The sequence below is a fragment of the Dendrobates tinctorius genome, unplaced genomic scaffold (genome assembly GCF_039654945.1).
Source record: "Dendrobates tinctorius isolate UK_male_01 unplaced genomic scaffold, ASM3965494v1 ptg000021l, whole genome shotgun sequence".
NCBI classification, from domain to species: domain Eukaryota; kingdom Metazoa; phylum Chordata; class Amphibia; order Anura; family Dendrobatidae; genus Dendrobates; species Dendrobates tinctorius.
Window position 1 is genome coordinate 22660352 of NW_027361689.1, and position 72089 is coordinate 22732440.

Genomic DNA, 72089 nt, shown 5'->3' on the forward strand with positions numbered 1-72089 from the left:
ATCTGACGGAAACGTTGCCTCCTGCTGACTGGAGCCGTCTGTGATGGTGTAGCCGTTTGTGGCGGTCCCACAAAACTTTTCCACATTTGGGCCATACTGGCCTTGCCTTGTCCTGCGGCACTGCCTCTGCTACCTCTTTGTGCAGAGCTTCCTCCACTGCCTCTACCCACATGGCTGCTTTGAAAAGCACTACCAGCAACACTTGTGGGGGGAATGGAGAACATGATGGCCTGCACAAGTGTTTCTTGGTACTCCCGCATTTTTCGATCCTGGTTCAACTGTGGTATGAGGCTTTGTAAGTTGTCCCGGTAGCGAGGATCTAGGAGGGTGTACACCCAATAATCAGCCGTGTGGAGAATGTTGGCGATGCGGCAGTCATTTAACAAGCACTGCAGCATGAAATCAACCATGTGCTGCAGACTGCCAACTGGACCGGAAACGCTGTCCCCAGCTTGAGGCAGCATCTCTGTCTGCTCAGCATCACCTCACCCTCGCTGTACACACTGACTACTAGAGCCTTGTGTACCTCCCTCCTCTGGAGAGATGTGTTCCTCCTCCTCCATTGACTCCTTGTCATCCTCCTCACTAAGAGTCCCCTGCCTGGGCCTTTGTGTGGAAGCACATTGCGCAGACTTGCCAGAAGCAGATGGCATTTCTGACTGCTCATCCTCGACCTCTTCAAAAACCTCCTCACTTAGTGCTTGTAAGGTTTTTTGAAGCAGACAGATGAGGGGGACAGTCATGCTGATTAGTGCATCATCTGCACTGGCCATCCGCGTGGAGTCATCGAAGGCACACAAAACTTGGCAGATGTCCCTCATAGTGGCCCACTCAGTGGTGGTGAAGTGTGTCCGGCGCACAGTGCGACTTGTTTGCGCCTGATGCAGCTGGTACTCCATTACTGCTGCCTGCTGCTCACACAACCGCTCCAACATATGTAACGTTGAATTCCAACTGGTGGGGAGGTCACATATGATGTGATGTTCTGGACTAGGCGAACCTTGTGCAGCAGTGCATCAAGATCCGGATAGTCCCTCAGAAAGCTCTGCACGACCAAATTGAGCACGTGTGCCAGACATGGTATGTGAGTGAGGTTGCCTAGGCCCAGAGCTGCCACTAGATTTCGGCCATTGTCACTCACTACCAAACCTGGCTGGAGATTCGCTGGCACAAACCACACATCGCTCTCCTGCTTGATGGCATTCCAGAGCTCCTGTGCTGTGTGGCTCTGATTCCCCAAAGAAATTAATTTAAGGACGGCCTGTTGACGTTTGGCCACACCTGTGCTCATATCTGGCCTAACAGGCTCACGCAGTGCTGATTCCGAGGAACTAGAGTAGGAGGATGACTCAATATGTACAGACTGCATTCCTGCAATCCTTGGAGCTGGCAGAATACGTACAGAGCCACTCTCCAGATCTGTACCCGGCTCCACAACATTGACCCAATGGGCAGTGAGGGAAAGGTATCGTCCCTGTCCATGGCTACTGGTCCACGCATCGGTGGTCAGGTGGACCTTGCTACTGACGGCATTTAGTAGCGCATTTTTAATTTTTCCCTCCACATGTTTTTGCAGGGCAGGGACAGCTTGGCTGCTGAAATAAAAGCGGCTGGGCACATTGTATTGTGGAACTGCCAATGACATAAAGTTCCAGAAGGTGTCAGTCTCCACCAGCCTGAATGACAGCATCTCAAGGGCCAGTAGTTTGGCAATGCCGGCATTCAGAGCCAATGCTCGGGGATGGTTTGCCGAGTACGGCCGCTTTTTCTCCCATGCCTGTGCTACCGATTGCTGGTGAGTGGCCTGGGAGTGTGCTGATGACTGCGAACGTGGTTCAGTGGGTGGAATTTCACTGGGTCTCTGGACAACAGTGGCAGTGGTTCTTCTATGGTGTTCCAGTGAGGAAGCCGAACCAGCTGTGTGTGAGCTGGAGGAAGAGGCCCCAACACGAGCTGAAGAGGTGGTAGGTGCTGCTGAAGGTTGGCCTACATCTTCAGTGTGTCTGTGTAACTCCACCTCGTGCTTGGTACGCACATGTTTCCATATATTTGTGGTATTGAGGTTGGTCACATTTTTCCCTCGTTTCACTTTCTGATGACACAGCTTGCATTTGACAAAGCAAATGTCATCTGCAACTGTGTCAAAAAAAGACCACGCACTGCAAGTCCTGGGAGCGCCCGTTTTGTGTTTTGGAAGAGGATTGCTCCTCACTAGAGTTGAGCGACTTTTGGTTTTTTAGGGTCGCGTTTCGTTTCGTGAAACCCGACTTTTCCAAAAGTCGGGTCGAGCAAGATAGTCCGATTATAGGGAAAAGTCGGGGTCATCCCGAAACACGAAACCCAATGTAAGTCAATGGGGAATAAAAGTCGGCAGTGAGAGGAGGACAGGAAACACACCAACAGTGCCCATTTGAATGCCAAAAGCATCAATTCTTCTTACTTAAACTTGTCAACCTTAATTAACTTCATAATACAAGTTACGCACTGAAAAATGGGGGTTATTTGGCTAAAGTTGTGGGGGGGGGGAGGGCTGGCTGCAGGTTTTCATGTGCCTTGGGCGAAAGAGCGCCCCTTTAACACATACCACAATTCATCATGCTCCGATACGGCAGAGAAATAGCGGTATAGTACAATGAAAAATACCTCACTTTTTACATCTCATGACGAGGCCCATCTATTTCTCCATACAGAATCATTGGTCCCATATAATGTTTGAAACAGTATATGATGAGCTCCACATAATGCTACAGTATATGTTGGTCCCCATGGATGAAGCTCCACTGTCTTATGGGCCCAAATAATGCTCCAAACATAATGGGCCCCATTTCTAATGCTCTAGTGTATCATGGGCCCTGTAAATGCTGCTCCAGTGTCTGATGTCCACCTTTGGAATGTTCCAGTGTATGGTGGGCCCCATCTATCATTCTCCAGAGTATAGTGCTCCCGAAAAATTGCTGTCCCAACATTGAAAACAATCAAATAAGTCTCCTCGCTAGGGAATCCCTGTACTTGTCTGGACTCCTCGTCGTCCCCATCTTCCATCTCACTGCACAGTATTTCAACTTTGCAAGTGCTGTGATCCTGAGCAAGCAGGGGGGGGCCCACTCGTTGGCGACGGCACTGGCACAGGGCCCCTGATAGTACGGTGGTGTGTCTGATGGCGGGTGGGCCGAACCTGCACTTTCATCTGCAGCTTCCTCTTTGTCACCATGTAAGATGGAACTGTATATGGGAAGGGTAACCTGAGTTTCATAAGGGTCAGATTCAGGTCATGTAGCGTGCGAGGGGAATGTAGTGGTCTGGGTCAATGTACCAGCAGATTCATCGAGCAGTGGCTGGGCATCAGTGCACTTGTGTCACCCCCAGGAGTACGGTCGCCACAGTGGCATTACCTTCTTCCTAGGGAGTGTGATGTCATGCTTGGGAGCAACGAAGGATCTCTCTAGCAGGTTAACTGATTGGGCGGCGTTATTCCTACGAGTCATGACCCTCCAAACAGCGTTCATGAAGGCAAAGTGTTTGTTTTACGTGGGCAGTATGGTTGCAAAGCTGAACCTTAAAGGAATGTCCAGAAGGGCACCACCAGGAGTGGAGCCTACGGTTAAATTCGACTCCACCTGGGAAACCTCAACCATGCCAGCTACAGAACAGATGCACACATTGCAAGCTTAATTCCGTTAACGAACGAGACTCCGTCATGCCCCGCGGTCCGAGTCCGGCTTACTAGAGGGACACGTGAGGCTCTGGCACATGAGATTGGCCAATAACTGGTGTGTCATGCCCTTACATGTCCGTGGCTGCATGTGCGCTACACTGAAAAGGCCATCGTTTGTCGCTTACAGGTGCAGATAACCCGCTGAACAACGTTAGTGATGGGGATCACTGATTACAATTATTACCCGCGAACAATGATTTCCCAGTAAGTGCAGGTCAACCGCAGTTCCGGAATTAGGCCTAACCGTCATTCCTGAAAAAATTAAAAACTTACGTGTGCAAACCACGGGTGCTGTAGCTTGCTTATCAGCTCGCCAGCCGTTCTCACGCCCAGTATGGATTACACGTGATTGCACAAAGGTGAGAAAGGGTACCGTATCCCCAGATAACATGTATGGATAGCGTACACATTCAAAATATATGTCTCAGGAAGCAGGCTCAGACGGTGTTAGGCCCAGTATGGATTGCACGTGATTGCACAAAGGTTAGAAAGGGTACCGTATCCCCAGATAACATGTATGGATAGCGTACACATTCAAAATATATGTCTCAGGAGGCAGGCTCAAACGGTGTTAGGCCCAGTATGGATTGCACGTGATTGCACAAAGGTTAGAAAGGGTACCATATCCCCGGATAACATGTATGGATAGCGTACACATTCAAAATATATGTCTCAGGAGGCAGGCTCAGACGGTGTTAGGCCCATTATGGATTGCACGTGATTGCACAAAGGTTAGAAAGGGTACCGTATCCCTGGATAACATGTATGGATAGCGTACACATTCAAAATATATGTCTCAGGAGGCAGGCTCAGACGGTGTTAGGCCCAGTATGGATTGCACGTGATTGCACAAAGGTTAGATAGGGTACCGTATCCCCGGATAACATGTATGGATAGCGTACACATTCAAAATATATGTCTCAGGAGGCAGGCTCAGTCGGTGTTAGGCCCAGTATGGATTGCACGTGATTGCACAAAGGTTAGAAAGGGTACCGTATCCCCGGATAACATGTATGGATAGCGTACACATTCAAAATATATCTCAGGAGGCAGGCTCAGACGGTGTTAGGCCCACTATGGATTGCACGTGATTGCACAAAGGTTAGAAAGGGTACCGTATCCCCGGATAACATGTATGGATAGCGTGCACATTCAAAATATATGTCTCAGGAGGCAGGCTCAGACGGTGTTAGGCCCAGTATGGATTGCACGTGATTGCACAAAGGTTAGAAAGGGTACCGTATCCCCGGATAACATGTATGGATAGCGTACACATTCAAAATATATGTCTCAGGAGGCAGGCTCAGACGGTGTTAGGCCCAGTATGGATTGCACGTGATTGCACAAAGGTTAGAAAGGGTACCGTATCCCCGGATAACATGTATGGATAGCGTACACATTCAAAATATATGTCTCAGGAGGCAGGCTCAGACGGTGTTAGGCCCAGTATGGATTGCACGTGATTGCACAAAGGTTAGAAAGGGTACCGTATCCCCGGATAACATGTATGGATAGCGTACACATTCAAAATATATGTCTCAGGAGGCAGGCTCAGACGGTGTTAGGCCCAGTATGGATTGCACGTGATTGCACAAAGGTTAGTAAGGGTACCGTATCCCCGGATAACATGTATGGATAGCGTACACATTCAAAATAAATGTCGCAGGAGGCAGGCTCAGACGGTGTTAGGCCCAGTATGAATTGCACGTGATTGCACAAAGGTTAGAAAGGGTACCGTATCCCCGGATAACATGTATGGATAGCGTACGCATTCAAAATATATGTCTCAGGAGGCAGGCTCAGACGGTGTTAGGCCCAGTATGGATTGCACGTGATTGCACAAAGGTTAGAAAGGGTACCGTATCCCCGGATAACATGTATGGATAGCGTACATATTCAAAATATATGTCTCAGGAGGCAGGCTCAGACGGTGTTAGGCCCAGTATGGATTGCACGTGATTGCACAAAGGTTAGAAAGGGTACCGTATCCCCGGATAACATGTATGGATAGCGTACACATTCAAAATATATGTCTCAGGAGGCAGGCTCAGACGGTGTTAGGCCCAGTATGGATTGCACGTGATTGCACAAAGGTTAGAAAGGGTACCGTTTCCCCGGATAACATGTATGGATAGCGTACACATTCAAAATATATGTCTCAGGAGTCAGGCTCAGACGGTGTCAGGCACAGTATGGATTTGACGGCCCAGACTACACAGCGGAGGAGCAGGGAGAGGTAAAGATTGCAAATGCTGGGGCCCTGCCCAAGCAAGGGGGGCCCACTCGTGGGCGTCGATACTGGCACTGGGCCCCTCATAGTACGCCGGTGTGTCTGACGGCGGGTGTGCACCACCACCGTCAGAGACACTTGATTGCACTATGAAGGACCCTGTACCTGTGCCCGCGCCCAAGAGTCTACCTACCCACCTGTCCAGGGCAACGGCACTTGCACGGTGTCGTGCGCTAGGTGGTGACCCCGGCCATGGGGGGGGAGGCAGCACAGTTAGGGAGTTTTAGAAAGTGGCATATGTTGATGTTGAACATTCAGCTGATGCAAAAGGTGAAATAGGTCAAGTCCCAGGAAGAGGTGGACCAAAGCAAGACATTTTTCTGTCACCCTATGTGTCATCAGAGGAAGGTGGGACAAAATCCTTGGAAACCCATGCGTGATTCATTTTAATGAAGGTTAGATCATCCACATTTTGGGTTGACAGACGGGTCCTTTTTTCTGTCAGGATTGATCCAGCTGCACTGAAGACTCTTTCCGATAGCACACTTGCAGCTGGGCAAGCGAGCTCCTGTAAGGCATATTGTGCCAATTCAGGCCAGGTGTCCAGTTTAGCGGCCCAATAGTCAAAGGGGAATGACCTGTGTGGGAGAACATCGATATGGGAGGAAAAGTAGTTTGTAACCATAGTTGACAACTGCTGTCTCCTGTCACTTTCCATCGATGCAGTATTACCAGTTGTGTGAGCGGTACTTGAAAAATCAGTCCACAACATTGTCATGAAACCCCTGTCTCCAACGCCACTTCTGCTGTGTGCACCACGAACACCTCTGCCAAGCTGCCCCCGGCCCGTACGGCTCGTGTGAGAACCATCACCGCTGCTGTGTGCTGGGAATGCCTCAAGCAACCGATTTACCAGAGTTGCTTGTTTATTAGCCAATATTAGGTCAAGGTTCTCCTGTGGCATGATGTTTTGTAATTTGCCTTTATAGCGTGGATCCAGGATGCTGGCCAACCAGTAGTCGTCATCGTTCATCATTTTGGCAATGCATGGGTCCCTTTTTAGGATCTGCAAGGCATAATCTGACATGTGGGCCAATGTTACCGGTGTCAATGATGCACTGCGAGTGCTGGTTGGAGGAGCACTTTCTGGCAAATCCACATCCCTCCAGTCACGCACAAACCCTGTACCAGACCTTGTCACGCCAACATTTTCACTTGCCCCACGAGATGCATCCTCCTCCTCTAAGTAATCATCCCCATCCTCCTCCTCCTCTTCTTCCTCCACCTCGTCCAGGAGAGGTCCCTGAGCAGACAATGGCTGAATGTCATCAAGGATTCCCTCCTCCTCTTCCTCCTCATCAACATTGGCTGCAGACGCCTGCTCCTTAAGGTGCGTCAAAGTTTGCATGAGCAGACGCATAAGTGGGATGCTCATGCTTAGGATGGCGTCGTCTGCGCTTACCAGCCGTGTGCATTCCTTAAAACACTGAAGGACTTTACAGAGGTCTTTCAGCTTCGACCACTGCACACCTGTAAACTCCATGTCTGCTCTCAAAGTGCCTGGCCGTGTATCCTCCAACAAATGCATTATGGCCTGCCTCTGCTCGCACAGCCGCTCCACCATGTGCAGGGTGGAGTTCCACCTTGTTGCAATGTCAATAATGAGGCGGTGGTTGGGAAGGTGGAGCAATCGCTGCAGCTTCTGCATACGAACGGAGTGTACAGGCGACCGGCGGATGTGCGCGCACAGTCTTCGCACCTTCTAGAGCAGGGCTGTTAACTCCGGATAATTTTTGAGGAAGCACTGCACCACCAGGTTCAAGGTGTGAGCCAAGCAAGGTATATGGCTGAGTTTTGAAAGGGCTATGGCTGCCACAAAATTACGGCCGTTATCACTAACTACCTTGCCTGCCTCAAGATGTACACTGCCCAGCCATGACTCAGTTTGTCGCTTCAAGTACTCGGCCAGCACCTCGGCGGTGTGTTTGTTGCCCAAACACATCATCTGCAACACAGCCTGCTGACGCTTTCCACTAGCTGCTCGATAGGGGGACACATTGTGTGCAACAGTGGCAGCTGCAGATGGAGTGCTCGTACGACTGCGCTCTGTGGACGAGCTTTCGCTTCTGGAGGAGGAGGAGGAGGAGGGTCGAACGCCTACAGCCAACTGTTTCCTATACCGTGGGCTAGGCATCACTGTCCCACCACCGCTGTCCCCTGTGGACCCTGCATCCACCACATTAACCCAGTGCGCAGTGATGGACACGTAACGGCCCTGGCCATGCCGACTGGACCATGCATCAGTTGTGAGGTGCACCTTTCCGCTCACTGACTGCTTGAGTGCATGGACAATGCGGTCTTTCACATGATGGTGGAGGGCTGGGATGGCTTTGCGAGAGAAGAAGTGGCGACTGGGTAGGTCATAGCGTGGTACTGCATAGGCCATGAGTTTGCGGAAAGCTATGCTTTCCACCAACCGAAAGGGCATCATCTCAAACGAGATTAGTTTGGCAATGTGGGCGTTCAAACCCAGTGTACGCGGATGAGAGACTGAGTACTTTCTTGACCTACTCATAGTGTCTGGGAGGGTGAGCTGGACTTGAGAGCTGCATATGGTGGAAGTAGCGGTGGACAGGGCGGACTGAGAGAGGGTTGATGATGGTGATGGAGTTGGTGTTCTTTCTGACGGCCTAGAATCAGTCTTTCGTTGATATAACAGTGGGATTCCCTGACTGCTGTGGCCTTGCAACGACACCTCAACATTTGCTGCTGTGCTAACTGGTGGGCTTACAGTGGGGGAAACAATGTAGCGTTGCTGACTACCTTCATTGTGATCAGTTGCACATGTGGCACTTGAGGTTTGGTGTTGTGTCCACGCTTGCAAGTGCATGCTGGTTAAATGTCTAAGCATGCAACTGGTATTCAAATTTTTCAGATTTTTCCCTCGGCTAAAGGTCTTTGCGCACTTCTTACAGATAACCTTGGCCTGATCATGAGGATTTTGTTCAAAAAAGTGCCACACTGCACTCTTCCTACTTTGGCAGACATTTTGCGGCCTAGCACGCTGTGATCTTTTGACCCTCTGGACAAGCTGTCCAGCAACTCTTTTGATGTTTGGAACCTGTCTTTGGAGTGCTCCAGGCCTGCCAGATAACAGCTGTTGCGATGTCGATGTCTGCTGTGGATGCTCCTCATCTGAGCTATTGGAAGCAGCACCCTCTTCCCCCAATGGATGCCAATCTGGGTCAACAACTGGGTCATCCATCACCTCCTCTTCTATGTCATGTGCACCTTCCTCTGTGTCACCGTGTATGGTGGTATAGTGTGCGGGAAGGGACACCTGAGTCTCATCAGGGTCAGAATCTGGCTCTGTACACTGCGAGGACAATCTAGTGCTCTGAGTGAATGTACCAGCAGAATCATCCATCAGCGGCTGTGCATCAGTGCACTCCATGTCAGATTCATCTTGGCCTGGGTAATTCACCATTTCACTTGATAATCCAGGCATGGTATGTGAAAACAGCTCCATGGAGTAATCAGTAGTATGGCCTGCGTCATCCTTCAATCTTGGTTGGGGTGAAGGACACAAAGAAAGGTGTGGTTCATGAACATGAGCCTCCAATGACGACTCAGTGCTTTTACTTTTTACAACTGAAGAAGAGGAGGCGATAGAGCTGGAGGCTGAGTCAGCAATGTAAGACAAAACTTTTTCCTGATGCTCTGGCTTTAAAAGCGGTTTGCCAACTCCTAGAAAACTAAGCGTTCGAGGCCTTATGTAGCCAGACGATGACGCAGGCTCAACACCTCCTGCATTCGGTCCTATTTTGCTCTTGCCACTACCATCAGATCCACCACCAACGCCATCATTACCAGCTGCCAACCCCCGCCCAATTCCACGGCCTCTTCCACCAGCCTTCCTCATTTTTGGTAGAAATGTAGACAAAATCCAACAAACTATATAGTAATGTAAAACAAGGTACAAGGTGTCTATAGGACAGGGGAGATTTTGAATTTCTGCACACACTTGTGGACACTGGACACTTTTGGATTGTGTGAGGCCCACTGATATCTGAGCGCTATGTGACAGGCTCGATGGCACAGCTGTGACCAAAGTGACTAGAGGATAAGGGAGATTTTGAATCTCTGCACACACTTTTGGACACTGGACACTTTTGGATTGTGTGAGGCCCAATGAATATCTGAGCGCTATGTGACAGGCTCGATGGCACAGCTGTGACCAAAGTGACTAGAGGATAAGGGAGATTTTGAATCTCTGCACACACTTTTGGACACTGGACACTTTTGGATTGTGTGAGGCCCAATGAATATCTGAGCGCTATGTGACAGGCTCGATGGCACAGCTGTGACAAAAGTGACTAGAGGATAAGGGAGATTTTGAATCTCTGCACACACTTTTGGACACTGGACACTTTTGGATTGTGTGAGGCCCAATGAATATCTGAGCGCTATGTGACAGGCTCGATGGCACAGCTGTGACAAAAAGTGACTAGAGGATAAGGGAGATTTTGAATCTCTGCACACACTTTTGGACACTGGACACTTTTTGATTGTGTGAGGCCCAATGAATATCTGAGCGCTATGTGACAGGCTCGATGGCACAGCTGTGACAAAAGTGACTAGAGGATAAGGGAGATTTTGAATCTCTGCACACACTTTTGGACACTGGACACTTTTGGATTGTGTGAGGCCCAATGAATATCTGAGCGCTATGTGACAGGCTCGATGGCACAGCTGTGACAAAAGTGACTAGAGGATAAGGGAGATTTTGAATCTCTGCACACACTTTTGGACACTGGACACTTTTGGATTGTGTGAGGCCCAATGAATATCTGAGCGCTATGTGACAGGCTCGATGGCACAGCTGTGACAAAAGTGACTAGAGGATAAGGGAGATTTTGAATCTCTGCACACACTTTTGGACACTGGACACTTTTGGATTGTGTGAGGCCCAATGAATATCTGAGCGCTATGTGACAGGCTCGATGGCACAGCTGTGACAAAAATGACTAGAGGATAAGGGAGATTTTGAATCTCTGCACACACTTTTGGACACTGGACACTTTTGGATTGTGTGAGGCCCAATGAATATCTGAGCGCTATGTGACAGGCTCGATGGCACAGCTGTGACAAAAGTGACTAGAGGATAAGGGAGATTTTGAATCTCTGCACACACTTTTGGACACTGGACACTTTTGGATTGTGTGAGGCCCAATGAATATCTGAGCGCTATGTGACAGGCTCGATGGCACAGCTGTGACAAAAGTGACTAGAGGATAAGGGAGATTTTGAATCTCTGCACACACTTTTGGACACTGGACACTTTTGGATTGTGTGAGGCCCAATGAATATCTGAGCGCTATGTGACAGGCTCGATGGCACAGCTGTGACAAAAGTGACTAGAGGATAAGGGAGATTTTGAATCTCTGCACACACTTTTGGACACTGGACACTTTTGGATTATGTGAGGCCCAATGAATATCTGAGCGCTATGTGACAGGCTCGATGGCACAGCTGTGACAAAAGTGACTGGAGGATAAGGGAGATTGGATTGCTTTTAAAAAAGCAGTTTGCAGAGCAGTGGGTAAACAGCAATGCCAGCCTGTCTGGAAGCCTTAAAAGGCAGCCCAACAACCAACACCACTGATACACCACAATATAGCCTCCCCTTGCACTGCACACACAGTGACTGGTGTGTTGTGCAGGCCAAATTGCTAGCAGCAGAAGCAGTTTTTTTTTCTTCTCAGCAGGACAAAAAAAAATTGGGATAGCTTTTAAAAAAGCAGTTTGCGGAGCAGTGGGTAAACAGCAATGCAGGAATGTCAGGAAGCCTTAGAAGGCAGCCCTACAACCAACACCACTGATACACCACTATATAGCCTCCCCTTGCACTGCACACACAGTGACTGGTGTGTTGTGCAGGCCAAATAGCTAGCAGCAGAAGCAGTTTTTTTGTCTTCTTCCCTGCCTAACGCTCTCCCTACAGAATCAGCAGCAACCTCTCCCTATACTGAGATCGGCAGAAGTAAGATGGCGGTCGGCGTGCACTCCCTTTTATACCCCCTGTGACGCCCACCAAAGCAAGCCAATCACTTGCATGCCCTTCTGAAAGATGGTGGTGACCCCTGCCTATGTCATCACGTTGCCCACAGTGTCCGTGGATCCTGATTGGCTGAAAAAGAGCGCAAAACAAACTTTTGAAACGCGACTTTGGCGCGTAAGTCGCCGACCTCGTGGCCGACCTCATCCTAGGGTCGGGTTTCGTTTCATGAAACCCAACTTTGCCAAAAGTCGGCGACTTTTGAAATTTTTCGACCCGTTTCGCTCAACTCTAAGTATTACCAGTCGTGTGAGCGGTACTTGAAAAACCAGTCCACAACATGGTCATGAAACCCCTGTCTCCAACGCCATTTCGGATGTGTGCACCATGAACACCTCTTCCATGTTGCCCCCTACGGCTCGTGGGAGAACCATCACCGCTGCTGTGTGCTGGGAATGCCTCACACAAACGGTTTACCAGAGTTGCTTGTTTGTTAGCTAATATTAGCTCTACGTTCTCCTGTGGCATAATGTTTGGAATTTGCCTTTATAGCGTGGATCCAGGATGCAGGCCAACTAGTAGTTGTCATTGTTCATCATATTGGCAATGCAGAGGTCCCTTTTTAGGATCTGCAAAGCATAATCACACATGTGGGCCAATGTTCCAGGTGTCAATGATGCACTGCGAGTGCTGGGTGGAGGAGCACTTTCTGGCAAATCCACATCCCTCCAGTCACGCACAAACCCTGTACCTGACTTTGCCACGCCAGCATTTTCTCTTGGCCCCTGAGAAGCATCCTACTCCCCTAAATAATCATCCCCATCATCCTCCACCTCTTACTCTTCTTCCTCCACCTCGTCCAGGAGAGTTCCCTGAGCAGACAATGGTTGACTGTCATAAAGGCTTCCCTCCTCCTCTTCCTCCTCGGCTGCAGACGCCTGCTCCTTAATGTGTGTCAAAGTTTGCATGAGCAGATGCATAAATGGGATGCTCATGCTTATGATGGCGTTGTCTGCGCTTACCAGCCGTGTGCGTTCCTCAAAACACTGAAGGACTTTACAGAGGTCTTTCAGCTTCGACCACTACACACCCGACATCTCCATGTCTGCCCTCAAACTGCCTGCCTGTGTATCCTCCCACAAATGCATTACAGCCTGCCACTGTTCACACAGCCTCTTAACCATGTGCAGGGTGGAGTTCCTTCTTGTTGCAACGTCGATAATTAGACAGTGCCTTGGGAAGGTGGAGCAATCGCTGCAGCTTCTGCATACAACTGGAGTGTACGGGTGACCGGCGGATGTGCGAGCACAGTCTTCAGACCTTACGGAGCAGGCCTGTTAACTCTGGATAATTATTGAGGAAGCACTGCACCACCAGGTTCAAGGTGTGAGCCAGGCAAGGTATGTGTGTGAGTTTTGAATGGGCTATGGCTGCCACAAAATTCCGGCCGTTATCACTAACTACCTTGCCTGCCTCAAGATATAGACTGCCCAGCCATGACTCAGATGCAGATGGAGTGCTCGTGCAACTGCGCTCTGTGGACGAGCTTTCGATTCTGGAGGAGGAGGAGGAGGGTCGAGCGCCTATAGCCAACTGTTTCCTATACCGTGGGCTAGGCAGCACTGTCCCACCGCCGCTGTCCCCTGTGGACCCTGCATCCACCACATTAACCCAGTGCGCAGTGATGGCCACGTAATGGCCCTGGCAATGCCGACTGGACCGTGCATCTGTTGTGAGTTGCACCTTTCCACTCACTGATTGCTTGAGTGCATGGACAATGCGGTCTTTCACATGCAGGTGGAGGGCTGGGATGGCTTTTCGAGAAAAGAAGTGCCGACTGGGTAGGTCATAACATGGCACTGCGTAGGCCATGAGCTGGTGGAAAGCTTCGCTTTCAACCAACCGGTAGGGCATCATCTCTAACGAGATTAGTTTGGCAACGTAGGTGTTCAAGCACAGTGTACGCAGATGAGAGGATGAGTACTTTCTTGTGCTACTCAGAGTCTCTGCTAGGGTGAGCTGGACTTGAGAGCTGCATATGGTGGAGCTAGCGGTGGACATGGTGGACTGAGAGAGTGATGGTGATGGTGTTGGTGGTCTTGCTGATGGCCTAGATTCAGTCTTTCATAGCAATAACATTCTTGGACTTTAAGTGCGCTGCCAGACAGATTCAATAACCACACAAGGTTAAAAAAGTTAACCCTTTAATCCCTACGCGTTTCGAAGCATAACGCTTCTTCTTCAGGGGTTGATGTTGTATCAACCCCTGAAGAAGAAGCGTTATGCTTCGAAACGCATAGGGATTAAAGGGTTAACTTTTTTAACCTTGTGTGGTTATTGAATCTGTCTGGCAGCGCTCTTAAAGTCCAAGAATTTATTCCTTATTTGAACTGTGGTGCGGTTCCGCTGTGGACCGTTGGACGTGCAGCAGGCTGACTTACTATGCAGGCTTTACTTTCTCTTTGAGAAGGTGAGTATAATACTTTCAGTATTTGTACATTTTACCCGGATAAGACCCTATTGCGCTTTTGTTTCAACCCTTTAGTGAATATAGCAATAACATTGTGATTCCCTGACTGCTTTGGCCTTGCGACGGCACCTCAACATTTGCTGCTGTTGGTGTGCTAACTGGTGGGCTTACAGTGGGGGAAGCGATGTAGCATTGCTGACTACCTTAATTCGGAGCAGGTGCACATGTTGTACGTGAGGTTTGGTAGTCTGTCCACGCTTGCAAGTGCATGGTGATTAAATGTCAAAGCATGCAACTGGTATTCGAATTTCTCAGATTTTTCCCTCGTCTAAAGGTCTTTGTGCACTTCTTACAGATAACCTTTGCCTGATGATTAGGATTTTGTTCAAAAAAGTGTCACACTGCACTCTTCCTACTATGGAAGACATTTTGAGGCCTTGCACGCTGTGCTAATATGACCGTCTGGCCAAGCTGTCCTGCAACTCTTTTGGTTTTTGTATCCCATTTTTGGACTGCTACGGGCCTGCCAGATAACAGCTGTTGCAATGTTGATGCCTGCTGCGGATCCTCCTCCTCCTTTTCTGAGCTATAGGCAGCGGCACCCTCTCCCCCAATGGATGCCAATCTGGGTCAACAACTTGGTCATCCATCACCTCCTCTTCAATTTCATGTGCACCTTCCTCTGTGCCACCGTTTAAGGTGGTATAGTATGCGGAAAGGGGCACCTGAGTTTCATCAGGGTCAGATTCTGGCTCAGTACACTGCGAGGACAGTGTAGTGCTCTGAGTGAATGTACCAGCAGAAAAATCTAGCAGTGGCTGTGCATCAGTGCACTCCATGTCAGATTCATCTTGGACTGGGGAATTCACGATTTGACTTGATAACCCATGAATGGTATGTGAAAAAAGCTCCATGGTGTAATCTGTTGGGTGGCCTGTCGCATCCTTCACTTTTGGTAGGGGTGAAGGACACAAGGAAAGGTGTTGTTCCTGACCAGGAGCCTCCACTGACGACTCAGTGCTTTTATTTTTTGAAACTTCAGAAGAGGAGGCGATAGAGCTGGAGGCTGTGTCAGCAATCTAAGCCAAAACTTGTTCCTGAAGCTCTGGCTTTAAAAGGGGTTTACCTACTCACAGAAAAGGGAGCCTTCAAGGCCTTGTGGAGCCAGACGATGACGCTGGCTCAACATCTCCTGCCTTAGGTGCTATTGTGCTTTTGCCACTACCAGCAGATGCACCAACACCATCACCAGCATTAGTACCAGCTGGTAACCCCCGCCCACGTTCACGGCCTCTTCCACCATACTTCCTCATTTTTGGGAAAATGCGCCCAAAATACCACCAGCTATATGGTACTGTAAAACAAGGTACAAGGTGTATATAGTATTGGGGAGAATTGGAAGCTCCCTCGAGATTTTAGGAGGCTGAACTATTATTTCAGGCCCACTATAGATTACACCTCAATTTAACAGGTTGAAATTGGCTGGTGTATGACAAAGGTACAAGGTGTATATAGTATTGGGGAGAATTTGAATCTTCCTAGAGATTTTAGGAGGCTGAACTATTATCTCAGGCCCACTATAGATTACACCTCAATTTAACAGGCTGAAATAGGCTGGTGCATGACAAGGTACAAGGTGTATATAGTATTGTGGAGAATTTGAATCTCCCTAGTAGTGTTGAGCATTCCGATACCGCAAGTATCGGGTATCGGCCGATATTAGCTGTATCGGATTTCCGATACTTAGTTCCGATACTTTTTTCATATCGAATACCGGAATCGGAAGTTCCCATAATGCTAGGAGCCCGCTCGATTTGATTCAGCCAATGGGGATCCTCAGAAGTGTGGGCACATCCTGTTAGGCATGTAGGCATGTTAACTACTGGCATGGCTGTGATTGGCTGCTGAAATGATGTCATGATGCACTATAAAAAGCGCTGCAGCCGCCATTTCTGGTCACTCTGCTGTGAATTCAGTTAGGGACAGGCTGCTGTTGAAGACTGTGAGGGACAGTTAGAAATAGCGATTCCACAAAACATATAGTGCTTAACCCAGGCTACATAAACCACCACTGTAGCTTGCTTTTCCCTAGCAGCGCTGTTTTCACAGCTGTCTGCAAGGGCTGTGTGAGTGCAGACCCACGCTGTGTAGTGTGTCCTGCAGGCACGTCTGCTTGTAGGCCGGCCAGCGTGTGTCTCTGCCTCATACACATTTTTCTTTTATTGCTGCTTTTTTTTTTCTCCTGTATAGTGTGCTTCCATACGTATCCATATACGTTGGTTGCAAACACTAAAGGAGTGGACAGCGGAGCCTTTCAGCAGCCTTTCAGTGCTATAGCCCATTTCTCTGCACTGTTTTTGGCTGTCTGATAGGTCTCTCTGTGTGTGAGTGCAGCTCACGTTGCAGTGTGTTCTACAGCCACCGCTAGCTGTAGTCCGCTCAGCGTGCGTCACTGCCTCATACATAGTCCTTTTTTTGCAGCTAATTTAGCCAGATTTTTGCTCCTATATTAGTGTGCTTCCAACCGCATCCATTGTCATTGGTTGGTTGCAAACACTATATAGGATTAGATAGAGGAGCCTTTTTGCTGGCTTGTGCCCTTCAGGGCCAGCCAGGCTAGTATCACCCTATTTTTTGGAGCCTCATCAATTGCATTGTAGGTTGGCTTCCTGCATTGTAATCGCTCCAAAAAGTTTGTGATACTATAGCTTTCAAACTTTGGTCACATCCTTTCCTTCCCCCCCCCCCCAAAAAAGGGAAATAAAGTTCACCAAACACTCCACTTTACAGTTGTCTAGGCCACATTAGATCATATTAAAGTGTAGTACACACACTCTTAGCCAAATTAGTGTTTCTTATACTGGTTAGCAGGTGTTCAGGAATAAGAACACTAAGCCACCCCTTTTTTACTTTTCTGCCTATCTTTATCAGTCTACCAAGATGAAGAAGGCAGGAAGTAAGGCACGTGGTCGTGGCCATGGAGTTTCAGCAGGGAGAGGACGGGGGGATTCAGCAGGGAGAGGACGTGGGGATTCGGTGTCTGCTGCGGCCACCAGTGACCCGTCATCCCCCACTTTTACCAGGCAACAGTCCTTCATGCGCAGCTTTGTAGGACCTCGCCGTACCCCACTGCTGCGTGACGAACAAATTGAAGCCGTTGTCGGATGGATGGCAGCTAACGCATTCACTTCAATGACTTCCGCATCCTCCCAAGGCCAGAGCACTGAAGAGCAACCATCTGTCTCTTCACCACCTGCCAAATTGCCCAGGCAGTCTGAGAGCACTGGACAGGAGCCATCTCAATCTTTACTTCTGTTCTCAGAATCTGTTGGCTTGGAAAGAAGTGGCCAGCCAAGCAGCATTCTAGAGCGTGAAGAAGAGGGAGTATGCAGTGATGCGCAACTGCTTTGTCCCTCTGAATCTGAAGAGGCGGGTGGGCCAGTGCCTATTGTCAGCACACCTCAGTGCTCATCTGATGATGATGAGACTCAGTTGTCAATTTCTGGTGCATACGGTGCTGGCGAGACAACCCAGGACCAGCCGGTGCTTGAAGAGGGGAGTGGAGATGATGAGGTCCTTGACCCATCATGGCGTAAGCCACAGGAAGGTGGTGGGAGAAGCTCTGAGGAAGAGATTCCCCGAACGGCCAAAAGAGGAGGGAGAGGGCGGGGGCAGACTTGGTTGCCTGTAGCCTCCACTTTGGCACCCGTGAGGAGTAGAGTTGAGCGAAACGGGTCGAAAAATTTCAAAAGTCACCGACTTTTAGCAAAGTCGGGTTTCATGAAACGAAACCCGACCCTAAGATGAGGTCGGCCACGAGGTCGGCGACTTACACGCCAAAGTCGCGTTTCAAAAGTTTGTTTTGCGCTCTTTTTCAGCCAATCAGGATCCACGGACACTGTGGGCAACGTGATGACATAGGCAGGGGTCACCACCATCTTTCAGAAGGGCATGCAAGTGATTGGCTTGCTTTGGTGGGCGTCACAGGGGGTATAAAAGGGCGTGCACGCCGACCGCCATCTTACTTCTGCCGATCTCAGTATAGGGAGAGGTTGCTGCTGATTCTGTAGGGAGAGCGTTAGGCAGGGAAGAAGACAAAAAAACTGCTTCTGCTGCTAGCGATTTGGCCTGCACAACACACCAGTCACTGTGTGTGCAGTGCAAGGGGAGGCTATATAGTGGTGTATCAGTGGTGTTGGTTGTTGGGCTGCCTTCTAAGGCTTCCTGACATTCCTGCATTGCTGTTTACCCACTGCTCTGCAAACTGCTTTTTTAAAAGCAATCCAATCTCCCTTATCCTCTAGTCACTTTTGTCACAGCTGTGCCATCGAGCCTGTCACATAGCGCTCAGATATTCATTGGGCCTCACACAATCCAAAAGTGTCCAGTGTCCAAAAGTGTGTGCAGAGATTCAAAATCTCCCTTATCCTCTAGTCACTTTTGTCACAGCTGTGCCATCGAGCCTGTCACATAGCGCTCAGATATTCATTGGGCCTCACACAATCCAAAAGTGTCCAGTGTCCAAAAGTGTGTGCAGAGATTCAAAATCTCCCTTATCCTCTAGTCACTTTTGTCAGAGCTGTGCCATCGAGCATGTCACATAGCGCTCAGATATTCATTGGGCCTCACACAATCCAAAAGTGTCCAGTGTCCAAAAGTGTGTGCAGAGATTCAAAATCTCCCTTATCCTCTAGTCACTTTTGTCACAGCTGTGCCATCGAGCCTGTCACATAGCGCTCAGATATTCATTGGGCCTCACACAATCCAAAAGTGTCCAGTGTCCAAAAGTGTGTGCAGAGATTCAAAATCTCCCTTATCCTCTAGTCACTTTTGTCACAGCTGTGCCATCGAGCCTGTCACATAGCGCTCAGATATTCATTGGGCCTCACACAATCCAAAAGTGTCCAGTGTCCAAAAGTGTGTGCAGAGATTCAAAATCTCCCTTATCCTCTAGTCACTTTTGTCACAGCTGTGCCATCGAGCCTGTCACATAGCGCTCAGATATTCATTGGGCCTCACACAATCCAAAAGTGTCCAGTGTCCAAAAGTGTGTGCAGAGATTCAAAATCTCCCTTATCCTCTAGTCACTTTTGTCACAGCTGTGCCATCGAGCCTGTCACATAGCGCTCAGATATTCATTGGGCCTCACACAATCCAAAAGTGTCCAGTGTCCAAAAGTGTGTGCAGAGATTCAAAATCTCCCTTATCCTCTAGTCACTTTTGTCACAGCTGTGCCATCGAGCCTGTCACATAGCGCTCAGATATTCATTGGGCCTCACACAATCCAAAAGTGTCCAGTGTCCAAAAGTGTGTGCAGAGATTCAAAATCTCCCTTATCCTCTAGTCACTTTTGTCACAGCTGTGCCATCGAGCCTGTCACATAGCGCTCAGATATTCATTGGGCTTCACACAATCCAAAAGTGTCCAGTGTCCAAAAGTGTGTGCAGAGATTAAAAATCTCCCTTATCCTCTAGTCACTTTTGTCACAGCTGTGCCATCGAGCCTGTCACATAGCGCTCAGATATTCATTGGGCCTCACACAATCAAAAAGTGTCCAGTGTCCAAAAGTGTGTGCAGAGATTCAAAATCTCCCTTATCCTCTAGTCACTTTTGTCACAGCTGTGCCATCGAGCCTGTCACATAGCGCTCAGATATTCATTGGGCCTCACACAATCCAAAAGTGTCCAGTGTCCAAAAGTGTGTGCAGAGATTCAAAATCTCCCTTATCCTCTAGTCACTTTTTTCACAGCTGTGCCATCGAGCCTGTCACATAGCGCTCAGATATTCATTGGGCCTCACACAATCCAAAAGTGTCCAATGTCCAAAAGTGTGTGCAGAGATTCAAAATCTCCCTTATCCTCTAGTCACTTTGGTCACAGCTGTGCCATTGAGCCTGTCACATAGCGCTCAGATATTCATTGGGCCTCACACAATCCAAAAGTGTCCAGTGTCCAAAAGTGTGTGCAGAGATTCAAAATCTCCCTTATCCTCTAGTCACTTTTGTCACAGCTGTGCCATCGAGCCTGTCACATAGCGCTCAGATATTCATTGGGCCTCACACAATCCAAAAGTGTCCAGTGTCCAAAAGTGTGTGCAGAGATTCAAAATCTCCCTTATCCTCTAGTCACTTTTGTCACAGCTGTGCCATCGAGCCTGTCACATAGCGCTCAGATATTCATTGGGCCTCACACAATCCAAAAGTGTCCAGTGTCCAAAAGTGTGCGCAGAGATTCAAAATCTCCATTATCATCTAGTCACTTTTGTCACAGCTGTGCCATCGAACCTGTCACATAGCGCTCAGATATTCATTGGGCCTCACACAATCCAAAAGTGTCCAGTGTCCAAAAGTGTGTGAAGAGATTCAAAATCTCCCTTATCCTCTAGTCACTTTTGTCACAGCTGTGCCATCGAGCCTGTCACATAGCGCTCAGATATTCATTGGGCCTCACACAATCCAAAAGTGTCCAGTGTCCACAAGTGTGTGCAGAAATTCAAAATCTCCCCTGTCCTATAGACACCTTGTACCTTGTTTTACATTACTATATAGTTTGTTGGATTTTGTCTACATTTCTACCAAAAATGAGGAAGGCTGGTGGAAGAGGCCGTGGAATTGGGCGGGGGTTGGCAGCTGGTAATGATGGTGTTGGTGGTGGATCTGATGGTAGTGGCAAGAGCAAAATAGGACCGAATGCAGGAGGTGTTGAGCCTGCGTCATCGTCTGGCTACATAAGGCCTCGAACGCTTAGTTTTCTAGGAGTTGGCAAACCACTTTTAAAGCCAGAGCATCAGGAAAAAGTTTTGTCTTACATTGCTGACTCAGCCTCCAGCTCTATCGCCTCCTCTTCTTCAGTTGTAAAAAGTAAAAGCACTGAGTCGTCATTGGAGGCTCATGTTCATGAACCACACCTTTCCTTGTGTCCTTCACCCCAACCAAGATTGAAGGATGACGCAGGCCATACTACTGATTACTCCATGGAGCTGTTTTCACATACCATGCCTGGATTATCAAGTGAAATGGTGAATTACCCAGGCCAAGATGAATCTGACATGGAGTGCACTGATGCACAGCCGCTGATGGATGATTCTGCTGGTACATTCACTCAGAGCACTACATTGTCCTCTCAGTGTACAGAGCCAGATTCTGACCCTGATGAGACTCAGGTGCCCCTTCCCGCACACTATACCACCATACACGGTGACACAGAGGAAGGTGCACATGACATAGAAGAGGAGGTGATGGATGACCCAGTTGTTGACCCAGATTGGCATCCATTGGGGGAAGAGGGTGCTGCTTCCAATAGCTCAGATGAGGAGCATCCACAGCAGACATCGACATCGCAACAGCTGTTATCTGGCAGGCCCGGAGCACTCCAAAGACAGGTTCCAAACATCAAAAAAGAGTTGCTGGACAGCTTGTCCAGAGGGTCAAAAGATCACAGCGTGCTAGGCCGCAAAATGTCTGCCAAAGTAGGAAGAGTGCAGTGTGGCACTTTTTTGAACAAAATCCTCATGATCAGGCCAAGGTTATCTGTAAGAAGTGCGCAAAGACCTTTAGCCGAGGGAAAAATCTGAAAAATTTGAATACCAGTTGCATGCTTAGACATTTAACCAGCATGCACTTGCAAGCGTGGACACAACACCAAACCTCAAGTGCCACATGTGCAACTGATCACAATGAACGTAGTCAGCAACGCTACATTGTTTCCCCCACTGTAAGCCCACCAGTTAGCACAGCAGCAAATGTTGAGGTGTCGTTGCAAGGCCACAGCAGTCAGGGAATCCCACTGTTATATCAACGAAAGACTGATTCTAGGCCATCAGAAAGAACACCAACTCCATCACCATCATCAACCCTCTCTCAGTCCGCCCTGTCCACCGCTACTTCCACCATATGTAGCTCTCAAGTCCAGCTCACCCTCCCAGACACTATGAGTAGGTCAAGAAAGTACTCAGTCTCTCATCCGCATACACTGGGTTTGAACGCCCACATTGCCAAACTAATCTTGTTTGAGATGATGCCCTTTCGGTTGGTGGAAAGCACAGCTTTCCGCGAACTCATGGCCTATGCAGTACCACGCTATGACCTACCCAGTCGCCACTTCTTCTCTCGCAAAGCCATCACAGCCCTCCACCATCATGTGAAAGACCGCATTGTCCATGCACTCAAGCAGTCAGTGAGCGGAAAGGTGCACCTCACAACTGATGCATGGTCCAGTCGGCATGGCCAGGGCCGTTACGTGTCCATCACTGCGCACTGGGTTAATGTGGTGGATGCAGGGTCCACAGGGGACAGCGGTGGTGGGACAGTGATGCCTAGCCCACGGTATAGGAAACAGTTGGCTGTAGGCGTTCGACCCTCCTCCTCCTCCTCCTCCAGAAGCGAAAGTTCATCCACAGAGCGCAGTCGTACGAGCACTCCATCTGCAGCTGCCACTGTTGCACACGATGTGTCCCCCTATCGAGCAGCTAGTGGAAAGCGTCAGCAGGCTGTGTTGCAGATGATGTGTTTGGGCAACAGACACACCGCCGAGGTGCTGGCCGAGTACTTGAAGCGACAAACTGAGTCATGGCTGGGCAGTGTACATCTTGAGGCAGGCAAGGTCGTTAGTGATAACGGCTGTAATTTTGTGGCAGCCATAGCCCTTTCAAAACTCAGCCATATACCTTGCTTGGCTCACACCTTGAACCTGGTGGTGCAGTGCTTCCTCAAAAATTATCAGGAGTTAACAGCCCTGCTCCAGAAGGTGCGAAGACTGTGCGCGCACATCCGCCGGTCGCCTGTACACTCCGTTCGTATGCAGAAGCTGCAGCGATTGCTCCACCTTCCCAACCACCGCCTCATTATCGACATTGCAACAAGGTGGAACTCCACCCTGCACATGGTGGAGCGGCTGTGCGAGCAGAGGCAGGCCATAATGCATTTGTGGGAGGATACACGGCCAGGCACTTTGAGAGCAGACATGGAGTTGACAGGTGTGCAGTGGTCGAAGCTGAAAGACCTCTGTAAAGTCCTTCAGTGTTTTGAGGAATGCACACGGCTGGTAAGCGCAGACGACGCCATCCTAAGCATGAGCATCCCACTTATGCGTCTGCTCATGCAAACTTTGACGCACCTTAAGGAGCAGGCGTCTGCAGCCAATGTTGATGAGGAGGAAGAGGAGGAGGGAATCCTTGATGACATTCAGCCATTGTCTGCTCAGGGACCTCTCCTGGACGAGGTGGAGGAAGAAGAGGAGGAGGAGGAGGATGATGGGGATGATTACTTAGGGGAGGAGGATGCATCTCGTGGGGCAAGTGAAAATGTTGGCGTGGCAAGGTCTGGTACAGGGTTTTTGCGTGACTGGAGGGATGTGGATTTGCCAGAAAGTGCTCCTCCAACCAGCACTCGCAGTGCATCATTGACACCGGGAACATTGGCCCACATGTCAGATTATGCCTTGCAGATCCTAAAAAGGGACCCACGCATTGCCAAAATGATGAACGATGACGACTACTGGTTGGCCAGCATCCTGGATCCACGCTATAAAGGCAAATTACAAAACATCATGCCACAGGAGAACCTTGACCTAATATTGGCTAATAAACAAGCAACTCTGGTAAATCGGTTGCTTGAGGCATTCCCAGCACACAGCAGCGGTGATGGTTCTCACACGAGCCGTACGGGCCGGGGGCAGCTTGGCAGAGGTGTTCGTGGTGCACACAGCAGAAGTGGCGTTGGAGACAGGGGTTTCATGACAATGTTGTGGACTGATTTTTCAAGTACCGCTCACACAACTGGTAATACTGCATCGATGGAAAGTGACAGGAGACAGCAGTTGTCAACTATGGTTACAAACTACTTTTCCTCCCATATCGATGTTCTCCCACACAGGTCATTCCCCTTTGACTATTGGGCCGCTAAACTGGACACCTGGCCTGAATTGGCACAATATCATAGAATCATAGAATCATAGAATTGTAGAGTTGGAAGGGACCTCCTGGGCCATCTGGTCCAACCCCCTGCTCAAAGCAGGATTCGCTAAATCATCCCAGTCAGATGTCTGTCCAGCCTCTGTTTGAAGACTTCCATTGAAGGAGAACTCACCACTTCTCGTGGCAGCCTGTGCCACTCATTGATCACTCTAACTGTCAAAAAGTTTTTTCTAATATCTAATCTGTGTCTCCTCCCATTCAGTTTCATCCCATTGCTTCTAGTCTTTCCTTGTGCAAATGAGAATAAAGTTGATCCTTCTACAATGTGACAGCCCTTTAGATATTTGTAGACAGCTATTAAGTCTCCTCTCAGTCTTCTCTTTTGCAAACTAAACATTCCCAAATCCTGCAACCTTTCCTCATAAGACAGGGTTTGCAGACCGGTCACCATTCTGGTCGCTCTTTTCTGAACTTGCTCCAGTTTGTTGATGTCTTTTTTAAAATGTGGTGCCCAAAATTGGACACAATATTCCAGATGAGGTCTGACCAAAGAGGAGTAGAGGGAAATAATGACTTCACGTGATCTAGACTGTATGCTTCTGTTAATACATCCTAGAATTGCATTTGCCTTTTTTGCTGCTGCATCACACTGTTGACTCATATTCAGTCTGTGATCTATTAGTATACCCAAGTCTTTTTCACATGTGCTGTCACTTAGCCCTATTCCTCCCATTCTATATATGCTTTTTCCATTTTTATTGCCCAGATGTAGTACTTTGCATTTCTCCCTGTTAAAAACCATTCTGTTAGTTGCTGCCCACTTCTCCAGTTTATTTAAATCTTTTTGAATCCTCTCTCTCTCTTCTCTAGTATTAGCTATCCCTCCTAGCTTTGTGTCATCAGCAAATTTAATCAGTTTACCCTCAATTCCTTCATCTAAATCGTTGATAAAGATGTTGAACAATACAGGGCCCAGGACAGAGCCCTGTGGTACCCCACTTGAGACATTCTTCCAACTGGATGTGCAGCCATTTACGACCACTCTTTGGGTCCGATCACTAAGCCAGTTATGAATCCACCTAACAGTTGCCTTGTCCATTCCATACTTAATCATTTTTTCAATAAGGATTGTATGAGAGACTTTGTCAAATGCTTTGCTGAAGTCAAGATATACTATATCTACAGCATTTCCTTGATCCACCCAATCAGTGATACCGTCATAGAAGGAAATTAAGTTAGTCTGACATGACTTATTAGTTACAAACCCATGCTGACTCTGTTTAATCACTTCATTCTTATCCAGGTATTGACATACATGTTGTTTAATAATTTGTTCAAAGATCTTTCCTGGTATAGAAGTCAGACTCACCGGCCTATAGTTACCTGGGTCCACCTTCTTCCCCTTTTTGAAGATAGGAACAACATTTGCTCTTCTCCAGTCTTCTGGCACTTCTCCTGTTCTCCAAGAATTTTCAAAGATTATAGAGAGGGGTTCAAAAATTTCTTCTGCTATCTCCTTCAGTACTCTGGGGTATAATTCATCTGGACCTGGAGACTTGAATTCATTTAGGCTAGCTAAGTGTTTCCTCACTATCTTTCTGTTTATAGATATCCTGGATTCTTCTATTCCCTTAATAGGACAGTGAATAACAGTTGATGTTACATTTCCTTTCTGAGAGAAAACAGATGCAAAATAGGAATATATGCCTTACAGGAGCTCGCTTGCCCAGCTGCAAGTGTGCTATCGGAAAGAGTCTTCAGTGCAGCTGGATCAATCCTGACAGAAAAAAGGACCCGTCTGTCAACCCAAAATGTGGATGATCTAACCTTCATTAAAATGAACCACGCATGGGTTTCTAAGGATTTTGTCCCACCTTCCTCTGATGACACATAGTGTAAAATATCAGTATTTCTATAATAATAAATATACAGAGTCTAGTCCAGCTAGCAGAGGCTCTGGTTAGAGTGTGACTGAGCTATTCTGGATTCCTTGGCTCACACAGCTGTCTCTCTTGTCAAATGTATAGGTCAAAATAGTCAAAGCTGTCAAAATGTGACTATTTAGGGATAATGAATGGTTCTAAAGATCTCAGACTTTAGGCTTAAATATCTCAGACTAAGGTAATGCATAAATAACTGTATGCATAACTACGGTTCACTTAATATGGAAGAACTTATGAACATAGTGGCAAGCCACCATATGTGGTTGTAATTTATAGGTCAGAATAGTATATAAAGCCGGTCTAACTCTTGTTCAGGAGATCTCATATCCCTTGAGACTCTCGAACACCCGGACAGCTGCTCAAGACTATATGTAAGAACAATGCTCGTTTTCTCTTCAAATAATTACTGCATGTCATGAACTTACTTTTCTTCATTTTTGTAATCACTTTTTGAAATGAATAATTAAAAACAAGATTTATTTTATCCTCAATTCAACATTGCCTTTACTTTTGATTCTCAACCGTGCAAGAAGATATATATGTATATATTTTTCTACATTTTGGCGAGCCGTAGCCAGCCTGATCTTTTGTGCTAATTTTGGTTGGCATTCCTTCCTCGATTGTGCAAGGGGGGAGCACGAACTCTGCTAAAAAACCACCTGTTGTACAAGCTTCCTCAGGAATTCCACTATTTCACGGCACAAAGATCACACTGAACCTGAAGACGACGGGTGAGGATCGTAAAGAGCTGCATGCGTCTCATCCAGACGGAGATCTGAGGATTGCATAAGGACACAGAGGACCATCCATTGACGGGAAAGACTCTCAATAGGTGAGAAAAAATATAATGGATTTTATACATGATTATGCTAAGAAAAGTAACATAGATTTCAAGTTTGTTCATAATCATACGGATGCCCAATTATGGTCTAGTTTGTATAATCAATGTGAGGCAGAAAATGTTAAAATTGACAAAAGGTTTTTCTCAGTTAGAAAATTACAAAGGAAACTTCAGAATGTTATGCAGCTAGTCCATGTGTATAATAGCTTAGTCTTTGAGAAAACTGAACCTAACACCTATAAAACATGCATTGTCACACAAGACATTAATCACACTGACACACCAGGTGACACACAAGAGTCTGACGGGGATTACTTTGATTGTCCAAATTGTTTGATTTTGTCAGAACATATAGAACAATTGGAAGATCAAATAGATACCAGGACAGAGTTATTGTCTAAATTACGACAAGATATAAAGAGGGTTTCTGTTAACACAAGATCAACAGGTAAACAGGAGGACAGTGTTGCCTCTTCATTTGTACCAAATATGCAAAATCCAGATGCTTCAGTAGAGGAATTAGAGGCAGTAGAATTACAACGGAAAAAATTACATGACAGAGCAGCACGCATTAATCTGAAAATACACGATCAGCTAATGAAAATTGTAAAAGACATTCCAAATTACAATGATAAGATGGATGCCTTTTATAATGCGGACACTTTTGAATCAAACACAGACAAATACAATCTGAATGATGAGCAAAAGAATAAAATATTCAAAGTTTGGTTACCTTCATATATGGGAAAAAGATTACAGACCACACCCAGATTAAATGATGAGAATGAAATGGCACATAGTACAAAAGAAGACAGACTTAGACAATTAGTATTGTTTACAACTGGAGAAGACATGCCTACAGTTGATATTTTAGGGAGTTTACAAACAAATATTTCTGAAGACCCATTCTCTTTTTTGGTAAAGTTTGAACAGGCCTATAGGATGGTAATGGATCTCAGGCCTCACGAAGAGCCAGCATCCATGATCAAATTTTTTGTAAAGAAGTTCAAGTACTTAAATCCTGCCTCAGTGCAATTGGCTAACACTCAGCCATCATTGCAAGAAGCAACAGTTTTTATTGACAGAATAAGGAGATCCATGAAACAAAATCAGGTCAAGGCTAAAATAGCGGTAGTTCATGAGAAGAAAGACAGTCAGCTGAAACCTAGAGCCACAGTATTCTCCAAGAGCAGGGATTACATTGAGCATAGAGGTAAAAATACTACACAAAGGAACAATATCCATTGTTATTTTTGTGGTATACCTGGACACTTGAAGTGGCAGTGCAGGAAATTTTTGAGAGCAGAATCAGAGATGGGTACACAAGGAACAGGTAAGCTTGGAAGGGAAAACGGACTCATGCCAAAATCATACACCACACCTTCCGCACCTGCATTACAATTATCTGCACCTGCTCATACTGCCAACAGACAAACACAGTCACCATATGCACCATTAATCAGACAGATCAGAGAAATGACAGTGAAGGAAACAGAGTCAAGGGATAGAATTCCAAGGTCTTTTAAAAAGGACACTGGTCTTCTCCCATCTCCTTCATCTTTCTGACAATCACAGACTATTCCTGTACCACATCCATTGGAATTTGTGACTCGAGTTACATTGGATGACTGTGGAAGACCATTTATCAAAGTAAGTTTAGCAGGACAGAATGTTGTATTTCTTATTGACACAGGAGCTCAGTTAAGTGTTACAAACCTTGATTTGAAGCTAAACCCAGATTCACCAGTTTGTACAATTGTCGGTTTCAGTGGAAAAGGTGGAACTAAAGCAACCTTAGTTCCCAATGTGATTTTGGAAATACCTAGTTCTTTCAAAACAGAAATTGACATCTGGTATTGTCGTGATTCTGAAAATATACTTGGCACAGATTTTATGCAGAAATTCGGATGGGTAGTTGACCTAGGAAATCAAGTGATCTGGAAAGATTCCAATGGTTGTAAACCGGTAGTCATTGATCCTAATGATTATAGCCATGTTGGAAGTATTTGCTTGAATGATGTGGTGTCATCTGACCATTTGTGGCCTGACACTAATGATGACAAGGTATTGACAGAAATTGTACAGCTTTTTCCTTCTCTTTGGGCTCAGTTCAGGAATCAGGTTGGAACAATGAAAGACGTTATCGTGAATGTGGAGGGGCGTGATCCCCCGCCACAGCGTCAGTATAAATTGCCTCCAGAATCAATTGACTCTATGTCAAAGATCATACAGGAATTGTTAGATCAAGGTGTTATCCGAAAGGCTAATTCTGTAAGTAACAATCCTTTGTGGTGTGTTTTGAAATCTGATGGTTCTTATCGAATGATATTGGATTTACGGATGTTCAATAAGCATACACCCAATGTCGCACCAATTGTGGCAGATACTCATGACATGATGGCAAGGTTAAATGCAAAGGCCAAATACTTCTCTGTACTGGACATTAGCAATGGTTTTTTCAGTATACCTCTTGAAAAGAGTTGTCAGTATAAGTTTGCATTTACTTTCTTGGACGAGCAATATCTGTTTTGCAGGTTACCTCAAGGAGCACATTTGTCACCTAGTGTTTTTCATCAGGCATTGGCAAAGGTATTATCCAGATTTTCGAGGCCTGATTGCATTCTGCAATATGTGGATGATATTTTATTGTCTACAGAGGATAAAGAGACACATGTTTCTCTTCTGACAGAATTGTTTGAGTTACTGCATGATGCAGGGTTGAAATTGAACACCAAAAAGGTCAAATTGATGCAGACTGAGGTCAGATTTTTAGGGGTGCTGTTGAGTCCAGGAAAAAGGCAGCCACTGCAGGAAAGAATTGAGGCAATTGCTTCCCTACCAATTCCGACATCACACAAGGCATTGAGACATTTTTTAGGTCTTATGAATTATTCAAGGGATTTCATTGAGAATTTTGCAAATAAGGCCAGACCTTTATATGATCTTTTGAAAGGTGAAAACAGTGATTACTTTGGTCCTTGGGGTGATGAACAGCAAACCTCATTTGAACAATTGAAAATGAATTTACAAAATGCACCTGCTTTGTCCACAGTAGATCCTTCGGCTCCATTTGCTTTGCAAGTGCACACATCGGAGATTTCTGTTTCTGCTGTATTACTGCAATTACAGGGAGAAGAGTGGAGAATTTTGGGCTATTTTTCAAAACTTCTCTCACCTGTTGAAAAAGGTTTTGAGACCTGTGCAAGACACTTGGTAGGTGTGTACTTTGCAGTCAAAGCAACCGAACATATTGTCGGGTTCAACAAAATCATTTTGCAAACTCCTCACTCTACACTAAAACTTCTCTTTGAGAATAATATCCCAGGTGTGTCACATCAGAGATTTGCTCATTGGTTATTGTCATTGTCTCCCAAACAAATTGAGGTAGATTACAAGGCCAAATATGTTCTTCCTCAGCTGATGCAATATGAAGGACAAACTCATGATTGTTTACAGTCTTTTCAGGATCCAAGTCCATCACTTTTCAGACGGAAAGCAGAGGTAACAGACGAACCAATTTTTGTAGATGGTTCCAGATTCTATTCAGATGGGCACTATTATTCAGGATATGCCATTTTTTATCCCAAAAGAGGACAGGTTGTGAAGCACAAATTACCGAGTCATTTTTCAGCTCAAAGAGCAGAGCTAGAAGCAGTAAAAATGGTACTACAGCTGAATGAAGCAGATGATCAGTGTCCCATTACAATCTACAGTGATAGCTCTTATGTTGTAAGATCACTGACAGATTACTTGTCAGTTTGGGAAAAAAGAGGTTATGTAGATTCATCTAATAAGACTCTTGTTCACAGTGACACACTGAAGACAATTTTCAGGATAGCATCAAAAAACCCTAATGGTTTTGCTATTGTCAAGGTTCCGGCCCATAAAAAATCTGATGATGAATTATCTGTTGGAAATGCAACCGCAGATATGCTAGCCAAAGAGGCAGCCCTGACAGGAGAAGAGGTGTTTGAACCTGAACCTCTCGAGGTTTCAGCAGTTCAAAGAACAGACACACATATCCCTTCTTTTGCGGAAGAACAAGAAAAAGACTCATCTCTTGTTGCTTCCCGGGTTGATCCAAAACCTCCCTTTGTTTGTGAAAACGGGGTTTTGTGTCATGACTTAAACGGGGAGTTGCGTCCTGTTGTCCCAAGACATCTACAGGTTGAGTTCACAAAATACAATCATGAAAGTTTGGGTCATTTGGGCCAACAAAAATTGTTAGGCATTCTCAGAGAGAAATTTTACTGGGAAAAGATGGAAGAGACAGTGCAAAGTGTTGTTCAATCATGTCTCATTTGTGCCCAAATTAATCCAAGACCAAAAGGACAGAAACTGCCACTACTCCGAATCGCACCTGCAGATGGTCCATGGTCTACGTTACAAATCGACTACATTGGACCGTTACCATCAGGTAAAAATGGTCTCAGGTATGCATTGGTTGTAGTAGATGTTTTTTCTAAGTGGGTTGAAATTTTACCTGTCAGGAAAGATGATGCTTTGTCTACAGCTAGAGCATTAGTTAATCATGTCTTTTGTACTTGGGGGATCCCAAGAATGATCACCTCTGATCGAGGAAGTCACTTTACAGGAAAAATCATGCAAGCCGTTTGTGCTATTCTAGGGGTACGACAACAGTTTCATGTACCCTACCATCCACAGTCTGCTGGTATTGTGGAAAGGATGAATAGAACAATAAAATCCAGAATTGCCAAGATGTTATTGGACAAAGGCAATACTTGGGTTGATGCAGTACCTTTTGTACTGTTGAGTGTAAGAGGAACAACCTCTGCCACAACTCAGTTTACTCCTTTTGAACTGATGACAGGAAGAAAAATGCCATTGATTTTTCCTCATGAACCATTTTTGTCTACACCACAAAAAGATGCTGTTGCAAGGTCCAAATGGTTGCAATTGTTACAGGAAAATTTGAAAACGATTCTTCCACATGCTGCATCAAGAATGCAGAGAATGGAGCCACCATATGTATCCAAATTCAAGAAAGGGGCTCTAGTGATGATTAAAACTTTCAGGAAGAATGGACCTTGGGAAAGTAATTGGGAAGGTCCCTTTGAAATTATCGAAACCATGGGACAAGTGATGATACTTGTGCAACGAGCATCTAAGGTGGTTAAAAATACCCGCAGACAACAAAAATTGTGGGTACATGTTGATCAATGCAAACTGTATATTGCAAAATAATGATACTGCATTTCTTTTAGGAAGAAATGGATTCCAATAAGAACTGGAATACGAAACTCCACGTCCTTGATGGAAGGGATTCAACACCAATCCTTCAGGAGAAAAAGAAATTTCCCAGGAAAAGCTACTATCTGATGGGAATCACATTTCTGCTGTTTTGTACTGTTTCAACTGTGATCTACGCTGAAGATATTTCACACCATGGAACAAATACTAGTGAAGTGAAGGAACTTTTCAAAGGAACTTTACATCCAAGGAAACCAAGAGGAACGAATCTACAAAGCTTAATAGATGAGGACATACCGGACGATTCAGTAGATATTACTGGAAACATTTGCATGGGTTTTGGTGCAAAATGCTGTATTGAGCTACACTTCATACATGACACTGACATAATATTACACGCAGCCACAGGACCTAAGACGAAGTTCACACAGTTACAAGGAGATTATATACACAATAATAAGACAGGCACATGGGAATGTAGTCCTACAGATGTGTTATTCTGGAATATAGAGATAAGAGGTGAAGAGAAAGCTGTGTGGTCAGGAGACATTACAAATGATATGATCGCAAAAGGGAAAGTTGAAACATCCAAAACAGATGCTTGGTTAAGGACACAACTATTTGGGAAAGTTTTAGATCCTGCATTTCTTTCTATTACAGAAGGAGACGAGGATTGGGTAAAAACATGGAATTTTCAGATAACCAGAGAACCAGTACAAGTACAGGTATCTGTAGTTTTTACAGTTTCAAATACTATAGCTCCAGAAGTAAGGGTTACACCACAAGCAGTATATAGTCAAGAAAATATGTCTCCTTTATTACTAAAATGCAGCACGAGGTTAGAGCTACCTTCAGAATCTTTGTTAATATGGACCAAAGATAAATCATTTTTGGGAAGTTTTTCAAATGGTCCAACAAATGTTATACACAGAGGTCAATCCGGTAACGTGAGATGGTTAAATAAGGATTTTATTTTTTCTGTAGATAATCCATCTCCTAAGGATTCGGGACTTTACCAATGTTGCATTTTAACGAAATATAACTACAAACAATGTAGAGATGTAAAGGTAAATATATGGTCAGCAGTAGATAATGTATGCACACAGACAAGATTTCAACCATCTACTCCTTTTCAGATCAATCAGTTCCAAACTAAACCTCTGTTACGAGATGGAGTGTTTCTGACCATGGTATGGACCTTTAACATGTCTAACTGGAAAATCTCTTCTAGATATCCCCAGTGTCAACCACATCTCACTAACATGGAGATGGGAATAGAACAATGGTTTGGGAAAAGAACTTCAACACAGGTTAGAAGTAAGAGGGGAGTGTTAGAAGGTATTTTGGGGGGATTAGGAACAGTAGGAAGTTTAATTAACACTATGGACATTCATACACTTAAATCAGATCTGGAAAATATTGGGTATATTGGAGGAAAAGGGGTAAAGATTCAGAAAAGTTTGAATCAAGTCCTTGAAAAGATGGTTTTGAACACTGCTACTGTATTGGGATCTTCTGTATCACATCTTCAGGATGCTACTTTAGCTTTAATGGAAAGTGAACAGGAATCTCAAGTGGCCAAAACATGTCTAGAAATTCAGATTGAATATTCCACCAATCTGAAAATGATTGCACAAGCCTTACAAAGTGGAATTACCCCTTTAGGGCTAATAAGAAATTTGCCCATAGAATATAACTTTGCGTTAAACCATACAGATTTGTGGGTAAATAAGTGGTTAGGATGTGAACAGAACATTTGTGTAGGAACATCACTGATTCCAGTGTCAGGAAGAGAAGAAACCCTGGTTCCTATAGGTGTTCTGGGAATTCCTGTCAGCCCTACACAATTGTTATATTATCAATTACAGTACACAGATTTTGCATTTGATGGTACAAACATTGAACAATTAGACATTTCGTCATGCTTAAATTTTGTTTCCAAGGTAATGTGCCTATCTGGACAGGATAAAGTCATTTATCATTCATGTTTCCATAATCATACTTCTTGTCATGCCAGAGTTGAGAATGTCCACACGATACATGACTTGGTGACACCAGTAAGCGCTAACAAAACTTGTTTCCAAGTCATGTCAGGAAGAGAAGCAGTTTCTGCATTCTTCTCATCTTGTGTACATGTCGAAAATCTGACAATGGGTTTATATTGTATTGAGGGAAATGTTAAAACTCTCACAAAGAAGGAAGGAAGTATTAATATTACGTCAATAGGCTCAAGACGTCTGAAAATCCTTCCGATCCAGTTCAATTTGTCACAAGTCAATAAATTCCCTTGGGATTTGTGGACAAATGAAATAAAGAAAGACAAGGGTTTATTAAATCTGCTGACAAAACAATTAAAAGAAGCTGAAATTGTATTTAGACATGAACAAGGTAATCTAAATGATATTGAACATGAATGGACGAGTATGTCAGGCTCATCTTGGTGGAGAAATTTAGGAAAATCTGTAACTAGTTGGTCACAGTCTTCAGCGAAAATGGCAGCAGGAAATGTATTGTCTAATCCGATCGTTATTTTATTTATCATAGTTTTGCTGTGTATAATATATCAAATAATTATTATGTGTAAAATTAGGAGAATTTATAAGAATATAAAGGTAGAAATGAAAAAGGAAGATGATACTTTAAGAGAGATGTTAAAACGAAAAAAATATAACTCTCTGATCTAATTTTTGTTTTTACAATAGGTTTGAAAATTCAGATGACATTCAGGGCAGATGGTGATACAAGGTTTTCAGAATAAAGAATGAATGTGATACGAATGGTGAGAGAATGAGTTAGGATTGATTATGATATTTCTCAAATCATAATCAGGGGGGATTGTAAAATATCAGTATTTCTATAATAATAAATATACAGAGTCTAGTCCAGCTAGCAGAGGCTCTGGTTAGAGTGTGACTGAGCTATTCTGGATTCCTTGGCTCACACAGCTGTCTCTCTTGTCAAATGTATAGGTCAAAATAGTCAAAGCTGTCAAAATGTGACTATTTAGAGATAATGAATGGTTCTAAAGATCTCAGACTTTAGGCTTAAATATCTCAGACTAAGGTAATGCATAAATAACTGTATGCATAACTACGGTTCACTTAATATGGAAGAACTTATGAACATAGTGGCAAGCCACCATATGTGGTTGTAATTTATAGGTCAGAATAGTATATAAAGCCGGTCTAACTCTTGTTCAGGAGATCTCATATCCCTTGAAACTCTCGAACACCCGGACAGCTGCTCAAGACTATATGTAAGAACAATGCTCGTTTTCTCTTCAAATAATTACTGCATGTCATGAACTTACTTTTCTTCATTTTTGTAATCACTTTTTGAAATGAATAATTAAAAACAAGATTTATTTTATCCTCAATTCAACATTGCCTTTACTTTTGATTCTCAACCGTGCAAGAAGATATATATGTATATATTTTTCTACACATAGGGTGACAGAAAAATGGCTTGCTTTGGTCCACCTCTTCCTGGGACTTGACCTATTTCACCTTTTGCATCAGCTGAATGTCCAACATCAACATATGCCACTTTCTAAAACTCCCTAACTGTGCTGCCTCCCCCCCCATGGCCGGGGTCACCACCTAGCGCTCGACACCGTGCGAGTGCCGTTGCCCTGGACAGGTGGGTAGGCCGACTCTTGGGCGCGGGCACTGGTACAGGGTCCTTCATAGTGCAATCAAGTGTCTCTGACGGTGGTGGTGCACACCCGCCGTCAGACACACCGCCGTACTATGAGGGGCCCAGTGCCAGTACCGACACCCACGAGTGGGACCCCTTGCTTAGGCAGGGCCCCAGCATTTGCAATCTTTACCTCTCCCTGCTCCTCCGCTGTGTAGTCTGGGCCGTCAAATCCATACTGTGCCTGACACCGTCTGAGCCTGGCTCCTGAGACATATATTTTGAATGTGTACGCTATCCATACATGTTATCCGGGGAAACGGTACCCTTTCTAACCTTTGTGTAATCACGTGCAATCCATACTGGGCCTAACACCGTCTGAGCCTGCCTCCGGAGACATATAATTTGAATGTGTACGCTATCCATACATGTTATCCGGGGATACGGTACCCTTTCTAATCTTTGTGCAATCACGTGCAATCCATACTGGGCCTAACACCGTCTGAGCCTGCCTCCTGAGACATATATTTTGAATGTGTACGCTATCCATACATGTTATCCGTGGATACGGTACCCTTTCTAACCTTTGTGCAATCACGTGCAATCCATACTGGGCCTAACACCGTCTGAGCCTGCCTCCTGAGACATATATTTTGAATGTGTACGCTATCCATACATGTTATCCGGGGATACGGTACCCTTTCTAACCTTTGTGCAATCACGTGCAATCCATACTGGGCCTAACACCGTCTGAGCCTGCCTCCTGAGACATATATTTTGAATGTGTACGCTATCCATACATGTTATCCGGGGATACGGTACCCGTTCTAACCTTTGTGCAATCACGTGCAATCCATACTGGGCCTAACACCGTCTGAGCCTGCCTCCTGAGACATATATTTTGAATGTGTACGCTATCCATACATGTTATCCGGGGATACGGTACCCTTTCTAACCTTTGTGCAATCACTTGCAATCCATACTGGGCCTAACACCGTCAGAGCCTGCCTCCTGAGACATATATTTTGAATGTGTACGCTATCCATACATGTTATCCGGGGAAACGGTACCCTTTCTAACCTTTGTGTAATCACGTGCAATCCATACTGGGCCTAACACCGTCTGAGCCTGCCTCCGGAGACATATAATTTGAATGTGTACGCTATCCATACATGTTATCCGGGGATACGGTACCCTTTCTAATCTTTGTGCAATCACGTGCAATCCATACTGGGCCTAACACCGTCTGAGCCTGCCTCCTGAGACATATATTTTGAATGTGTACGCTATCCATACATGTTATCCGGGGATACGGTACCCTTTCTAACCTTTGTGCAATCACGTGCAATCCATACTGGGCCTAACACCGTCTGAGCCTGCCTCCTGAGACATATATTTTGAATGTGTACGCTATCCATACATGTTATCCGGGGATACGGTACCCTTTCTAACCTTTGTGCAATCACGTGCAATCCATACTGGGCCTAACACCTTCTGAGCCTGCCTCCTGAGACATATATTTTGAATGTGTACGCTATCCATACATGTTATCCGGGGATACGGTACCCTTTTTAACCTTTGTGCAATCACGTGCAATCCATACTGGGCCTAACACCGTCTGAGCCTGCCTCCTGAGTAGTGTTGAGCATTCCGATACCGCAAATATCGGGTATCGGCCGATATTGCTGTATCGGAATTCCGATACCGACTTCCGATATTTTTTCAATATCGGAAGTCGGCATCGGAATCGGAAGTTCAAAGTTGATTGACAGCCGAAATGACGTCATCATGATGCGCGGTGTGTGCGCATCATGATGCGCTGTCATTTCGGGCCTTCCGGGGGTCTCTGCCGGCCTGCCGGGGGGCTGTGTGGACTGCCCGGGGTCTGTACCGGCCTGCCGGGGGGCTGTGCCGGCCTGCCGGTGGTCTGTGCACCCTGTGGGGGTCTGTACCGGCCTGCCGGGGGGCTGTGCCGGCCTGCCGGGGGGCTGTGCTGATGTCCGGGGGTCTGTGCAAGCATCGTCCGATGGGACTACAAGTCCCATCGGGCGATGCCTGCTACCATGACAGTGATTGACACATTAGCCAATGATGGGACAGTAGTAGTCCCATCATCCGGCTAATGTGTTAAATGTTAAAAAAAAAAAAAAAAATACTACATACATACTACATACATACTACATGCATGCTACATACATACTACATGCTACATACATACTACATATATACTACATGCATGCTACATACATACTACATGCTACATACATACTACATATATACTACATGCATGCTACATACATACTACATGCTACATACATACTACATATATACTACATGCATGCTACATACATACTGCATGCCACATACATACTACATACATACTACATACATACCACATATATACTACATACATACTACATGCATACTACATACATACTATATACATACTACATACATACTACATACATACCACCTATATACTACATACATACTACATGCATGCTACATACATACTACATACATGCTACATACATAACACATATATACTACATGCATGCTACATACATACTACATGCTACATACATACTACATATATACTACATACATACTACATACATACTACATGCATGCTACATACATACTACATGCTACATACATACTACATATATACTACATGCATGCTACATACATACTACATGCTACATACATACTACATACAGTGGGGAAAAAAAGTATTTAGTCAGTCAGCAATAGTGCAAGTTCCACCACTTAAAAAGATGAGAGGCATCTGTAATTTACATCATAGGTAGACCTCAACTATGGGAGACAAACTGAGAAAAAAAAATCCAGAAAATCACATTGTCTGTTTTTTTTTCATTTTATTTGCATATTATGGTGGAAAATAAGTATTTGGTCATAAACAAAATTTCATCTCAATACTTTGTGATATATCCTTTGTTGGCAATGACAGAGGTCAAACGTTTTCTGTAAGTCTTCACAAGGTTGCCACACACTGTTGTTGGTATGTTGGCCCATTCCTCCATGCAGATCTCCTCTAGAGCAGTGATGTTTTTGGCTTTTTGCTTGGCAACACGGACTTTCAACTCCCTCCAAAGGTTTTCTATAGGGTTGAGATCTGGAGACTGGCTAGGCCACTCCAGGACCTTGAAATGCTTCTTACGAAGCCACTCCTTCGTTGCCCTGGCGGTGTGCTTTGGATCATTGTCATGTTGAAAGACCCAGCCACGTTTCATCTTCAATGCCCTTGCTGATGGAAGGAGGTTTGCACTCAAAATCTCACGATACATGGCCCCATTCATTCTTTCATGTACCCGGATCAGTCGTCCTGGCCCCTTTGCAGAGAAACAGCCCCAAAGCATGATGTTTCCACCACCATGCTTTACAGTAGGTATGGTGTTTGATGGATGCAACTCAGTATTCTTTTTCCTCCAAACACGACAAGTTGTGTTTCTACCAAACAGTTTCAGTTTGGTTTCATCAGACCATAGGACATTCTCCCAAAACTCCTCTGGATCATCCAAATGCTCTCTAGCAAACTTCAGACGGGCCCGGACATGTACAGGCTTAAGCAGTGGGACTCGTCTGGCACTGCAGGATCTGAGTCCATGGTGGCATAGTGTGTTACTTATGGTAGGCCTTGTTACATTGGTCCCAGCTCTCTGCAGTTCATTCACTAGGTCCCCCTGCGTGGTTCTGGGATTGTTGCTCACCGTTCTTGTGATCATTCTGACCCCACGGGGTGGGATTTTGCGTGGAGCACCAGATCGAGGGAGATTATCAGTGGTCTTGTATGTCTTCCATTTTCTAATTATTGCTCCCACAGTTGATTTCTTCACTCCAAGCTGCTTGGCTATTGCAGATTCAGTCTTCCCAGCCTGGTGCAGGGCTACAATTTTGTTTCTGGTGTCCTTTGACAGCTCTTTGGTCTTCACCATAGTGGAGTTTGGAGTCAGACTGTTTGAGGGTGTGCACAGGTGTCTTTTTATACTGATAACAAGTTTAAACAGGTGCCATTACTACAGGTAATGAGTGGAGGAAAGAGGAGACTCTTAAAGAAGAAGTTACAGGTCTGTGAGAGCCAGAAATCTTGATTGCTTGTTTCTGACCAAATACTTATTTTCCACCATAATATGCAAATAAAATGAAAAAAAAAACAGACAATGTGATTTTCTGGATTTTTTTTTTCAGTTTGTATCCCATAGTTGAGGTCTACCTATGATGTAAATTACAGACCCCTCTCATCTTTTTAAGTGGTGGAACTTGCACTATTGCTGACTGACTAAATACTTTTTTTCCCCACTGTATATACTACATACATACTACATACATACTACATGCATGCTACATACATACTACATGCTACATACATACTACATATATACTACATGCATGCTACATACATACTACATGCTACATACATACTACATATATACTACATACATACTACATACATACTACATACATGCTACCTACATACTGCATGCTACATACATACTACATACATACTACATATATACTACATACATACTACATGCATGCTACATACATACCACATACATACTACATACATACTACATACATGCTACATACATAACACAAATATACTACATGCATGCTACATACATACTACATGCTACATACATACCACATACATACTACATGCCTGCTACATACATACTACATGCTACATACATACTACATATATACTACATGCATGCTACATACATACTACATGCTACATACATACTACATATATACTACATACATACTACATACATACTACATGCATGCTACATACATACTACATACATACTACATACATACTACATGCTACATGCTACATACATACTGCATACATACTACATGCTACATGCTACATACATACTACATACATACTACATACATACTACATGCATGCTACATACATACTACATACATACTACATACATACTACATGCTACATGCTACATACATACCACATACATACTACATACATACTGCATGCTACATGCTACATACATACTACATATATACTACATACATACTGCATGCTACATGCATGCTACATACATACTACATACATACTACATGCTACATACATACCACATATATACTACATACATACTACATACAATACATTCATACAATACATACATAGACATACAGTACATATAACATAGAGTAACATACTTACCAATACTTGTCACATTGTTCCCCGAAGCCATTGTCTTTTACGGAATAAATATTAACATAACAAACCACAAAAAATTCCCTAGTCTCACTTTATGCCATTGCTGCATGGGAAATTCCCACACAGCAATGGCATAAAGTGAGACTAGGGACTTTTTTTTTTTTAAGTGGCGGAGGAATACAGTGCGGAAGGATACCTACCTTCCGTCATTGGATTCCTGCAGCCCGTAGAGAACGGCAGCATCAGCTGATGCTGCAGTTCTCTACCCAAGATCGTCGTGGGACACACTCGTGGACTGCTTCGGATCGTGGGTGAGTATTTTTGTGGTTTGTTATGTTAATATTTATTCCGTAAAAGACAATGGCTTCGGGGAACAATGTGACAAGTATTGGTAAGTATGTTACTCTATGTTATATGTACTGTATGTCTATGTATGTATTTTATGAATGTATTGTATGTAGTATGTATGTAGTATATATGTGGTATGTATGTAGCATGTAGTATGTATGTAGTATGTATGTAGCATGCATGTAGCATGCAGTATGTATGTAGCATGCATGTAGTATATATGTAGTATGTATGTGGTATGTATGTAGCATGTAGTATGTATGTAGCATGCATGTAGTATGTATGTAGTATGTATGTAGCATGCATGTAGTATATATGTAGTATGTATGTAGCATGTAGTATGTATGTAGCATGCATGTAGTATATATGTAGTATGTATGTAGCATGTAGTATGTATGTAGCATGCATGTAGTATGTATGTAGTATGTAGTATGTATTTGGTATGTACGTAGCATGTAGTATGTATGTAGCATGCATGTAGTATATATGTGTTATGTATGTAGCATGTAGCATGCATGTAGCATGCATGTAGTATGTATGTAGTATGTATGTAGTATGTATGTGGTATGTATGTAGCATGTAGCATGCATGTAGTATGTATTTAGTATATATGTGGTATGTATGTAGCATGTAGTATGTATGTAGCATGCAGTATGTATGTAGCATGCATGTAGTATATATGTAGTATGTATGTAGCATATATGTAGTATGTATGTAGCATGTAGTATGTATGTAGCATGCAGTATGTATGTAGCATGCATGTAGTATATATGTAGTATGTATGTAGCATATATGTAGTATGTATGTAGCATGTAGTATATATGTAGTATGCATGTTGCATGCATGTAGTATATATGTAGTATGTATGTTGCATGTAGTATATATGTAGTATGCATGTTGCATGCATGTAGTATATATGTAGTATGTATGTTGCATGTAGTATATATGTAGTATGAATGTAGCATGTATGTAGTATGTAGTATGAATGTAGCATGTATGTAGTATGCATGTTGTATGTATGTAGCATGTATGTAGCATGTTATTTATTTTTTTTTTTTACATTCAACAAATTAGCCGGATGATGGGACTACTACTGTCCCATCATTGGCTAATGTGTCAATCACTGTCATGGTAGCAGGCATCGCCCGATGGGACTTGTAGTCCCATCGGACGATGCCTGCACAGATCCCCGAAGCCTGCACAGACCACCGACAGGCCGGCACAGCCCCCCCGGCAGGCCGGCACAGCCCACCGGAGCCTGCACAGACCACCGGCAGGCCGGCACAGCCCCCCGAAAGGCCCGTACAGACCCCAGAGAGGCTGTACAAGGCAAAAACAGGGTTTTTCTTATTCCGATACCGGAAGTCCCATAGACTTGAATGGGACTTCCGGTATCGGAATCGGCGATACCGATACTTTTTTTTAAGATCGGCCGATCCATTCCAATCCGATACTTTGAAGTATCGGACGGTATCGCTCAACTCTACTCCTGAGACATATATTTTGAATGTGTACGCTATCCATACATGTTATCCGGGGATACGGTACCCTTTCTAACCTTTGTGCAATCACGTGCAATCCATACTGGGCCTAACACCGTCTGAGCCTGCCTCCTGAGACATATATTTTGAATGTGTACGCTATCCATACATGTTATCCGGGGATACGGTACCCTTTCTAACCTTTGTGCAATCACGTGCAATCCATACTGGGCCTAACACCGTCTGAGCCTGCCTCCTGAGACATATACTTTGAATGTGTACGCTATCCATACATGTTATCTGGGGATACGGTACCCTTTCTCACCTTTGTGCAATCACGTGTAATCCATACTGGGCGTGAGAACGGCTGGCGAGCTGTTAAGCAAGCTACAGCACCTGTGGTTTGCACACGTAAGTTTTTCATTTTTTCAGGAATGACGGTTAGGCCTAATTCCGGAACTGCGGTTGACCTGCACTTACTGGGAAATCATTGTTCGCGGGTAATAATTGTAATCAGTGATCCCCATCACTAACGTTGTTCAGCGGGTTATCTGCACCTGTAAGCGACAAACGCTGGCCTTTTCAGTGTAGCGCACATGCAGCCACGGACATGTAAGGGCATGACACACCAGTTATTGGCCAATCTCATGTGCCAGAGCCTCACGTGTCCCTCTAGTAAGCCGGACTCGGACCGCGGGGCATGACGGAGTCTCGTTTGTTAACGGAATTAAGCTTGCAATGTGTGCATCTGTTCTGTAGCTGGCATGGTTGAGGTTTCCCAGGTGGAGTCGAATTTAACCGTAGGCTCCACTCCTGGTGGTGCCCTTCTGGACATTCCTTTAAGGTTCAGCTTTGCAACCATACTGCCCACGTAAAACAAACACTTTGCCTTCATGAACGCTGTTTGGAGGGTCATGACTCGTGGGAATAACGCCGCCCAATCAGTTAACCTGCTAGAGAGATCCTTCGTTGCTCCCAAGCATGACATCACACTCCCTAGGAAGAAGGTAATGCCACTGTGGCGACCGTACTCCTGGGGGCGACACAAGTGCACTGATGCCCAGCCGCTGCTCGATGAATCTGCTGGTACATTGACCCAGACCACTACATTCCCCTCGCACGCTACACGACCTGAATCTGACCCTGATGAAACTCAGGTTACCCTTCCCATATACAGTTCCATCTTACACGGTGACAAAGAGGCAGCTGCAGATGAAAGTGCAGGTTCGGCCCACCCGCCATCAGACACACCACCGTACTATCAGGGGCCCTGTGCCAGTGCCGTCGCCAACTAGTGGGCCCCCCCCTGCTTGCTCAGGATCACAGCACTTGCAAAGTTGAAATACTGTGCAGTGAGATGGAAGATGGGGACGACGAGGAATCCAGACAAGTACAGGGAATCCCTAGCGAGGAGACTTATTTGATTGTTTTCAATGTTGGGACAGCAATTTTTGGGGAGCACTATACTCTGGAGAATGATAGATGGGGCCCACCATACACTGGAACATTCCAAAGGTGGACATCAGACACTGGAGCAGCATTTACAGGGCCCATTATACACTAGAGCATTAGAAATGGGGCCCATTATGTTTGGAGCATTATTTGGGCCCATAAGACAGCGGAGCTTCATCCATGGGGACCAACATATACTGTAGCATTATGTGGAGCTCATCATATACTGTTTCAAACATTATATGGGACCAATGATTCTGTATGGAGAAATAGATGGGCCTCGTCATGAGATGTAAAAAGTGAGGTATTTTTCATTGTACTATACCGCTATTTCTCTGCCGTATCGGAGCATGATGAGTTGTGGTATGTGTTAAAGGGGTGCTCTTTCGCCCAGGGGACATGAAAACCTGCAGCCAGCCCTCCCCCCCCACAACTTTAGCCAAATAACCCCCATTTTTCAGTGCGTAACTTGTATTATGAAGTTAATTAAGGTTGACAAGCTTAAGTAAGAAGAATTGATGCTTTTGGCATTCAAATGGGCACTGTAGGTGTGTTTCCTGTCCTCCTCTCACTGCCGACTTTTATTCCCCATTGACTTACATTGGGTTTCGTGTTTCGGGACGACCCCGACTTTTCCCTATAATCGGACGATCTTGCTCGACCCGACTTTTGGAAAAGTCGGGTTTCACGAAACGAAATGCGACCCTAAAAAAACAAAAGTCGCTCAACTCTAGTAATACTGCATCAATTGAAAGTGACAGGAGACAGCAGTTGTCAACTATGGTTACAAACTTCTTCTCCTCCCATATCGATGTTCTCCCTCACAAGTCATTCCCCTTTGACTATTGGGCCTGTAAACTGGACACCTGGCCTGAATTGGCACAATATGCCTTACAGGAGCTCACTTACCCTGCTGCTAGTGTGCTATCCGAAAGAGTCTTCAGTGTTGCTGGATCAATCCTGACACAAAAAAGGACCCGTCTGTCGATCCAAAATGTTGATGATCTAACCTTCATTAAAATGAACCATGCATGGGTTTCAAAGGATTTTGTCCCACCTTCCCCTGATGATGCATAGGTTGTCAGAAAAATGGCTCGCTTCTGTCCTCCTCTTCCTCTGACTTCTCCAATTCCTCCATTTGCAGCTGCTGAATGTCCAACATCAACATATGCCATTTTTTCAACCTCCCTAACTGGGCTGCCTCCCCCCCAGGGCCGGGGTCACCACCTGGCGCACGCACTCGTGCGAGTGCCATTGCCCTGGATTGGTGGGTGGGCCCACTCTTGGGTGACGGCACTGGCACAGGGTCCCTCATAGTACAATCAAGTGTCTCTGACGGTGGGGGTGCACACCCGCTGTCAGACACCCCGGCGTACTATGAGGGGCCCTGTGCCAGTACCGCCGCCAACGAGTGGGCCCCCCCTGCTTGCTCAGGGCCCCAGCACTTGCAATACTTAGCTCTCCCTGCTCCACCGCTGTGTAGTCTGGGCTGTTAAATACTTCACTGGGACTGCTACTACAAATTTGGTGAACTGAGAGATGATGTTTAAGACGTAGCTATGGCCTGTCCTGCTGGGCTCTATCATCAGATGATTAATGGCTTCCATTTGTTATGGACGTCGACTCACAATGAGATGCAGTGGTGGTTTATCATCAGCTTTCACAGTTTTCCTACTCACAGACGTGTGACATTCCTGCCCTCATTTTTAAATGTGTCCTCTCATGCCAATTCAATAGAATCGCCTACGGCCTGTGGCTTCTGTCTTTTGCACTCCAAAGTTACCTGACAGATCATGATAGGCAGTGAGGACCATGTCTACATCTCTCCCTGTGATCACAATTTGATGGAGATGAGTAACGGTGATGGGATCCATGGTACTGCAATACAGCAACCCTTTCTTCACAAAGAACTGTTTTCGCTGTCTCCACAGACAAAGTAATTGAGGGTCAGCATCGCCTCTGAGAATTCTCCCAGGAGTTTTTCCCGTGATTAGTAATTCCAGACTTTCTGCAATCACTCGACTTTATGTCTGTACTTTTATCCATCTCGTTTCCTCTTGCGGAGAATCTGGACTGTCTTACTGAGACTGAAATATATATGAAGATTTAAAAATACCCCAACAGTGTATACTGGTGTACGCTTCGAATACATTACCCTTTTTCTACTTTTTAGTATCCTGTCTAATCCATACTGAGGCTGTGAGTGTCTTTGTCGGACTCCGGAAATATACACGGAGATTTTTAATGTTTAAACGATGCTATATACTGTATACCTGTTATCCAGTGAAACTGTACCCTTTCTCAACTTTCTACAATCTTGTCAAATCCATACTGGGCCTGAGACCGTCTGAGTCTGCCTCCTGATGTATAGACATAGATTTTTAAAGTGTAAACTATGCTATATATACCTGGTATCCGGTGATACTGTACCCTTTCTCAAATTTCTACAATCTTGTCAAATCAATACTGGGCCTGAGACTGTCTGAGTCTGTCTCTTGATTAGAGATGAGCGGTGTTCGAGTCGAACTGTTCGCCAAGTTCAAATTTGAGCTGTTTTGGGCGGTGTTCGAGCCGTTCGTCGAACTCAAACACTTTGCTTAAAATTCGGCTGTTCGAGGTTCCGTTCAAGAACGGTTCGTTCACGAAAAGCTTAACTTTATTTTCACATTAATAATGGTTTTCAATGTTAATAGACAGTTTCATGGCATAGTAGCGGTGTCTGGTAGCCAGCGGTGTAGTACACCTGTCAAGTTGCTACACCGTGTGTGTTTCTAATAATTTTTTACCGCATCTTGTCCAGAAAATCCTTTTGGGCCTTGTAGCACTGTCTGCTACTCAGCAGAGGAGCCCACCCGTGAACCTAGCTATGCCGCCTGTTTATGAAAGAACCAGTTTTTGACTGCATTTAGCCCAGTTAATACTTTGGGCCTAGTAACTGTGTCTGCTACTCAGCAGAGGAGCCCACCCGTGAACCAAGCTGTGCCGCCTGTTTATGTAAGAACCATTTTTTAACTCCATTTAGGCCAGTGAATACTTTGGGCCTAGTACCTGTGTCTACTGCTCAGCAGAGGAGACCACCCGTGAACCTAGCTATGCCACCTGTTTATATAAGCACTGTCTGCTTCTCAGCAGAGTTGCCCACCCGTGAACCAAGCTATGCCGCCTGTTTATGTAAGAACTGCGTGCTACTCAGCAGAGGAGCCCAGCTGTTAAGCAAGCTACAGCACATGTGGTTTGGATACTTAATTTTTTCACATTCTTTCTGGAATGCCGGTTAGGCCTAATTCCGGAATTCCGGTTGACCTGCACTTACTGGGAAATCCTCGTTCGCGGGGAAGAATTGGAATCCCAGATCCCCATCACTAACGGGGTTCAGCGGGTTATCCACACCTGTAAGCGACACACGCTAGTCCTTTCAGTGTAGCGCACGAGCAGCCCTGGACGTGTAAGGGCATGACAGACCTGTTATTGGTCGATCTCATGTGCCAGAGCCTCACGTGTCCCTCTTGTAAGCTGGACGCGGACAGCGAGGACATGCCGGAGTCTCGTTCGTTAACGGAATTAAGCTGACAAATCGCTAGCACAACTAAAAACGGCAATGCACCACCACCCACAGAATAGAGAAAGCTTGCAATCTGTCCATCCTTCCCGTGGCTGGCATGGTTGAGTTTGCCCGTGTGGAGTCCAATGAAGCCACAGGCTCCACTTCTGGTGGTGCCCTTATGGACATTCCTTTAAGGTTCCGCTTTGCAACCATACTGCCCCCGGAAACCAAACACTTTGCCTTCATGGACGCTGTTCGAAGGGTCATAGGAATAACACTGCCCGATCGGCAGTTGGCATAATTTATGGTGTGGAAATCCGACGATATATGATCGTCTTCGATTTTAGAGTTTTAGAATTTTTTTTATTTTAGATTTTTATTCCAGCCTTTCTTGACTTTATAAGGGCATGACATGCCTATATGTGTCCCCTCCTCCTCCTTTTACTCCCCCACCTCTTTTCTATATGTAGTTGCCCTTTTCCATATGTTATTTGTGTCTTCTGAGCATTTTGTCTGCTTTGGAACACCTTTTAAGGTTTTTTGCATGTGTTTTCTATGTGTTTGTATGTGTTTGTGTTTGCCTGCCATTGTTTTCAATGGGGTTCGACGGCGTTCGATGAACATTCGACGAACTTGCCTCCTGTTCGACGAACCGAGCCGAACTCAAACACTAGCGGGCTGGCTCAACACTACTCCTGATATATAGACGTACATTTTTAATGTTTAAACTATGCTATATATACCTGGTATCTGGTGATACTGTACCCTTTCTGCCAGAAAGTCCTCCTCCACCAACCACTCTAAGTGTATCATTGACACCTGGAACATTGGCCCACATGTGTAATTATTTCTTGTGGATCTTCTTTTTATATTGTGGTGTGATCCATCCTGAGCGTGTGAGAGTCTGTGGGTTACTCCTGCAATTTATATGTAGATTTAAAAATTACCCCAACACTGCATACAGCTCTACGCTTGTGATACATTACCCATTTACTGCTTTTTATATTCTGGTCTAATCCAAACTGACCAAGTGAGAGTCTGTTTCTGACTCTGGAAATAAATACTGAGATTGACAATGACCCCTACACCGTATACAGCTGTACTCTTCAGATCCATTACCGTTTTATGGCTTTTTATATTGTGTTGCAATCCATACTGAGCCTGAGAGCGTCTGTGTCTGCCTCCTGAAATATATACGGAGATTTAGAATGTTTAAACTATACTGTATATACCTGCTATCTGATGATACTGTGCCCTTTTTCTACTTTTTATATTCTTGTCTAATCCATACTGAGCCTGTGAGTGTCTCTGTGTGACTCATGAAATATATACGGAGATTTACAATTATCCTTTGACTGTATACAGCTGTATGCTTCTGATACAGTGCCATTTATCTGATGTTATTTTGGGTACATTTTCTCCAAAATTTGGAAGTATGTTGGAAGAGGCCGTGGATGTCAGCGTGGGGGGGCCAGCTGGTACTGATGGTGGTGGTGCATCTGCTGGTAGTGGCAAAAGCACAAAAGCAGCTAAGGCAGGAGGTGTTGAGCCTGCGTCATGGTCTGGCTCCGGAATGCCAGGAAGGCTACCTTTTCTGGGAGCAGGCTAACTGCTTTTAAAGCCGGAGCATCAGGAACTGGTTTTGGCTTACATTGCCGAAACAGACTCCAGCTAATATGCCCTCCTCTTCTGAAGTTTAAAAAAATGCAAGCACTGAGTCGTCAAGTGCTGGCTCCTGGTCAGGAAGAACCCCTTTCCTTGTGTCCTTCACCCCCACCAAAAGTGAATGATGCAGCAGGCCACACTTCACATTAGTCCATGTACCTCTTTCTATCATACCATGCCTTGGTTATCAAGTCAAATCGTGAATTCCCCAGTCCAAGATGAATCTGACATGGAGTGTGGGTGGCCAGCAAGGGCAGTGAGGTTAATCGGTACTGGGCCGGTGTCTCAGAGGGATGTGTCACGGTGGTGGTGATGACCCGTTCCGTGGCGTCCATGCAAAGGGGTGAATAATGTTTATAGGTGAATGATACGTGTCGACACCTGTGGTTTCTGATCAGATTGACCAGCGCTGCAGTGTCGCTTCTCTGGGACAGATGTTGTGGTGCAGCTAAGGTGTAGAAGCCCTGCACAGGTAGGGCCGTAGTCGCAGGGCAGATGAAAGAGTTGGTAGATGGTGTGCAGTGTAGGATGTAGCAGAGCCGTGCGCCAGGCGCAGGAGAAAGATGACATACACAGTCGTGCAGTTCCTTTACCTGTACTTGGTAAGTGCCGTCCAGGACACAGAGTACAGATGGAGAAGGAGTTGGTCAGCCTAGAAGCAAATTAGGAATTCTCTCTCTGCAGATAGGTAGTGTGGCCTCCGTTCTAGCGCTTATCTGAGGTACTCGCAGTGCTGAGTTCACTGAAGTTCCCCCTGTTGACTCTCTTTTGGAACTGGCAGGGAGCCATAGCCTTTTCCTTCTTGCTCACACATGTCGCTGCTGGTGCCTCCGAGCCTTAGTTGGGAATAGAGCATTTACAGCTGCTAATTCCTCCGGTTTCTGCTGCAGGACCGTCAGTGTCCCTACAAATTCGGAGAAAAAAAAGGCACGGGGTTCCCTCCATTTTTGACAACCAGCCTTGCTAAAGCAGACAACTGGGGGCTGGTATTCTCAGGTAAGGGGACAAGGATATTGACCCACCAGCCTAAAAATAGCAGTCTGCAGCTGCCCAGAAAAGGCACATCTATAAAATGCATCAATTCTGGTGCTTTGTCCGGCTCTTCCCACTTGCCCTGTAGTGGTGGAAAGTGGGGTTCTTGGACACCTATCTATTACTAATCCTATAGATGTATGGTAAATAAAGTCACAGCCAAATAAAGTCCTTTATTAGAAATAAGACTAAACACAGTTTTCCATTTTATTTCAAAATAACAAAAACAGTTATACTCACCTAACGAATAATTCCACCAAAGCCCTCGTTCTCCTGTAACAAAGCTAAACTAACCCCTTAACCCCCAAGGGTGGTTTGCACATTAATGACCAGGCCAATGTTTGCAATTCTGACCACTGTCCCTTTATGAGGTAATAAGTCAGAAATGCTTTGATGGATACAAGTGATTCTGACACTGTTTTCTCGTGACATATTGTACTTCATGTTAGTGGTAAAATTTCATTGATATAAATTGCGTTTATTTGTGAAAAAAACAGATATTTGGCGAAAATTTTGAAAATTTCGCAATTTTGAATTTTTATGCCCTTAAATCACAGAGCTATGGCACGCAAAAAACTTAAATAACATTTCACATACATTTACTTTACATCAGCACAATTTTGGAACCAAATTTTTTTTTTGTTAAGAAGTGATAAAGGTAAAAAGTTGTCCAGTGATTTCTCATTTTTGCAACGCCATTTTATTTTTACGGACCACATCACATTTGAAGTCACTTTGAGGGGTCTATATGATAGATTATACCCAAAAGTGATACAATTCTAAAAACTGCACCTCTCAAGGTGCTCAAAACCACATTCAAGAAGTTTATTAACCCTTCAGGTGCTTCACAGGATTATTTTAATGTTTAAAAAAAATGAACATTTAACTTTTTTTCACAAAAAAATTACTTCAGGTCCAATTTTTTTTTATTTTACCAAGGGTAACAGGAGAAATTGGACTGGAAAAGTTATTGTGCTTATTTGTCCTGAGTACACTGATACCTGATATGTGGGTGGAACCACTGTTTCGGCGCATGGCAGAGCTCAGAAGGGATGGAGCGCCGTTTGACTTTTTCAATGCAAAATTGGCTGAAATTCAGATCAGACACCATGTCATGTTTGGAGAGCCAATGATGTGCTTAAAAAGTGGAAACCCCCCACAAGTGACCCCATTTTGGAAACTAGACCCCCCAAGGAACTTATCTAGATATGTAGTGAGAACTTTTAACCCCCAAGGGCTTCACAGAAGTTTATAACGTACAGCCGTACAATTAAAAAATCATATTTTTTCCACAAAAATGATCTTTTCACCCCCAATTTTTACTTTTCCAAGGGTAAGAGGACCCAAAATGTTATTGTGCAATTTGTCCTTAGTATGCTGATACCCATATGTGGGGTTTAATGACTATTTGGGCGCATGGCAGAGCTCGGAAGTGAAGCAGCGCCATTTGACTTTTATGGCTGGAATTGAGATTGGACGCCATGTCGCGTTTGTAAAGCCCCTGATGTGCCAAAACAGTGGAAACCCCCCCACAAATGACACAATTTTGGAAACTCGACCCCCGAAGGAACTTATCCAGATGTGTGGTGAGAACTTCTAACCTCCCAGGGCTTCACAGAAGTTTATAACATACAGCCGTAAAATTAAAAAGTTACATTTGTTCCACAAACATGATGTTTTCACCCCTAATTTTTACTTTCCCAAGGGTAAAAGGTCCCCAAACGTTATTGTGCAATTTTTCCTGAGTACGCTGATACCCTACATGTGGGGGTAAACCACTATTTGGGTGCATGACAGAGCTCGGAAGGGAAACAGCGCCATTTGACTTTTTTGGCTGGAATTGGGATCGGATACCATGCCGCATTTGGAAAGCCCCTGATGTGCCTAAACAGTGGAAACCCCCAACAAATGACACCATTTTGGAAACTAGACCCCCCATGGAACTTATCTAGATGTGTGGTGAGCACTTGGATCCCCCAAGGGCTTCACAGAAGTTTATAATGCCCGGGCGTGAAAATAAAAAATCACATTTTTTCCACAAACATGATATTTTAGTCCCCAATTTTTTATTTTGCCAAGGGTAACAGGAGAAATTGGACCCCAAAAGTTGTTATCCAATTTGTTCTGAGTATGCTGATACCCCATATGTGGGAGAAAACTACTGTATGGGCACACGTCGGGGCTCAGAAGGGAAGTAGTGACGTTTTGGAATGCAGACTTTGATGGAATGGTCTGCAGTTGTCATGTCGTGTTTGGAGAGCCTCTGATGTGCCTAAACTGTTGAAACTCCCCACAAGTGACCCCATTTTGAATCTAGACCCCCCATGGAACTTATCTAGATGTGTGGTGAGCACTTTGAACCCTCAAATGCTTCACAGAAGTATATAACGCCCGGGCGTGAAAATAAAAAAATCTTATTTTTTCTTCACAAAAATGATATTTTTGCCCCCATTTTTTTTATTTTCCTAAGGGTAACAGGAGAAATTGCACCCCAAAAGTTGCTTTGCAGTTTGTCCTGAGTAGGCTGATACCCCATATGTGGGGGTAAAACACTGTTTGGGCGCATGGCAGAGCTTGGAAGGGAAGGAGCACCGTTTGACTTTTTCAACGCAGAATTGGCTGGAATTGAGATCAGACGCCATGTTGCATTTGGAGAGCACCTGATGTGCCCAAACAGTGGAAACCCCCCAATTCTAACTCCAACCCTAACGTCAACACACCCCTAACCCTAATCTCAGCCCTAACCCTAGCCCTAACCCTAGCCTTAGCCCTAACCCTAATGGAAAATGGAAATAAACACTTTTTTTAATTTTATTATTTTTCCCTAACTACGGGGGTGATAAAGGGGGGCTTGATTTACTATATATGGCGGGTTTTTATGTTTGGCAGCTGTCATACGCTAAAAGACTCTTTTTACTGTAAAAATAGTTTTTGCATCACCGCATTTTGAGAGCTACAATTTTTCCATATTTTGACCCACCGAGTCATGTGAGGTCTTATTTTTTGTGGGATGAGCTGACGTTTTTATTGGCACCATTTTCGGGTACGTGACTTTTTTGATCGCTTTATATTCCGATTTTTGGGATGCAGAATGAACAAAAACCAACGCTTCATGAATTTCTTTTGGGGGGTACGTTTACACCGTTCCACGTGTGGTAAAATTGATAAAGCGGTTTTATTCTTCGGGTCAGTACGGTTACAGCGATACCTCATTTATGTCTTTTTTTATGTTTTGGTACTTTAATGCAATAAAAACAATTTTATATAAAAAATAATTATTTTTGCATCTCATTATTCTGCGAGCTATAACTTTTTTATTTTTTTCTGATGATGCTGTATGGTGGCTCGTTTTTTGCGGGACAAGATGACGTTTTCAGCGGTACCATGGTTATTTATATCCGTCTTTTTAATCGGGCGTCATTGCACTTTTTGTTCGGCGTTATAATAAAGCTTTGTTTTTTGCTTTGTTTTTTTTTTTTTAAGGGGTTCACTAAAGGGGTTAACTAATGGGACAGTTTTATAGGGCGGGTCGTTACGGCAATACTAAATATGTGTACTTTTATTGTTTTTTTTATTTTTATTTCCAAGAAATGAATTTATTAGGGAATATTTTTTTCTTAAAATTTATTTAGCGATTTTTTTATAAATTATTTTTACACTTTTTTCTTTTAACTTTCTTACATTGTCCCGGGGGGAAATTATTGAAATATGTCAGTTTGCTGATCTGACACCTTGCACAGCAGTGTGTCAGATCGGCGATCTGCAGGCACTGCTGGAGGCTTTCTCAGAGCCTGCTCTCAGCAGGCACTGAGAAAGACACCTCCGTGCAGGCCCCCGAAGGTCCCCGCCGCCATATTGGATCCGGGGACCTGCAGGGAAGGAGGCCCCCACAGCAGTGCTGCACATCGCGCTGCTGCGGGGGTCTCAGGGAAGCACGGAGGGAGCCCCCTCCTTGCGGATGCTTCCCTAAATCCTCGGTACACTGTGATTGTGCTTGATCGCAGTGTGCCAGGGGTTAATGTGCCGGGGGGTGGTCCGTGACCACCCCTGACACATAGTGCCGGGTGTCAGCTGTGATAATCAGCTGACACCCAGCCGCTATCAGCGGCGCTCCCCCCGTGAGCGCCTCTGATCGTGTTGACGTACTATCCCACCCCCGGTTATAGAGGCCCATGTCCCGTGGACGGGATAGTACGTCACATGTCAGGAAGGGGTTAAAAAAACAACAATATACCAATTTTCAAATACGAAACAACTGGGTCAGTTTGCTCTTGAGAAGTGGGCCAAAATACCTATCGAGAGGTGCAGAAGTCTCATTGAGAGTTACAGGAATCATTTGATTACAGTGATTGCCTGAAAAGGTTGTGCAACAAAATATTAAGTTAAGGGTACCATCATTTCTGACCAGGCCTATTTCATGAGATTTTTTTTTCAATTCTCTGGAAGCATGGCTGAACAGCAATGTCTGAGTTTCATTTGTTCATTTTCATAGATTTTTGATTTATTATTTTTGTCAGATTCAAGTTATTTCTGTGACATTGTGGGTTTTTTTGTCATTGAACGAGGGGCACCAACAATTTTGACCACGTGTGTATCTCCAGCACAGGCCTCAAACCGCGGTCTTTCCTGCCGGCTGTGACTGCATGGAGGTGGGTGGGCAGGCAACGGCGGGATCAGGCACGTGTAGTCAGGCGGTGGGTCCGGGCGGGGGTTCGGCGGCGGCATCCCTTTCATTACTCCCTCCTCATTACACCCCTCTCATTATACCCTCTCGCTACACCCCTTGCACAGCCTCGTGATTGCAGCGTTGGCATGGATCCGAGCGGCAGCTGGGATCCGAGTGGCGGCTGGGATTCAAGCAGCGGCCGGGATCCCAGCGGTGGTCGTGATCGCAGCGGCGGTTGTGATTGCAGCGGTGGCCTGCATCTGAGCGGCAGCTGGGATCTGAGCGACATTCGGGATCAAAGCGGCGTTTGGGATCGCAGCGGAGGCCTGGATCCGAGCGGCATCACTTGGTGTCCAAAAATGGCGGTCGGCGTACTTCCGGTGTGGTTCGGTGGATTGCGGGATTTGGGGACATCCAGACAGAAGTGGATGACGGACAAATTAAAGCAATTATATATATACAGTAGATCTTTCAATGTGGCATAGATTCATAACATCCTACACTTTCATAGGCCCAGATTAAACTTCATAGAGACAAACAGTGTGCATACAGTAGGACTCAGGTACAGAAATTCCAAATAAATCATTCATAGAAATCATAAAATCTTTACCATAATCACAAGAAAATGTTAGCAAAAAGATAAAGATATTTTGCCCTTTAGATTTCAGATTTTATTTGAAACTCTCTACATACACAGTGAAGTATTCCGATGATGCTGTACTTGGACTTGTCTCTGTATGCTGCTCGGCAATAGACAGAGGCGAGAGAAACTGAGGAAACACAAGTTGTTTGTTCACGTCCCACAATCTATAGTTAGGCTTTTTATGACTGCGAGGCCCATTTGCTGCAGATCTTTTTTTTTTTCTTAATTACCCCAGTATATCACAATAAAAATTAATGCAACATGGAATCTTACTTTCTAGAAGGTTCTTTTTTTTACCTTTCATAATTTTTGATAGTTAAGGCTTAATGATACAGCTTGCATCATTAAAACAGATGACTAACTTTTATATTCGCATTGGTGTCTACACATTTCAACTCATTTTATGGCTAAATTACTTAGAATTAAATCCTTAGGGACCAGGCCTAGTTTGGTCTTAAAGGGATTTTCTGTACTGCATCAAGACAGCACCTATGCCTCCCAACTACCTGCTTGTCAGGGGGGACTGTGTTCCTGCTTGAATGACGTTTTTGACCATAGGCATCATTGCACCTCTGCCTGGGATTTGGTTCTAACCTTGTGCTACAGCATACTTAACAGCTTAAGAGCAGCGATAACAAGTTCTATAGAAAGAAGCTGGTAAGCGCTGCACTACCTGTGCTACTTGTCTAAGACACCGCCTGCCATGCTGCAAGCAGAAACAGCTTTGCTGAAGCTAGCTGTAATTTGGAACTAACAATGCTCTCTTGCATACTGATCTGCTTCAGTATCAGTAGCACTTACAAGTGCTATGGAAAAGAGCTTGTAAGTGCTACGCTACATGCGCTACTTGTCTATGAGACTGGCCATGCTGCAAGCAAAATAGCTTTACGGAAGCTGCCTGCGATTTGGCGCTAACTGCACTACAGTATAATGACGAGCTTCAGAGCAGCACTTCAAGCGCTATTGAAAAGAGCATGTAAGCACTGCATTGCTTGTGCTACTTTTCTAGGACACTAGCTATTCTGCGTATAGAAACCACTTTGCTGCAGCTGGCTGGGATTTGGAGCTAACAGTGTGCTTCAGCATACTGCTAAATTACAGAGCAGTGCTTACAAACTCTATAGAAAAGAGATGGTAACCAAACCCTTTTTCAAATTTTGTCACGGTTGCATTTCATTAGCTATATATATATATTTTTTTTTTGTTCCATGGTACCACTTTGAGACATGTATAGCCTATTAACCACTGTAACTTGTATTAACTTTTTTTGTGGAGAAACATAAAAAAAATACAGTAATTCTGTTTTAAATGTATACGCTATTCACATGCTGCGCCAATAAAGTGATGACTTTACCTAAGGGGTGTACGTGATAAAAGGGATGCCTATTTATATAGAAAAGAGTGACAAGATGAAGTTTTTAGTGGAACCATCTTATGATACAAATGACTTTTTGATTCATTTTCATAAAAATTATTGAGAGTTAAACTGAACAAATTGAAGCAGTAATTCTGGCTTTTGTATTAAACATTGTTAAGCATTCAGGACAACTTAACGAGTTGACTTACTTTTGGTTTTAAAGCAGCCTATGAAACAAGTATTACTTACCCTCCTAACAAACAGGCAATCCCTGCTGTGTTGCAGCTGTCTAACAGCCACGAGAATTGTAGCAGCAGGCACTCAAACATATTTTTCAAGCACGCCAAAGACACTCGGTTAGCACACGAGCATGTGATAACACCTTATCTTAGCACGCTCACTTATCACTAATCACAACCAGTAAATGGCCACCAAGAACATAAACATCTCCCGACAGAGTTATTTTTTCAAATCTCGTCATCTTATACCATTCATCTAGGTATGTGTCGAGCCAAGATGAAAGGTAAGGAGGGACACACACATTATGACATTATAAATCCCTTATTGTTAACATAGTGTAACACGTCTTCACTATTTGTGGACAGGGAGTACTCACTTGGCTGGTCGTTGAGGGATATACCGGGACACTCAGGGTTAAAAAGTTCATTCAGTTTATTTACACAGCATAAACCTCTCTCAGGAGCTTGGTAACATACAGCATCCCTGTGAACCATCCGACAACCATTGGGCTTTATAGAACCCATGGTCCGTGCTGAGCCCAGTGTGCCTACTACTGATTAGTGTCCGTTACCTGTCAGCAACATCCACACAGGTACCTGGATACCTCTTATCCTCAGAGGTGTCCGCTCCGGAGGTATATCACAGAACTCCTCACTCTTGCTCGGACTAGCCAGCACTGCCGCCCGCACACCAACACACAGTCTCCATCTTGGGTGTTCAGACACACCCCATTGGGTGGGGTATGTAGGTGACTGGACTCACCCATCTCTCCAAATCACCTGGAAGTCTTCCCAAAGTATAGCAAAACCCTCAGCAATAGATCTGCTGAGGAAAACAAGCCCAGGCTTTCATCACAGGGCCACCCATATCGGTGATACATACCGCCCATTAACCACATGAACAGTTGCCATACCACATATTCCCCCCTCTGCCTAAAGCCGTGATTCTTGGAACTTTTCCTTATCCGACCAGAGACCCTTCTCGGCCGTCTTTGAGAGTCAAACTATCTGTCAACATCGGGCCCTGTCACTGAATTCTTTTGAAACCAGTCGCCATCCAACTCCTTCACCTCCTTTGATAGGGTTGCCTCTTTGTTGGACCACCCCCATCCCCGGCAGTCAGTACGCTGTTTCGCATTCTCTGGGACTCAAACCTGCTGTCTAGTCTGACTTTTTGTCCTCACGTCCACTACCGGGTCTGAAGCCTAGGCCACTCAGCACTGAGCTAACAGAAGAGTCACCCCCTCTACCTCTTCCTTCAGGCCACCTTCGGTTGTCTCTCTGTTGGCACTTTCTCCTATTGCTTTTATTTGCCAGAAAGCAGTCATTCCATTTATCTTCAATTTAAGCTTTCCACTATTTAGAGAACCTCTTTGTCTCTCCATACCTCGGGTTGAAAGTGGCCGCCATCTTCTTCGCATTTCCTGCAGCTGTTTATTAATTTGCAGTCTCTCAAGTCTTAGCTGCAGAACCTCTCTTAGGTACGCCATGCAATATTCCAGGAGCATTCAGACATTCTTAAGGCTCTCCATTGATCCGACAACGAAAAGTGGCCGGGGTCACACTGAGTTATAGGCAGTTTGTTGGTGGACTGCGTTACACCGCGGTATAACAAGGTGTAACGCAGTCTGTTAACGCCGCCATAGAGCCCCATTGTCGTGCGCATCGCGACGCATGCCGTCAAGTGGCACGTGTTCGCGATGTGCTGTCATTCGCTGACGGAGCCTCGGACGCTGCCTGCAGCGTCTGAGGCTCTGTCATCTGTCATCTGCGTTAGCTATGCATTGAACGGGCTGCTAAAACGTGATGTGAACCTACCTAAGCGACATGAAGGTGTGAAGGTCAAACCTTTTCCCAGTAGTTCAATCTGAACATCAGTTAATGTATGTTCAGAGAGATTGATTACCTTAAATTGGTTGTCTTGCATACGATGACTCCTGGATCTTGTAAATATATCTGGAAGCCTTTTATCATCGTGGTGCAGGTCTTGTGCTGGATGTCTCACTATGGTTGGTTTCACCATTGCTTATGGATGTGTTGCTATCTGACACTGAGGGTGCTGAGCTCTCAGAAGGAATTTTATGGTGAGAGGATCTTGAGTTGTCATTTCCTCCATTACCTTTGTTGAGCTGCTTGTTTTTTTTTATTTTGCCAGCGATATATTTTATTGGTATCATAATCATTAAGGTCCCTTTGAAATTTCTTAATTTTATTCTGACACACTTCGTTCTCCCATTTGTCAGCAATGCAGCATCCTTATTGATGTCAGCCAAGATTTTGTCAAAATTTTCCACTGCTATGTCTTTTTGTATGAGCTTCTCAAGCTCCTCAATGTCATCATCGATAATTTTTAATGATGCTGTATTTATGTTGATGATAATTTGGATAAATTCCAAAGAGCACGTTGTTGCTGCTGAAATCCAACGTTTGATTAAGACATCATCCTCTAATTCAAATGATGGGTTCAGTTGTACTCTTAGCCCAAGTAGTATGATTTGACGGTCCATATAGTTCTCTAGAGCGGATCTGTTCCACCATAATCTTGTTTTTTTATGCAGGGCATTCCTGTATTGTCTAATTAAATCCTTATTCACAGCAGTTGTATTCTGGGTATCATTGGAGGCCCCCTGTCTGAATAGGTCAGACACCTTACTTTGCCAGGATTTTTCCCTGGCTTTTATATCCATTATATAATAAGTGCGGACAATCTGTTTGCAAAACACAGAAATGTTAATTAATCTTATAGTCCTTTCTTTTAGGCAAGGTCACCTCAATACTGAGCTCAACATATTCCACAATGATATACAGTCATGGCCAAAAGTATTGACACCCCTGCAATTCTGTCAGATAATACTCAGTTTCTTCCTGAAAATGATTGCAAACACAAATTCTTTGTTATTATTATCTTCATTTAATTTGTCTTAAATGAAAAAACACAAAAAGAATTGTCCTAAAGCCAAATTGGATATAATTCCACACCAAACATAAAAAAGAGGGTGGACAAAAGTATTGGCACTGTTCGAAAAATCATGTGATGCTTCTCTAATTTGTGTAATTAACAGCACCTGTAACTTACCTGTGGCACCTAACAGGTGTTGGCAATAACTAAATCACACTTGCAGCCAGTTGACATGGATTAAAGTTGACTCAACCTCTGTCCTGTGTCCTTGTGTGTACCACATTGAGCATGGAGAAAAGAAAGAAGACCAAAGAACTGTCTGAGGACTTGAGAAACCAAATTGTGAGGAAGCATGAGCAATATCAAGGCTACAAGTCCATCTCCAAAGACCTGAATGTTCCTGTGTCTACCGTGCTCAGTGTCATCAAGAAGTTTAAAGCCCATGGCACTGTGGCTAACCTCTCTAGATGTGGCCAGAAAAGAAAAAATTGACAAGAGATTTCAATGCAAGATTGTGCGGATGTTGGATAAAGAACCTCCACTAACATCCAAACAAGTTCAAGCTGCCCTGCAGTCCGAGGGTACAACGGTGTCAACCCGTACTATCCGTCGGCATCTGAATGAAAAGGGACTGTATGGTAGGAGACCCAGGAAGACTCCACTTCTTACCCCGAGACATAAAAAAGCCAGGCTGGAGTTTGCCAAAACTTACCTGAAAAAGCCTAAAACATTTTGGAAGAATGTTCTCTGGTCAGATGAGACAAAAGTAGAGCTTTTAGGGCAAAAGCATCAACAATAGAGTTTACAGGAGAAAAAAGAGGCATTCAAAGAAAAGTACACGGTCCCTACAGTCAAACATGGCGGAGGTTCCCTGATGTTTTGGGGTTGCTTTGCTGCCTCTGGCACTGGACTGCTTGACCGTGTGCATGGCATTATGAAGTCAGAAGACTACCAACAAATTTTGCAGCATAATTTAGGGCCCAGTGTGAGAAAGCTGGGTCTACCTCAGAGGTCATGGGTCTTCCAGCAGGACAATAACCCAAAACACACTTCAAAAAGCACTAGAAAATGGTTTGAGAGAAAGCACTGGAGACTTCTAAGGTGGCCAGCAATGAGTCCAGATCTGAATCCCATAGAACACCTGTGGAGAGATCTAAAAATGGCAGTTTGGAGAAGGCACCCTTCAAATATCAGGGACCTGGAGTAGTTTGCCAAAGAAGAATGGTCTAAAATTCCAGCAGAGCATTGTAAGAAACTCATTGATGGTTACCGGAAGCGGTTGGTGGCAGTTATTTTGGCTAAAGGTTGTGCAACCAAGTATTAGGCTGAGGGTGCCAATACTTTTGTCCGGCCTATTTTTGGAGTTTTGTGTGAAATGATCAATGTTTTGCTTTTTGCTTCATTCTCTTTTGTGTTTTTTCATTTAAGACAAATTAAATGAAGATAATAATACCAAAGAATTTGTGTTTGCAATCATTTTCAGGAAGAAACTGAATATTATCTGACAGAATTGCAGGGGTGTCAATACTTTTGGCCATGACTGTATGTCATGTGGAAAGAAAGTGAAGATAACCAAAAATATAAATTGTTAAAAAATTATTCTTTATTGAGAATATTAAAAAATTAAAAAATTAAAAAGACAGGGTAATAGGCCTCCAAAAAAGAGGGGGATAAGCTGCGGCAAAGAAAGTAAACAAAGACATGGAAAAAACAGTAAATACCCCTATAGGTATGTATAAGTACAAAAAGCTTCTTACATGCAATTAGTCCCTACAAGAATCAACATGCCTTAGTAGATGACAATAATCACCATTGTTTGTTACTACTAAGTTTTGCAAAACAGCAATACTGCACGTGAATACACAGAGGTTCTAACATGCAAATTAGTCACTGCAAAATTCAACAAGCCTCAGTGAACAAAAAGCAGCCATTGTTTTGTTACTACTGAGTACCTTCTCACATATATATTTTTGTGTCCTGTCCCTTCCTACAAATCCAGTCGAGTCTATATTTATATTGCCAGTGTCTAATGCGCACGCGCTAGTCTTGAATCATCCTACTGACCACCGAAGTGCTCTGAGTAGTGACACGCAGTGTGTTGCACTTTTTTCATATATTCAATAAAGAATAATTTTTTAACAATTTATATTTTTTGCTATCTCCACTTTCTTTCCACATGACATACAGTATATCATTGTGGAATATGTTGAACTCAGTGTAGGAACCTGCCTAGGGTGCTACTTCCTGCCTACCCTGGGGGGTGAACTTTAAAAATAAAAAAATTGCTGAATGTCTGTGGTACCCGGTACCTTTTTCTTCTGGCGGCAAAAATTCAGCACCATGATGACCGGGTCACAGGAATGGTCACTGACACCACTCACTCCTCTCTGCCTGCGCTTCAGCCATCACTCCCTCCCCACACTCAATTTTATTCACGTTTGTCAGACGGGAATACAATTGTGCGTTGCCCGTCACAGAACCCAGAGAGCAGTAATCTCCTCTGCTTCGCTGGAAACTCCAGCAAGACACAGGCCACTTGTGGCCTGCATCTTGTTGAAGAAGGTGCATGTAGGGTATTCCGTCCTCAGCTAAATGCACATGGTTCATATAGCTTATACGGGTAGCTAAACCGCTATACCAGGGGTTCAAGAAGAAGACTGTAGGTTGAATCTGTGTTTATTGAACGCGATGGTATATAGATGCACGGTGAAACTACAAATAAGACATACAATGCAATGAATCAGTATGGATACATAAAAATACATATATACATTACAGATTACCTGCGCTAACAGCTAACCAGGGGAGAGCTGACTACGGGGGGTGATATAGGACAGGAATTAGATGAAAGAAGAGTGATTACGTACCAACGATGCTGACACAAGGGGAGGTAGAGAAATGAGATGTCCATATGAAGCAGGCTTGGCAGAAATATGGCAGACTGGACAGAGAAAGGGGGCAGTCTTAAACCATGATGCCTTGTAACTTACCCAGGATACATTGGGAATTGGAGGGAATGAATCAGGAAGTATAATGCATAATATCATGCAGTTATAGCTTTTGGCCACTAGATGGAGCTGGAAACAATAAACATTAAATGTATGATAAACTGAGCATTATACCAAATTTATGTTATGGAAATGAACAGTTAAGAGTCATAATTTATGTTGGATACAGAACACTCTCCATCTGGCATTGAACAGATGTCACCATTCTTATCTTCTGAAGATAACAACAGAACCAGCTCAGTCACTGGTCTGGAGAATGTCTTAGGTCCATCTCCTTTGGCCATCCTGAGATTAGGCCTGGTGGTTTGCCACTTTGTCCGTGGCTGCAGGGTAGACAAGCATCGTTTGCACCACCTGTCCCAGAAAGCTTTGGCAAGACTTTGCACCTGCCTCCATTGGCGCTTGTAGAGGTCCTTGGTGTTGAATCCTCCTGGAGGGGCACTGGATAGTCCTGTTTTCTGGGTTAGGAGAGTTGCTGGAGTCTTTGTATGAAGTGTAGACACCTGAGGGTGGATTTCAGCACCTGAGTCCTCTCTCACAAGTTCAAAGGTGTCTGGACAACGTTCTTTAGTGTACAATGGTTGTGGTCTTGAGAGCCATGTTGTGCTTCCTAGGACCACTTTGCTGTCTGAGTAGAACTTGGCTTGTGTCAGGTCGATATCCATCTCGGATCCGATGAATGCTGCTAACTCGACGGCTAAAACTGCAGCACAAAATTCTATCCTTGGTATGGTGTGCTCTGGTTGTGGAGCAAGTTTGGCTTTCCCCATGACGAATCCAATGTGGCTTTGACATTTGGAGTCCACAGTTTTGAGATAAGCAACAGCAGCAATTGCTTTGACAGAAGCATCTGCAATTACATACAGTCTTTGGCTCTGTATCTCTGTAGACGGCACAGGGATGTATGGCCTTGGCACATTTAGGTTGGAGAGAGCTGCTAAATAGTTCTTCCATGCTTCCCACTGGGTTCTCTTATCAGGTGGCAGAGGTGCATCCCAGTCAGAAGACTCCTTGGTTAAGTCTCTTAGTATGGCTTTGCCTTGTATAGTAACAGGAGCTGCAAAACCTAAGGGATCGTACAGGCTGTTGATGGTAGACAGGACACCTCTGCGTGTGAAAGGCTTTTCTTCCTGGCTGACCTGAAAGGTAAAAGTGTCTGACTGTAGGTTCCAGAGAAGCCCGAGGCTGCATTGCATTGGTGTGGGGTCTGACCCCAGGTCCAGGTCTCTGAGACCGTTACACAAGTCTTGTGAAGGGAATGCTTTCATGAGTTCTTGGCTGTTTGAGGCTATTTTGTGAAGCCTGAGGTTAGAGCAAGCAAGTATCTCTTGGGCTCTCTTGAGAAGACTGATGGCAGTCTCATTTGAAGGCATGGCTTTCAGACAGTCATCAACATAAAAGTCATTCTCTATGAATTGTCTGACATCTGACCCGTATTCTGTTTCTACTTCTAGAGCTGACCTTTTGAGTCCATAGATGGTGACAGCAGGAGAAGGGCTATTGCCAAAGATGTGCACTCTCATGCGGTACTCTGTGACTTCTTTAGTAGGATCATTGTCTCTGTACCAGAAGAATCTTAGGAAGTTCCTGTCTCTCTCTCTCACAAGGAAACAATGGAACATTTGCTGGATGTCAGCGCTGAAGGCAATGGAATCCTTACGGAAGCGCATAAGTACTCCCAGTAGTTTGTTATTGAGATCTGGTCCTGTGAGTAGAACATCATTCAGGGAGACATCGTCAAACTTAGCACTGGAGTCGAACACCACTCTAATCTGGCCTGGTTTCTTAGGGTGGTATACTCCAAACATGGGTAGGAACCAGCATTCTTCAGAGTCTTTGAGAGTGGGAGCTAGTTCTGCATGGCAGTTCTCAAATATCTTTGACATGAAGGAGAAGAAGTGATCTCTCATCTCTGGCTTCTTTTGCAGATTATGTTTGAGAGAGGAGAAACATTTGAATGCCTGATGTCTGTTGTTTGGTAGACGTGGTCTGTGGGTTCTGAAGGGAAGAGGTGCGACCCAGCTGTTGGTCTCATCTTTTATGAGCCTTTTGTCCATTACCTCTAAGAACAGCTTATCCTATACCGACATTGCTACTTGGTTGTCTTGCTTAGTTCTCTGGAATTCTGTACACCCCAGCTGATCCTAATAGCTTCCTGACACCATACTGCTGTCATGAGTAAAGTCTATTAAGTGATTGGGTAGTTGGATGCTGTGTAGTAGTTCCTTGACATGGAACTCTCTGTTGCAAGATTGAAACAGAGATGGGCACCCTTTCTCCAGTGTATTTGTTAGCATGCTTGTCACAGATGATGGGGTGTGCATGTGTCCCAAGCATATGTTTCCTATTATGACCCATCCTAGGTCTAGCTTTTGGGCACAGGGAGCATTGTTGAGTCCATTGATATGACTTCTCACTTTATGAACCTGCAGGATGTCTCTTCCCAACAGTAGTATTATCTGTGCCTTAGGGTCGAGTTCCGGTATGAGGTGAGCTATGCGCTTTAAGTGAGCATGATGGATTGCCACGTCTGGTGTAGGGATTTCAGACCTGTTGTCTGGGATCTTATTACACTCAATGATTGTAGGTAGTGGGTGGCAGGCAGAATTGTCCATCTAAGGACTCAATTTGGTAGTCAGTGGCTTTCCTGCCCGCTGTTGTCACAGTACCTGCACATGTCTTTAATGAGTAAGGAGTTCTTGGTCCTTTAATGTTGAATAGGTCAAAGAATGTTGATCTGACCAGGGATCATCATCCAAGATAGGATACAGTCTCACAGCTTTGTCTCTATGGCCCTTTGGGTACACTCTGACGAGGCATATTTTTGAACAAGACCTACTGTCTATTGTCCCTTTACAGACTTCAGTACATTGTCAAGTGGTCTCTGGCGTAGCTGCATCTGTGCTCTTTTCCTCCCCACCATATTCACTGTCAGCTGGCGCATTTTGCGCACTCCATGGAGCTGGGCCAGGGTGCAGGGCAGTGTTATGATCTGTGGTGCCACATTCTGTGCATTTTACACTGACCTTACAATCCTTGGCGAGATGAGTGGTGGATGAGCAGCACTTGTAGCAGATACCGCTCTCTTTCAGGAAGCTTCGGCGATCCGGCAGAGATTTTCCTCTGAAGGCTCTGCATTTCAAGAGAGGATGAGGCTTCTGATGAAGCGTGCACTGCTTGTCAGGTTCTCGTACCTTTGTCTATGATTGAGAGCAGCCAGCAGACCTGTAATTGGAACTTGGAGAAGAAACTTTAGTCTTGTGCACTGCCACAATGTTCTGCATGGGTTTGCAGCTGGTGGTGGTGCGGCATATGACATTGTAAAGTCAAAGCTGGGATCATTACTGATTGCCGCTTGTTCGTGTATAAAGTCTACAAAAATGGAGAAGGGAGGGAATGAAACACTGTGTTTGTATTTGTACGTGGAGCCACGTGTGAGCCACCTCTCCTGTAGATTGTAGGGCAACTTTTGGACTATAGGGTTAACACCTTTGGCTGTGTCAAGGTATGCAAGTCCCGGTACGTCACCTTCACATTTGGCAACTAGGATCTCTTGTAGCAGGTCACCTAGCTCTCTGAGTTTTGGGAGACCTTTGTTAGATATTTTAGGAAAGTCATCGATTCTCTTGAACAAGGCTCTCTCTATTACCTCTGCAGAGCCGTAACACTCATCTAGCCTCTTCCAGATCTCTTTAAGGCCTATTTGAGGGTGGTTTATATTAATGTCTCTGATCCTTAATGCGTGTTTGGCTGACTCTTCTCCCAGGTATTTGACTAAGACGTCTATCTCCTCTCTGGTTTTAGCCCCAAGTGTCTAGTAACATTTTGGAAGGAAGCTTTCCAAGCTCTGTAACCTTCAGCATGGTCAGTGAATTTCATGAGTCCCTTGGCAACTAGTTAACGTCGTGTGAAGATCCTAGCAAGTTCTGATGTGAATTGGTTGTCAGCAGAGTATACTGGTGATGGGTCACCCTGATGGTGATGTGAGGTGCGTTCATACCTGTTAATATCCTCAGGGTGGTGCCAGCCGGTGTCATATTGCTTCGGTCTGACATGCTTTGTGTCAGCAAGGTGATTCAGGTTGGTTACCTGGTGATGGGCAAGGAAGACAGAAGAGTTGCTTTGCTTCACGTTTTCCTGGAGCTGAACCTCATGATGACTCTCACTCATTTCACTGGATGTGTCGTGATCTTGGTTATAGCTTGGATCAGGAAGTTCATTAACATATTGAGATGTGCGTTGTGGTGAATCTTGCAGCGGCAACTTCAGACTTGATGTACTGCTGCGACTATGCAGCTCAGGGTTGTGTGCGGCTTCCAGTGCTTCCGCCTCGGCCAATGCTGCAGCAGCCTCTCTTTTTGCTGCTAGGCTCTCTAAGACGGCATCCAAACGTGCCTTCTTTGATTTCAGTTGCATCTCTTCTTCAGCATAACTTGCTCGCATTTTGGCGGCGTCAGCATTTGCGCGGGCAATGGCGACCACGCTGCTGGTGGATACAGTCTTTGAGGAGACGGATGTAGCAGATTTTGACCTGTGTGATTTGTGGGACATGGTGTCTTAGAGGGATGCTTGGCTGTGCAGAGATTACTGTAGCTGTATGAATCTCTGTGTAGCGTTTGACTTGAATCTCATTAGATGAATTTCTGCAGCATCACTAGTTCCTGCAAACTGGATGAAGGCTCTTCTCTCTGTATTCCCACTAGCTGGAGAGCCATCATTTCACTAGGGTCCTGCAAGATGGAAAGATCCTCTCTGTATTCCCACTGTCTGGACAGCCGTCGTTTCACTATTCCGTTCAACTAAATGCACAGAGTTCATATAGCTTATACGGGTAGCTAAACCGCTATACCAGGGGTCCAATACGAAGACTGTAGGTTGAATCTGTGTTTATTGAACGCGATGGTATATACAGTAGATGAACGGTGAAACTACAAATAAGACATACAACGATGCTGACACAAGGGGAGGTAGAGAAATGAGATGTCCACATGAAGCAGGCTTGGCAGAAAATGACAGACTGGACAGAGAAAGTGGGCAGTCTTAGACCATGATGCCTTGTAACTTACCCAGGATACATTGGGAATTGGAGGGAATGAATCAGGAAGTATAATGCATAATATCAAGCAGTTATAGATTTTGGCCACTAGCTGGAGCTGGAAACAATAAACATTAAATGTATGATAAACTGAGCATTATATCAAATTTATGTTATGGAAATGAAGAGTTAAGAGTCATAATTTATGTTGGAGACATAACATAGGGAATGTTGGGTGGTGCGATGGACGGACGGAAGAGGAGACGGTGGAAGAGAAATTAGGTGAGTATTAGCTTTTTATAATTCTTATATTACTGTGCAGGGGGAATAAAGTGAAGGGCTGTGCAGAGGAGGGGGAAGGCTGGGCTGATGGGGGCGTAAAGTTAGGGGTTGTGCAGAGGGGGAAATAAAATAATGGGCTGTGCAGATGGGGGAATAAGATGATGGGTTGTGCTGATAAAGGGGAGATTAAAATGAGGGTCTGTGCAGAGGGAATAAAATGAGGGGAGGGGCTGTGCAGATGTGGAAATAGAATGAGAGGCTGTGCAGGTTAGGGCAATAAAATTAGGGGTTGTGCTGATGGGGGATTAAAATGAGGAGCTGTGCAAAGGAAGGGGATAAAATGAGGGTCTGTGTAAAGGGAGGGGATACAATGAGGGGCTCTGCAGAGGTGATAATTAAATGAAAGACTGTGCTGATGGGGGAATAAAATGAGGGGCTGTGCAGATGGGGAAATAAAATAAAGAGCTGTGCTGATTAGTGGGAATAAAATGAGGGATTGTGCTGATGTGGGAACACGCTATGCAGATGGGGGAACAAAATGAGGAGCTGTGCAGATTTAGGGAGGACTGTTCAGAAAAGGGGGGAATAAAATGAGGGGAATAAACTGAGGGGAAATTGAGGGGCTGTGCACATGGGGAAATAAAATGAGAGGCTGTGCAGATGGGGTGAAAAAAGTGAAGGGCTGTGCAGATGGGGTGAAAAAAGTGAGGGGCTGTGCAGATGGGAGAACACAATGCTAGGCTATGCAGATTTGAGAGGAATAAAATGAGATACTGTGCAGATGGGGAAATAAACTGAGGGGAAAATGAGGGACTGTGCACAATGGGTAGAATAAAATGAGGGGCTGTGCAGATAGGGGAATAAAATGATGAGCTGTGCAGAGGGGCGAATAAAATAAAGGGCTGTGCTGATGAAGGGAATGAAATGAGGGGCTGTGCAGATGAGGAAATAATATGAGGCACTGTGCAGATGGGGAAATAAAATGAGGGGCTGCACAGGGGAGGAATAAAATGATGGGCTTTGCAGATGAGGAAATAAAATGAGGGGCTGTGCTGATTGGGGGAATAAACTCAGGGGCTATGCAGATGGGGAATTAAATAAGGGGCTGCACAGAGGAGGAATAAAATGATGGGTTGTTCAGATGAGGGAATACAATGTTTGGCTATGCAGATAAGAGAGGAATAAACTGAGGGGAAATGAGGAGCTGTGCAGATGAAAAGGGAATAAAATGAAAGGATGTGCAGATGGGTGGAATAAAATGTGGGGTTGTGCTGATGGGGTGAATAAAATGAGGGACTGTGCAGATGAGGAAATACAACATGGAGCTATGCAGATGAGAGGGGAATAAAATGAGGGGCTATGCAGATTGGAGATACACTTTGTATGTAACCCCCCTTCTCATGTACAGCACCATGGAATTAACGGTGCTATACAAATAAATATAAATAAATAATAATAATAACAATAATGATGAAGGGTTGTGCTAATGGAGGGGGAATAAAATGAGGGACTGTGATGATGGAGAGAGAATAAAATAAGGGTCTGTGCAAAGGGAGGGGATAAAATGAGGGGCTGTGCACATTTGGAGGAATAAAATAAGGGGTTATTCTGAAGAAGGGAATAAATTGAGGGACTGTGCAAATTGAGAGAATAAACTAAGGGGACGTGCAGACGAGGGTTAATAAAAAGAGGGCCTGTGCAGAGGGGTGAATAAAATGATGGGCTGTGCAGAGAGGGAATAAAATGAAAGGCTGTGCTGATTAATTGAATAAAATGAGGGGCTGTGCAAATGGAGAGAATAAACTAGGGATGTACAGATGGGGGGAATAAAAAGAGGGTCTGTGCAAAGAGGTGGATAAAATGAGGGGCTGTGCTGATTGGAGGCAATAAAATGAGGGTCTGCACAGGGGGACAAAAGGATGGGCTGTGCAGATGAGGGAATAAAATGGGGAGCTGTGCAGATGGGGAAGTAAAATGCATGTCTATACTGAATGGGGAAAAATGAGGGACTGTGTTGTTTTGGATAATAAACTGTTAGGCTGTGAAGGAGGGGGAAATAATATGAATGGTTGTGCTGATTGGGGGAATAAAATAAGGGGCTGTTCTGATTGGGGAATAAAATGAGGGGCTTTTCGGAATGGGGAATAAACTGAAGGGCTGAAGATGGGGGGATAAAATAAGGGGCTGCACAGAGGGGAATAAAAAAGAGTGGGGAATAAAATTATGGGCTGTACAGATGGAGTGAATAAAATGAGGGGCTGTGAGGATGAGGGGGAACTTGAAGGGAAATTGAAGAGCTGCGCAGAAGGGTGAATAAAATGAGGGGCTGTGCAGATTTGGAGAATAAAAGGAGGGGTTGTGCAGATGGGGAAAGTAAAATGAAGGGCTGCACAGATGGGGAACACAATGAGGAGTTGTGCAGATGAGAGGAGAATAAAATGAGGGGCTGTGGAGATGGGAAAATACAATGAGGAGCTGTTCTAATGAGGGGCTGCACAAATGGAAGGAATAAACTGGGGCTGTGCAGAGGGGTGAATAAAATGAGAAGCTTTGCAGATGGGGGAATAAAATGAGCTTTACAGATGAGGTGAATAAAATGAGGGGCTGTTCATGTGAGGGGGAATAGAATGAGGTCTGTGCAGATGGTGGAAATAAACTAAGAGGCTGTGCAGAGTGAGGGAATAAAATGAGGTACTTTGCAGATGGGTGAATAACATGTGGGGCTGTGCAGGGTGGCATAAAATGAGGGGCTGTGAAGGGGTCTAAGAAATGAAGGGTTGTGAAGGGGGAAAGCAAAGTTTATGATGAGCTGTATTTTCCAAGCTCTATATGGGGCTGTGGATGTCATAAAACTGGGGTCTTTGGTGACCATACTCAATAGTTGGCTGTGGTGAATATCATACTGTCTGAGGTGCTGTTTGTGGCTGAAAATACTGCATGGGGTGCTGTGAGGGCCATCACAGTGTACATGGGGCTGTTTTGGACATAATAATATTTATAGGGGTCTGTGATGGAATCATACGATATATGGGTGATGTTGTTGTGACTGTACTATATATTGGCAGCTTGTTGTGTCCATCATACCATATGGACAGCTATGATGACCATCATACTGTGTAGGGGGACAGTGTGAGGCGTGGTTTCAATTTGAAGTGGTCAGCTTGGTGGGCAATATAAGGGCATAATGTGAAAAGTGGCACAGGATAGATA

The 72089-nt window shown here is 44.7% G+C and overlaps 1 protein-coding gene across 1 annotated transcript; it reads left to right on the forward strand.

The window, feature by feature from the left end:
* The first annotated feature begins 26333 nt into the window (after positions 1 to 26333).
* LOC141083809 (uncharacterized) lies at positions 26334 to 35757 on the forward strand. Its single transcript, XM_073568244.1, has 2 exons — positions 26334 to 27160; positions 32395 to 35757. The coding sequence occupies exon 2, from the start codon at positions 32401 to 32403 to the stop codon at positions 35062 to 35064; it is 2664 nt and encodes an 887-aa protein (XP_073424345.1). The 5' UTR covers positions 26334 to 27160; positions 32395 to 32400; the 3' UTR covers positions 35065 to 35757.
* Positions 35758 to 72089: the final 36332 nt, after the last annotated feature.

Coding starts and splice junctions, on each gene's coding strand:
- LOC141083809 (XM_073568244.1), top strand. CDS start 32,401: ATGGATTCCAATAAGAACTGGAATACGAAACTCCACGTCCTTGATGGA.